We start from the raw sequence: 72,089 nt of genomic DNA, 5'->3' as shown, positions 1-72,089 counted from the left end.
GTATTTCATTTATACTGAAAGGGGATATATTTCACAGTAGGGCTTTTTTTCAGCGTTTCCCCCAGATTTCTATTTTTAAATTGGAAAGATCAGAGTTAATAAGTCATTGGAGAAGCAGTTTCCTCCCATGGGGGTGGGGGTGGGGCTTACATCTCTACTCAATGCACAAACGGACAATCAGCACATGAAATTTGACATCAGGGTCCACCACATGATTCTAATCTGGCTTCTATGTGTTGATTCTGCACAGTTTTTTGAACACTGGAAAAGGGCTTCCAAGCCACTCAGAATGGTACTTCACATGCTCAAGAGATGTGCAAGCTGTTCCCACTTTGTGAATATCATTTCTGACACATCTCTTTGTCAAGAAGCCCTTCATGTGGGTGTTGTTCTGCAGCACTAGAATAATGTGGCTGTTCTTAGGAGGCATCATTGTATTTCTAGCTGTGTTTACAGAATTCTTAGTCAAATCACTTAAAATCTGCAGGCAACAGTTTGAAAATCAGTATGTGAAACTCAGCCCTGTCTCTAGTCTTGAACCAAGTCTCCCTTTGGTTGTCATTCTTGTCAATAGACCTTCTGCCTATGAAGAACCTGTTCAACCCATCAGCTCCATCCAGCTTCTCCCACCTGCAAAGATAGGCTCCAGCAGACTGAGCATATGAGACCAATAGTGGTTCCAATGGTCAATGGTTTCTGCACATGCTGTGAGGGAAGTGAGGGGCAGATAGGGCTGATCAACCTGGGAAAGTAGCCTCTCTAGTAGAAGGAAACTCTGATTCTAAATTTCTCCTGCCTTGCAGGATATCTACAGGAGAAGAAAAGGCTAAGGCATAAACCCAACAGAAATACGGAGTGCAGTCCCTAAGATGGTTGAATGACACCTTGTACGCATCCTTCTGGAAACTCCTGTAGCCAAGCTGGTGCCAAATGTGTTGCTCTGCTGTCCTTTCTACCACATCAAGGAAGCCAAGAGTGGGAGTATTGTTGTTTGGGCAGCCCAGGACCTCCATACACACTGCCCAGGCTGGCACCCTGGGGAGGTCACTTCAGTGCTACTAACACAGTTGTTTGACTTCACCCCCAGAGGTACACTACATTGTTTCTTGAGATGGATGGATGCCAACAATGTGTAGAGAAGGGAACTTACACTGGAAGGTTTGTGAGTTCGTGTTCAGGACTCAGAGCTTCCAAGTCAAACTACTTCTAGGCTTATCCAAAAGATGAGTGTTCAGTCCTAGTGAATAGCATGGTTACTTTTTCCAGTTAATTCCCCACCATTACTCAGAGCAAGGTAGCTTCCTCAGGTTACAGGTGGTGGGATGGTGAGGTGCTGGTGGACAGAGCTATGTGGTCTCTTCTGCATCATCTAATCTAGCCTGCTTCCCTTAGAATATAATAAATTTTAATACAATAAATTTTCTTAAAATATTAAGACCAACCTAGAAAACATATGCAGGGCCTTTGATAATGCCAGAGAAAGACTCTTTCTTGCTCTGTTTTTGTTTGTTTGCTGAGAGAAATAATTATTTTTTAAAAAATTAATTAATGTTGCAAATGCATTAAGAAAAAGAATATTCATTGTCAGAAATGAGAGAAAATAAGTGCAAGAGAAGATAAAACACAGTGATGAATTCTGCAGGTTGGAATAGACCTTCATAAACTTTCATTCCCTCCCTAAGATGAGTTACAGGTTGAAACAGAACATTGCGAACAAAGACAAAGGGATTTATGCAGTTGTTTAATGACAGTAGATGTTAATGAATCAGAGAGCAGCAAATGCTCTTCGAAGTGGTAGCCTCGCTGTAATTGATAGACACATAGTGTGAATGTTTGATTATATTTGCAAAATCATTTACACATCAAACAGTGCTATTACATTTAAGGCACTTTTCACTGTGTTGTTTTTGTTATCATTTCCCTCATTTATCCTTCTTGCAATAAATCAACTTGAAGCAATTCATTTTCTAAGTCATTCCAAGATAGACAACAGATCCTGAACCCAGCGTGTGACACATTAAATTCACAGAAGTGTCAGTCGCATTTAAGGCGTGTGGCTAACACCTATAGCAGCCAGATCACTGCAGCAGCAAAAAAAGAAAAAGAAAAAAAAGGCCTGAAATAATTCTTCCCCCATGCCAATATGCAGGAGATTTTCCCTTTACTTTCGATAAGGGCTACTAATGAGCATTCCAGGCTCTGTCATGTAACACTAATTAACAAAGCACCAAGTAGCAAATCCTCAATGAAGACAGCACAGGCCTCTTAAGAACTGTTGATCCGTATCCTTGAGCGCAAGCAGTATAAATGTCCACTTTGTAAAATATGCTGCACATAAAATTCAATGTTTTCTCATAATCAATAACCCAATGTGCATTTCCTTCTATTAGGCAGCCCCAGAATCCTCATAAAAGTCTGCAATATGAGATAGGTTGAGCAGTGAATGGATAGCCACATATGGAAATTCAGGCATAGTGTTGATTGCGGGGGATAGCAACTGTTTCTATTCTGTCCCAAGTTCAAATTATTCTGTGAAATCTTAATAGTAAAACAATAATAGTAATAATAATCCTGCATTTAGATTTACTCACATATAGATATGTGCTTTTAAACATGTTTTCTCCCCATAGTATACATTTCTAAGATGATTTTCTGAAGAAAAAAAATCTAAATGCATTTTGATACTATTTTTGGCCACAAGTGTCTTATATCTTTTTATTATTCACAAACACAATGTATGAACGAATAAAACAGCAGCTTTGGGGGAAAAAACTGCAAAAAAAAAATGGGGGGGGGACTTTAGGGTTGGACAAAGCCATCTATATCCACTTCATGTTCCAATTTTTATATTACTATTGCTTTCCATTTACAAATCAATATGCAATTTAACAAAATAGTCTCAAAATACATATTTAAATATGTATTTTAGTAAGTTTAAATGGTCTCCCAACCATTTTAATAGGAATTAAGATACACTACATTAAGGATGAAAATGAGAGCAAATGAAACAAAATGTAGCTGGTTTTACTGCCACATAGGCACTGTTTAAACAGGTATTTTCTCTGAAAATACATTTTTACATGTGCTATATATTCTTTCTCAAAACATGATCTAAACCATTTCCAATATATTCAAAACAGTGGAGAACTGCATTGCAAAATTCCAAGCACTGTAAAAGCTGGTGTTAGGGTTATCTGCTGGTGTTAGGGTTATCTGCTGGAGGCAGTCAGTCCCCATCAACAGTGTTTTACATCAGCTGGAGCATCTGGACCAAGCAAAAGCATTACTCCACATAGAATGTATTGCAATAATTGAGTCTAGATGTTACCAACGCATGAATCACCATGGTCAGTCTAGGCCCACCAGCTTAGACTTTCAAAATACATTCTTTTCCACCAAAGCTTTCTGAGCTTTCAGCAACAAAGATGGATCCAGGAGCACCCCTAGACTCCAAGCCTGTTCTTTCAGAGTTAGTGCAACCCCATCCAGAACAAGCAATGGGCCAATCTCCCAGATACAGGAACTGCCAACCCACAATGCCCTCATCTTCCCTGGGTTCAAGCTCAGTTTATTGGCCATCACTCACTCCAGCATTGTACCCAGTCCATATCATACACAGCCTGCCCTGACTCAGATGCTATGGAGAAGTGGATCTGTCTATCACCAGCATGCTGATGACACTTTGTCCCCCATCTCCTACTGATTTATCCCAGCGGCTTCATATAGATATCACACAGCCCTGCGGACAAGATTGTACAACTGTGGTACACCATAGTTCAAGGACCATAGGTCAAGAGACATTTCTTACAAGAATAGACAAAGACTGGATTAATCCTACAACCCTAGGTGGAACCAGCAAAAAAATGATGGTATGATCAAAGAAATATGTGTGTCTATATCATGGGAAGCAAATTCCCTAGCCAACCACTTTCAATACTCTCTCTCCAACTTAAGACTTCCTACTAAGCATAAGTGACATGTCTCGCATTGTGCACCCACTCCAAATTTATTGGAGGATCCTAGTGGGACCAGGCTGGTTTATTTTTCAATCCCGATTAGGTTCTGCTTGCATTTGCAGAAGGAAACATTTAAATAGCGGCTGCTGCAGGCATAGGACTTGGAAACTGAGATTTAGTATATGGATGAAAGCATTTGAGCCACAATTAGCAAGATCAAGCAGTAGCATTTTCTCAGCATCTTAGTCTCCCAAGCTATGCCTATAACATTTTGTTCCATTTCACCTCATATTTCATCCTTAATGTAGGGCATCTTAATTCCTATATAAAATCAATGCATTTTTAACATGCTTCACTCTCAGAGAACCATTTTCCTACATGTAGCAGTGATGTTTAACTTTGTCAGGTATAAAGCATACCACTTAATTTATAGATGTTGAGAGTGCCCATCTGTTTTCAATGGGCAATTTATGTAAACTGCTTCCATTAAATGGAAGCCAGTTCTTTCATATTAATTATTTTTGATTCTTTAAAATGATTTTTGATCATGTATGGAAGTGCATCATTCTTTCCCCCTCTAATGATGCAAACAGGAGGAGGGCATCCAAAATGATCAGGGATACCCTGGAAACTGTAGTTTGTTAAGGGAGCACCCCTGCTTCCCTCACACAGCTACAATTCCCAGAGTGGCTTAACATTCAATCCCTCTTCCCAGGAAACTCTGGGAACTGTAGCTCTCTGAGGGGAATAGTGGCATTGGATTAGACAAATTCTTGGAGGATAAAGCTATCTATAGCTACTAGTCATGATGGCTTTATACTGTATTACCTCCAAGATCAGAGTCAGCATGCTCCTGAATACCAGTGGCTGGGGAATAATAGCAGGAGAAGGTCGTGGTGTTAAGTACTCATGCCCTGCCTGTAGGCTATCATAAGCATCTGGTTAGCCACTTGTGAAAGAGGATGCCTGAAGATAGGTCCTGGTGCCATCAGTTTTGTGTTTCCTTTGGGATATTGTTAGGCAAAGTTCATGCACACTTAATATCATCTTGATATATTTTAAGTGAACCATTAAACTGTTGGCCATTATGCTGCAATACTGCAATAGCAAATACATGCTAAAGATTATAATGTATTTAAGCAGCAATATTTTTGGAAATGCTTTGAGCACAAATGAAAAATGTGCCATGTAAATAAACCGACAATAACTCAATAGATGTTTGTTCCAATCTAGCAGGACACTTCCTATGCTCTTATGGTCTCATTCTTACTATCCTTCAACCGGGGTCTAGTGTTATGGCTGTTTTACAGACACAGGTATGAAAAAAAAAAAGAGTGTATTGCCCAAAGCTGCCCAGTGGTTCAGGTGAAACCTAGCTACACTCAACAGGTTTGCAAAGGCATAGTCAATGCATAAGTATCAAGTGCGACTATATCAACATGGTCTGAACTTTCATATCAGTTCACATCAGCTCATATATAATGCTTAGTGGTTTCGATTCACATATTTCATTGCCAGACATCAAGTATATGGTAAAAATGTACAGAGAAATTAAGGGATGCAGGTCAACTCTTCCATTAAAACTGATGTTGGAATAATTTATGCAAATTGGAGGACAGTAATATTTTCTGGTGTCAGAAGAAGAATGCATACTTTTCCTCTGTCCCCGCCTATAAATTCTCATCCTAAGGCAGCAGTGGACAAGCACTGATGCAAGAACAGCAACGGAGCACATGGTTTCAAGCAACAAGAGGAAAAATATGTGGTTGCATCCACTTGCCATATTTGTCCCATGGAGGATAGGGGAGATGAAGATCTGGACCACCAGCTGGCTCCAGTCCCCCACCCTGACCAAAGAGGCTGCATGGTGTTTGCACAAAATTGCTATCTTCACCCTTTCTGGAAATTTGGAGATGCTGTAGTCCAGTGACAAAGGAAATGTTTGTTTCAAGCTGAGCTGTTTTGGGAAACCTGAGTAAGGCATTAGACTTGAATAATAAAACCATTTCCCAGCTGGAAGGGGGAGAGAGAGAGGGGAGAGAAGATCTACATTTAGAAAAAGAGGGAACTAAAATAGTAACCAGAATTAGGAAAGTGTTTAGAATGATGTATTGCCAAGAAATAATTGGGCAAAAAGTAGTTTGTTTGTGGAATTCATATCCTACACCAAGAATGAGATACCTCATACCTGGGGCCTAATTGTGGCCCTCCAGGTCTCTCTATATGGCCCCCATAATTCTTTTTTGGCCACACCCCACACTGGACCTGCATCCTCCTCAAGTGCTTTTGCCTGGATGGAAAGTGTCCTTGAACGCTAGATGGAGCATAGATAGATTTGGGACTTGTATGTGTAGAAGAAAACCTCTGCATCTGTAAAGCTGGACCAAAACTAAGGGGTCACAGCTGTGGCTCCACACACTTGTTGCCTCCTGCTCTGCCCACCATTGGTGAATGGCCTTCGAAAGATTGAACATGAGGGAATGTGGCCTCAGGGCCGAACAATCTACCCCATATATTTACCACACAAACCCCACAAAGCCAGGTTGCAAGATGAGGAGCATTCCAAACGAAGAGATTTCAGGACCTAAATCTGAGACCTGGGGGTGGCCCCTGGTGATGTCATTGGGTGCCCCCTGGTGATGGAGGTTCATTGGGAGAGCAGAGTGGAGAAGGTCAGATCCCCCAGAGTGTCTAATCCTATGATTTGTAGCCAGTTCCTGCTGGTCTGAAGCTTGCAAGCTGCTGCTCACCTGGAGATTCAAGCCCCCCCACCTGCCACCTGGAGTGGGGCATGCAAACCTGAAGACTTCAGGTCAGACCTGGAAATCTAGCAGCCCTACAACTAAAACACTGTGCTGGAGGCTGTGCTAGATGTCATATGGCATTGAGACTAGTGGAAGCTTCCCCTTGCTCCTATCAACATTTGGGATTCAGTTGTGTCCCTGCCCCTCTCTGTAGCTCCTTAAAAGGGCTCATTCTGCTGTTTCTGCTTTGACCACCATGCCAGAGGAGAGGCTTTGCTGACTTGCATTACTCATCTAGGCCTGAAAGTGTTTTCACTGTGTTCCCGCCAACACCTGGAATTGAGGATTGGCCCTGCATTCCTCTCTAGCTCTTTTAAAGAGATTCCTTCAGTACTGCTTTTGCTTTGACCACCATGTCAGTGGAGATAGAGGCTACTTTCCATGTACCATCTATACCAAAGACTATTTTCACCCTCGTTCTGCCAACACCTAAGCCTAGGAACTGGCTCTGTAGCTCAGTGGTAGACCATCTGCTGTGCATGCAGACAATTTCTAGAATCTCCAAACAGAGCTGGGAATGCACCCTGCCTGAAACTGTGGAGAAACACTGCTGGTCAGTGAAGACAGTACTGAACTAGATGGATCAACAGTCAACATTTGGGATCTGGGGTTTGATGATTAAAACTCTGTGGTTTTGGTATGGAGGAGACTCTTGAGAGTCCCATGGACTGCAAGAAGATCAAACCTATCCATTCTTAAGGAAATCAGCTCTGAGTGCTCACTGGAAGGACAGATCCTGAAGCTGAGGCTCCAATACTTTGGCTACCTCACGAGAAGAGAAGACTCCCTGGAAAAGACCCTGATGCTGGGAAAGATGGAGGGCACAAGGAGAAGGGGATGACAGAGGGTGAGATGGTTGGATAGTGTTCTTGAAGCTACCAGCATGAGTCTGACCAAACTGCGGGAGGCAGTGGAAGACAGGAGTGCCTGACGTGCTCTGGTCCATGGGGTCATGAAGAATCGGACACAACTAAATGACTAAACAACAACAACAACAACAACAGTGATTCACTTTCTGGTTCTTAGGGTGCTTCCCAACTAATCTAGGGTGGGATTCCATCAATTTTATGTCACTATTTTGGGCCAGCATTCAATCACATACTGGCAAATTTGGGCTCCGCATTGTAGTTGATTGGAAGGTCTTCTGCAAAAAGTCTGTTTCCCCCAAAATTGGACTTTTGCGGCAAGGAAAATGACAGAAAAATACACCAGAAAGTGTGGGATAGAGCTTGCTTTGATACATCTTCCCCACAAACATATCAGGATGAGTGTTCATTAAATAGCCAATATTGTTTAATCTCCCTACAAACAAATCAGGATGAATGCTCAATAAAGCAGGGTGTTCGTAAGTGCCTATAATTCTGTGGAATCTACTTAAAATCTGTAGCAATTCCAAATCCAAAAGAGCCCACACACAGTATTTGGCGCCAAGAGTGAGGACGAGAGACCTCTCTTTATATTCTCTCTTTATAACTAGCTGACAGCATCACAGAACCAGTTAATGCATCTCCCTGCCAGCTTAACTGCTTGTTATTTTTGGTGTTTTGTTGCACAAGCCGCATAATGTGAGATAAGAATATTTACAGAAGTCACAGCAGCTACTTTGCAAACAAGGCATGTTAGGGATACAAAAATTCTCTTCCTGTGAGGGTGCTCACTGTGCAACTTCTGCGAGCATGCTTATCTAAATTTACACAATCACATGAGAAGATTGCTAACCTGCAACCTTAAGCCTAGGTAAAGTTGAACACACAGCTTTAACATTCTAGTCAAGTGCTAGTGTGGTGCAATGGTTAGAAAACTGGACAAGAAGAAGAGTTTGGACTTGATATCCCGCCTTTCACTCCCTTTAAGGAGTCCCAAATTGGCTAACAATCTCCTTTCCCCTTCCTCCCGCCACAACAAACACTCTGTGAAGTGAGTGAGGCTGAGAGACTTCAGAGAAGTGTGACTAGCCCAAGGTCACCCAGCAGCTGCATGTGGAGGAGCGGGGAAGCGAACCCGGTTCCCCAGATTACGAGTCTACCGCTCTTAACCACTACACCACACTAGTTCACAAGAGCTAGAATAGTGGTAGGTAATAGTTAAAATCCCCGCTCAGTCATTAAGCTCAGCAGGTGACCTCAAGGTCTCTCAACCTAGCCTAACTCACAAGGTCACCATGAGGATAATCATGTATGCCCCCTTGAGCTTCTCAGAGGAAAGGTGGGGTACAAATGCACTCAATCATTTAATCAATGAGGTTTGTTTCCTTTAACTATAATAAATCTTGTATGAGGTTTCTCAGCATCCCAAGGGAAAAGATGGAGGTTAATATGCAAAGTTATAACTTTTACTTGTTAGCAGAGACATGAGAGCATAACGCAAGCTTACTGGATCAGGACAATGGCTGATCAAGTGCAGAATCCTGTTCTCATGGTGGTCACCCAGATCCCTGTGAGAAATCAGCAAGCAGGACTTGAATGCAATAGCAGTTTCCCCACCAGCAACTGGTAGTCAGAGCCTTGCTGCCTCCAAAAATGGAGGTATTCCACAATTTTCAGTTTAGCTATAACCATTAGCTTTGTTATTGAATTTCATTACCCAGTTCAGAATACAAAGCTGGCACACTGTCTGAGTGTTGTAGTAGCCCATTCCCCCTCTTCAACAGACCCTTAGTCCAGATTGTTATCTGAACCAATAGAGAAGTTCCCCTTCCAAATACATTGGTACCTCGGATTAAGTACTTAATTTATTCTGGAGGTCCGTTCTTAACCTGAAACTGTCCAGCACCACTTTAGCTAATGAGGCCTCCTGCTGCTGCCGCGCCGCCGGAGCACAATTTCTGTTCTCACCCTGAAGCAAAGTTCTTAACCCGAGGTACTATTTCTGGGTTAATGGAGTCTGTAACCTGAAGCATCTGTAACCTGAGCTACCACTGTACCACAACTTTTTGGCAAGCCCTATTTCCAAATCCAGGGATACAGGTGATTGTCCACCAAAGAGGAGTTAAAATAGGACCACAGACAAGTTATTATATACGTGTCTTATCATATAGCTCTCCTTTACTGATTAGCATATAATGACTATATTGGTCATTATGGTGTCAATCATGCCTTTGAAAATTATAGAACATGTTGAGTGTACATTGTTATGTGATATACCATGAACGTTAAATAAAAGCAAATGATCTCCCCTTAATATGACATGACAGTCAGTCTTTCATTTTCTTTTGTATAGATGTGTGTGTGTGTGTGTATGTATGTATGTGTGTGATTCATTGCCATAAGGCAATTTTATTCAACTGCTGTCCCTGTGATTGACATGAAATTGCACCATCTTAATTCATTCATAACTATCACCTGAAAGAGATGGCTGAATAGTCCGAATAGCAATATTAACACATCAAAGGTTATGTCTTGCATTGATCAAAGGGAACAAATTTGCCATTCTTCCAAGTAATTTCTGAAGAAATAAAAAGCTGTTAGCCGTACTTATATACAAATTGCTTTAGACAAATTTATTTAGACAAATTAAATGGGTATTGAAATGTCATGGAATGCTTTCTTTAAAGTGCTAAAACTTTTTAGGAAAGTTATATGCCCTAGTACAACGGTTATTGTGAGCGTGTGAATTTTCCTTAACATGTATTATTGAAGCCAAATTTGACCTGCTAATAATGATTTGGAATCATTTCTCATTTGTTCGTTCTGAATGCTTTACCATTTGTACATTAGTGTTCTATAAGCTGCACATGCTTGAGGTGGAAGGGGAGAAAGGCCTAGGCCTAACTGCTTCTAAGACACTCTTCTGGATTGACTCCTGGATTCTCAGGATCTGTCTTTTACCTTTTACAAGAGGACTCGCAACTAAGAACCTAAAGAGCACCCTGCACTTTAGGTCCACTTGCGATTCCCAGGAACTATCGTTCAGAGCATACTGCCTTCAACACTGGAGGTAGAAACACAGACATCATGGCAAGTAGCTATTAATGGCCTTATTGTTTATGAATTTGTCTGATCCCCTTTCAAATCCATTCAAATTGATCTTCATCTCTCCATTTTCTGGGTGCTAATGAGGAGATTTCACCCCTCCCATACCCAAGAATCTCCTGATGATCTCCTGAGGTCTCTGCTGACTCTACAGAGAGGAGGAGCAATGTACTGCTCTCTACTTAATTAGTCAAGTGAGTGAATCTCTGTGTGTGAGAGAGTCAGTCAGTGTGTCGGAGAGAGAGAGTGCAAGAGATCGTGTTTATAGATAAGATTGCTGCTAAGAGCAGCTGCAGGCACTCAGAATATAGCATTGATTTATGCTCAGAATATTTAGCTCTGTATATAGTTTTGTATTATAGCTGTAGTTATAGAATAAAGGAGGATATTTTACAGAGCTGCTCTCCGAGTGGTTTATACTCTGCAAGACTCTGCAAAACGCTGCTGCGCAACGACTGCATTATTGAGACAGTGAATCCGGTGCTCTCAGCTCCAAGCTGTGAGTCCACAGCACTGTGACCTGTGCCTGTGGGAAAGGAGGTCTCTGGCAGTGCTACCCAGCTCGCCTGGCCCAGTCGGGGCTGTAGTGCATGAGTCCAGTTGGTACACTGGCTCAAGGGCGATGCTGACAGCTAATGCCATACTTTAAATATGTACTGTTTGAAGAGCACTCCCTTTTATCTTTTCTGACAGTCAGCTTCATTGGATGAACCTGAGTTCTAGCATTATGTGAGAGGAAGCAAATCTTTTCTCTATCCACTTTCTCCATGTCATGCATTATTTTATACAATTTTCTCTTCTCCATCTTAATCGCCTCTTCTCTAAACTAAAAAGGCCCAAATGTTGTAACTTTCCAATCCAACCTTGATCATTTTGGCTGCAACAGAAGCTTCTTTTTCGGAGAAAGTCTACAATATCCCTTTTGAGGTGAGGCAACCACACCTGGACACAATATTCCAAAGATTTATATAATGGTATTTTGATATTAACAGTTTCATTTTCAATCCTTTGCCTAATCAACTCTAAAATTGAATTCACTTTTTTCACAACTGCCACACAATGAGTTGACTTTTTTTTTTTTTTAGCTATCCACTACGATGCCAAAATCTTGTTCCTGGTCAGTGTGCACCAGTTCAGGCCCTATTGACATACATGTGAAATTAGGAATTCTTGCTCCAATGTATATTACTTTCTACTTGGTTACATTGTATTTGATATCCAGTTTGGGAAGATCCTTGTGGAGCTCCTCACAATCACTTTTGCTGCTGCCGCTGCCACTTTACTTCTCTTCAGGAACCATTAAGTCTCTATTTTTGTTCTTCTTCAGTCTCACTCAGCCTTTTCCTACAAACTGCCCCTCAACTTTTGTGTGACTGGCTTCCTCTTCCTCTTCTATTTCTTCTTCTCTTTATTTTTCTGGTTTCTTATACACTTCAGTCCAAACCCTTTACCCAATACAAATAGTATTACTGACAACCCAGCATTCCATTGGTCTTTAACTATGGACCAATGGGTTCAAATTGAATGCCTAGTAAAGGACTTATCACAACCTCACCTTTTTAATTCTACTGTTCTCTATAAAAGCTGGTCTCTGATGCCAACTGACACATATCACAGTACCTCACAAGACCCATAGTCAACCACTTAGTAACTGCTCCAGCCTTTTTCATAGCAGATCACCAACTGAAGAACATCTATCTAATGTGTTTCTTAGGCCTCAGGAGTAAATCTCCTATCTCCCCCGCCTCATATTGTTGGCTAATTAGAAACCAAGCAGTTTTCATAACAGAACAACATCCACTTATGTAACTTTGGCATCATGATGTTATAGTTTCACACACTCCTCAAAAAGTAATGTGAGAATCGGCTCCAATTTAGCATTCAACTCCTAAGGCCCTTTCAGTGTTATCCTATCTTTATGGGAACAGCTTCCACATCGCTCAGATTACATTTAGATGACCCAACCATATGGATGTGGGTTGATTGTATTGACACTTTTCCCTCTATGAAGTGCCAGTTTCATGGTTGAAGCCAATTCAGTCAGCCCCCACACATGGTTAGGGTTGTTGTTGTTTAATTACCTCAGAGGCATCCAGAACAGCTTCTGTGCTGCTAGCATACTATTTAATGGGAGTCTCTGAAAAATTCTGTTAAGATGGTCTAATCTGATGTTTGAAATTTTAACATTCTTGCTCAAGAGTACGTCATGGAATCAAAACAGCAATCATTCCTGTACTCTGCTCCCCACAAAGTACTAAGATAAACAATAAATAAACAGGTTTCGTTATAGAACTGTTAATAGTTCTTTATTTTATGTTTGTGCCTATTCTGAAATTTGTATGGACACTCCAAGAACCAGAGAGTTTTCGTTTCTCCCTCCCTGCATTCTTGTTGGTTAAATTAACAAGTTTAGGAGACATACTATGTGCTGACCTGAAGAGAAAATCAGGTGGCCCACGATGCCTTAATTCTTTTTGATGTATGAGATGATAAAGAATGCACTGCTGACAATAGAAATCATTGTCTCCTGACAGAAAAGTCTCCCTGTAATTGAAACTTGACCTGAATCAGAGTGATTGGAAAAGAGGGAGGTAGTTCACTGTTACCAAATTGTCACATAAATTTCTTGAATGGGTTGACCTTTATCTGTTTTGAAACTGTGTTACATTTCCCATTGCGCCACTGATTAAGCATAAATTTATGCTCCAATTTCTGCGTAGCTAGGTTGGGAAACCAATTGCATGCAGCTGAAATTTGCCCAAGCTGGATCTCTACAGGAATGCAGAAGCTGCACAGAAAATGCCTGAACTGTTTAGTGAAATATATACAAATCACTAAAGTTAAAGACAAAAGTCTCTCCTTGGGCCTGCCAAAATATTTTTTATTCACATAAAGCAAAATTTCAGAATGCATTTGATGGTTCTTGTTCCGGTTGCTGGAATAACAAGGGGAGAACATGATTTTAAAAATAAACAGAAAGATACAGAAATTTAAGATGAGGGCAGAAATGGAATGGAAGCGAATGATGCGAAAATATATGTGAAAGTGATGAAGACCGGAAGTTCAGAGATTCATCCATTTCTATCTGTTGGTGTTTCTACTCAGCAGTTTAGTCCATCTTTGGCTGGAGTTGCTTCTTTAATCAAAAGTTCAAAAGGAATCATTCAGTTATTTATCAGAACTGGTCTACATGCCATTCATAACCACTTCGTATTTATTAAGAGTTGTCCATAAAGTTCGTGTCATCATTTTGAACATACTAAACATCTTAATTTTCTTTTGTTGCCTTTGGGGCATATTTTTCCCAAGTCTTCTCTTGTGTCATCTTTTATGTGATTTCTTATCTAGAACCAAATGTGTTCAACATTTTTCTACCTATTAAATTGAGTTCGTTGATAGTCATTTCTCCATTACAGATGCTGAAGAAATTTGGTTCTGTTCACATTTCAGTGTGAACCTAATTTGCACTTCTCCAAACAATATGAGGATCAAAACTCAGACATCCTTCAAAATGTGCATTTTTCTGAATTTTACAAGGCACTTCTTCCCCCTCCCAAAGAATGGGTACAAAATGCAAATGTAAAGGGAACATATTTATAAAAATACATATATTAGTGAAATAGCATACAAAAGTGCATTATATCAGGGAAGATGAAATCCACACTCAAACAGTAATAATTTGTAGGCCTTTTTTTTTAAAGAGCAAACTGATGCAGAAATGTGGCAAATTGAAACTTAACAACTGAAAAAAAAAGAAACTGAAATGGAAAGATTCATCCATCTCTAGTTATTATCAATTCTTCCTCTCTGAAAGGCCCAGATGGAAAAAAAATGAAGAAACTGATAAACCAGAAGGTTATCATACCCAGAAATTTGTTCATTTATTTTTCTTCATACAAAAATTTATATCCCACTTTCCCCTTCAAAAACCACTCACTTCAGAGCTGTTAGCAAAGCATCAAAACACACAGAAAAATAAAAAGCATAATTCATCACTAAAACAGATTATGACTAACAAGGGTGAAAAGCAGCCTCAATTGACAAAAAGCACAAGAGACAGGGGTAATGATAAATAAATTAAGCAGCAGCATAACCAGAGGCATGCAACTCAATGGCACATGCAAAATGGCTGCAGCAGGAGTTCTTAAAGGAGGAGCAGATTCACAGGGGAAGAGGCAGTCCTTCAAGTATCTGATCAAATCTCATCAAGTATCATAGGGTGTTGCTGAAATTTGAAAGACCAAAGTCTGCTGCTGGGCAAAGAATTTATGCATTGCTGGGGGTTGGACTAGATGACTCTCACGGTCCCTTCTAGCTCTACCGTTCTGTGATCAATCCTCCTTTGCACTGAAGTCGACTACCTAATCTAGTCACCCCATGCCTTGGAGGCGCACGGTGATCAGAGACGAAACCACTTTCCTTACGATGCCTTTTAGAAGCTAAACATTGTGAACTGTGTGCATTAATGAGGAGGAATCTTTGCGTTTATGTTCTTCTGAATAATTGGCTGTAAATTAAGAGCAGATAGCTTAACCGATCCCTTACATAATTTAAAGAACAGAAAATAGTCCCCCTTTTATAGCTTTGTTCAGAGTGATTAATGGTTTGTTTCAAAGTTTATAGAGTTTTCAGAGCTCTCTAAAAATATGAATAATTGATGCATAAAATTATGACTATTTTTTTCCCAGATAAAATTGTTTTTACTAGAAATTTCCATATGGGGGTGGGTAAAGCAATACATTTTTCGGGTTACATGCATTTTCTAAAACACATTTCTGCATAACACAATCTGTTTCAAGAGATTTACCTGGAATATGTCATTTTTGCCCAGCCTTCCATAACCCTGTGACAGATGATACATCCAAACCTATTACAGTGATCTGTTGAGCTCTCCCCTTTCTATAAGAGCAAAATATTATTACCTGGTGCATTTAAAATAATGTTTGGTTTGGTTCCGGTCTAGCCTCTTTTCAAAATCAAGAGAAATGGCTTCTTTAGAGGAGGTGATTTTTCCAGCAGGAAAATGGTGCTGGAGGAAAAAGTTAACCCACTGCTGTGGTCACATTCTGGATTGGGGCTCTCATAGGTGACTTGTACAGTGGTGCCTCGAGTTACATACGCTTCAGGTTGCATACGCTTCCGGTTACACACTCTGCTAACCCAAAAACAGTGCTTCAAGTTAAGAACTTTGCTTCAGGATAAGAACAAAAATTGTGCGGTGGCAGCACGGCAGCAGGAGGAGGCCCCATTAGCTAAAGTGGTGCTTCAGGTTAAGAACAGTTTCAGGTTAAGAACGGACCTCTGGAACGAATTAAGTACTTAACCCGAGGTACCACAGTATAAGCAAAGAGAAATGGCCAGCCTAAATAGGTGTTTGACTCATGCTTAAAATCACTTGCAGTTTTAACTTCCAGTTTAGGAATTTAGTGTCCTGCATATTTGAAAAAGAAAATAAATGAAGGCTGGGAGTGATAGGGAGTGAAAAGAAAAGGAAGACAATGATATAATATTTTGAAAAAGGTCCCAGGTTCAGTAAAGTCCTCTGTCTGAGAACTATGGATGACATGGTTATCAGATGCTACTAACCATGATGACAATGTTCTACCTCAATCGTCAGAGGCAATATCCTTCTGGATACCAGCTGCTGGAAACTACAGGAAAGGAGAGTGTTGCTGTGCTCAAGCCCTGCTTGCAAACTTCCCTTGGGCATCTAGTTGACCACTGTGAGAACAGGATGCAGGACTAGATGGGCCATTAAGCAAACCCAGCAGAGCTATTCTTAACCAGGACAAGGTGCTGCCAGTGAGAGTAGAGAATATGGGGTGAGATGGACAAATAATCTGATTTGGTATAAACTGGTTTCCTATGCTTCCTAGGGATGCGGGTGGCGCTGTGGGTTAAACCACAGAGCCTAGGACTTGCTGATCAGAAGGTCAGCGGTTCAAATCCCAACAACAGGGTGAGCTCCCGTTGCTCGGTCCCTGCTCCTGCCAACCTAGCATTTTGAAAGCACGTCAAAGTGCAAGTAGATAAATAGGTACCGCTCCGGTGGGAAGGTAAACGGCATTTCCGTGCACTGCTCTGGTTCACCAGAAGCCGCTTAGTCATGCTGGCCACATGACCCGGAAGCTGCACACCAGCTCCCTTCGCCAGTAAAGCTAGATGAGAGCCGCAACCCCAGAGTTGGCCACAACTGGACCTAATGGTCAGGGGTCCCTTTACCTTTACCTATGCTCCTAGAAGTCATACACTGGCTAGTTGAGGAAGTTGTTCCAGGCATTAGAGCAGGGATAAAGACACTCATGCCAAGGGACTGAATGAGTCCCCCATTCTATCCAGCCCTCAAGACCTTCACCAGACCAAGCCCCCACTGTGAAGGGAAGAAGATGGTTGGATCCAACCCATGTTCTATGCTATTGTCCTTGGAAAACCCCATTATCCACAACCCCCAGAATGAAGATATGAGACACACTTGGAGATAAGGTCACCACTTTCCTGAAAATCAAGGACCTGCAACATTAACTAAATTGAGACCTGCATGCATCCCTAACTAAAAGGGGCTGGGAGTTCCTCCTCCCCTTTTGTTGTAGGTGGCACCACTCCTGCTCCATGCTGATCAACTGATCTGGGCCTTTCCTCATCCATTCTCATTAAAGGTGAAGTGAGAGAAAACTCCTGAGAGATGCATGTCTAGAATCCAGAGGGATGAATCTCATAGGGCCCCAGGTGCTCAGCAGAGACACCTTATGAGACTGTCTTGTGGTCACCACATTGTCACAGCAACATACATATGTGTGAACTCCTTGGTTTCATTTTGTCCATGTAGTCTGGACAAAGGCACCCCACCTCAATGTGGAGGAGTGGCGTTGTCTATAGTGGAGCTGCTCAGGATAAATGGTTTGCAAAATGCAGCAATAGTTCCATCTTTGAGGATTTCTCTTGACTTCTTAAAGCATGTACTTATTTAGCCTCCTAATGGAAGAGAGAGCACAACAGTAAACTACACAAATGGTTTCACTTAGTTTTAATGGAAAACGCTGAAATTTTCAGAGACAGGCTACTGGTTGAGGATGAATGTTCTAATTCGGCCAACCCTAATTAGCTCAATTTGTGATTCTGCTGCAGAAGGTTGAATTGCTCTCTTATAGACACACATTGCATGCAGTGTAAGCAGCTCAAGTCTTCTCTTTCTAAAATCCGCCAGCAGTGCACAAATGGGAAAGAAAGTAAGAAAAGTACAAAGTTATTATTAATAAGCAGCCATTAGGCCACAGAACACTCAAGTGTACATCCTGTATTTATTGCTACACTATCATTTTAAAATCTTACCAATTAGATCTAGGAGGTCATAGGAAGACTCAAAGTGCATTTGCAGAGGTAATTGTAGCGAGCACAATCCAATTATGTTTAAATGCTTCCGTGATGTTATTATTCTTTGTGGAGCTTCTGTGGCGTAAGTGTCATTGAGTAGACGGTGTAGATCCTACTTCCCTTGTTCTTCATTCTGTTAAAGCAAGAAATGTGACCCAGCTGTCTTTTTGTCCAGAGAATTAACTTGCCCTGATGGAAAAACATTTTTGGATGAAGGTCAAATGTCGTAAGTGAGAAGTGTTAGCCCAAGAAAATCTGATTATGACCGACCGCTTATTCTGACATAGAGCTCAAACGTGAGCAATGCAAGATACACGAACTATGAATGGATATAGTCCTTGGGACACAGATTAGAGCTCCCATATAAGGCTAGGGCTGCATTGAGAATGACATTGGTGTTTTGCCACACAGCCACCTACTGCAGGAAGCTGCACCCATTCAGAAGTTCCTTGTGCCACAGTCTTCCCCAAGCTAGTGCCCTCCACATTCATTAAACTACAACACCAATGGGTGAAATTTATGCTATCATTAATTTTGGAAGAATCCCACCCATTTATACCTGTGGCTCTCCATCTTCACATCCCCAATCCCCATGGTAATGGCTCCTATATAATAATGGATAAGACAAAGGAAGCAAAATTGGCTGGAATCTTGAACACAACTTGATTCAATCCTATTAGAACCCATAGGGTTCTAGCAGCCTAATAGTTTGCAGGGCTGTGGCTTTCTTCCTCCAACTCAAAGACTTGTTCTGTAGATTTCCCACTTCTGATTTTCCATTGGCACCTTCACATGACGGTTGGAATTTACAAACCAATCTTTAAAATATTATTGGAGAAGCTGTTTCGCAGGAGAAAGGTTATTTGGTGCTTCTGGGCAAATTCCAGTAATCAGTTGTAATAAGGCTTTGTACACGATGGGGGGAAAGTTAACGAGGTCTGCAGTTCATTTGGTATTAAGTTACTTGGCATCCTGCAGATTAATATTGACAAACTAAAACGTGGCATCTAAAACTACAACAAAAGGCAGTTCAACTACAAATATTCCATCACAACATTACTTTTCACATATTGTCAAAGATTTAAAGACATACAGAAACTTATTTCCAGTTGTTCTACTTAGGGTAGGAGTGGGCAGGAGGTATATGAGAATTACTAGTAGATCTTTGTGTGATTTGCAGTTTCGGACCCTCAGGTTTGTTTGTTTTTAAAAATAGCAACAAAATGGCATTTTCCCACCTAGATTAGACTGCTAATTTAGTGTGAAGGAGTTGTGAGCTCAATGCAGTTCTGGTGCTGTCCCAAAAAGAAATTCCTGTCACCATCTGCAGTAATCATGGAGCCCAAGAAAGTAAAATCTCTCACGGCCTCCATTTCTTCCCCTTCTATTTCCGGCTAGGGATTCATCCAGCCCAGCCTTTCACATAATGAATTCTGCATATAAGCCAAAAGGAGCAACATACTAGGGAAAAAGATGGATCCCTCTATCATGATGTCCATAAGCAGCCTCTCTCTTCCTTTCCCTCCTTGACTTGCCACTGGGGTGGTTAGCCCTAACATTTCAGCCTTTTCCTTCCTCTCACGCTGTGCCATAAGTCACTGTGGCAATGCTTGCCCATAGACTAGCTCAGGCATAGGCAAACTCGGCTCTCCAGATGTTCTGGGCCTGCAACCCCCATCATCCCTAGCTAACAGGATCAGTGGTCAGGGGTGGTGGTAACTGTAGTCTCAAAACATCTGGAGGGCCAAGTTTGCCTCTGCCCGGACTAGCTCTTTTGTATTTCCATTTTCTATTACTCCTTCCCCATTCTTTCTCTCTGCCTGCTTGGAACCCCCTCTAAATGTGCCACCACCACACCTTTATCTGTTGGCTTGGGTGAACTTATCTCCTTTTCTCATGGGGATGCCCTGTCCACCATCTTTTCGTCTTCTTGACTCACTTCTGCAGCTGACCGTGAAGCTGACAGCATGAGCTGGGAGCTTCTGCACCAGTCACTTTGACAGGGAGGTTTATACAGATTGAGCTCTGATGGAAAGGGGAAGGAAATGAGGAGTGGTGTGCTAAGTGAGGGAATCCATCAAGAGACCCCTAAACATGGAGAACTCCCTGAGACTTGCACATTTAAATACACTCAGCAGCTCACTTAAATCAGGTCTTTGAGTTGTATGAAGCCTCCCTGAGGAATTTCTTGCTATTCACACCAAAATTCTACAGCTGTTTCACCTCAGAAGGACCCTCCAAATCCATTTTCAGTTTCACTTCAGGCAAAATCCAGTGGCAGCTCTAATACATGAACCTAATTTAAGCAGAAGACATTTTATGCTTAATAGAAATCTCTTTCCTCGTGCCTTCTTTGAACACTGAGAGATGTTTTCACTGCGTAGCTTCAAAAGAACAACTTGCGGCTTTTTCTGCACCAAATTGTGCGACACTGCTCTGTACCAAAGAAACGAGGCTTTCGTGAATCATTTTGCTGGACATTTAAGAGAACTGGAGATTTACAATCCCATCTCTTCAACCACATCACTGGCAGTTAAACACTTCAGCTACAAAAGGGCAGCAGCACAGCACAGCCTGTCGAATATATTACCACTGTGGAACACATGCTGGTAAAGAAAAGGGAAAAAAACCACACAAAAATAAACTAAATTATCTGCAAACTCAAGGCCATGAGAGTTAGCTAGAATAAAACAAAAGCATAACATTGCCACACTTGAATTCTTAACACTGAAACCAGCAAATTACTGTAAAAGATGAACCCCAATGTTATGGAACTGAGTGCAAAACCATCCTGCAATTGCCCATTCATTTCAAAGGAAGGCCAACATCATGCATGGCAGCAGTCTTTCCATGTACCTCCTGCAGATTATATGTACCAGTCAAACTCTTTCTGCAGGAGGTATATGGGCAGTTGCAAGGGTTCCTTGATGAGAAGATCAGTGACTGCAACCAAGCCTTCCAGAAAACCAACATGTCCACCATCATTGATCTTCCCTCACAATCCATAGCTTCAGAGAAGTATCGGGCATTTCCTATGGCATGTTCTCAGTTTGTGCATAGCAATGCTAAGGTCCAAAAACAAGCCTGGCTGTTACCCTACACAAATTAAGAGTGCATCACAGAAGGTCCTCCAAAATCCTCTGCAGCACCAGAGTGAACCAAAACAGAACCATCCTTTGAAATTCACACTGTTCCAAATTTTGCAAAATTTAAAAGCATTTCATAGGAATTGGAGATCAAAAGTCTCTTAATTAAAAGCACCTTATCTAGGAAGCACCACTTCTTCAGCACTGCTTATGTAACATATGCATTACATATGTCTAGTACAGAAAGTGTTGGTTTTTTCTCTGTTAGGAGGGGGTAAAATGAACACGCCGGGCAAGGAAAAGTTTAGAAGAAAAGGAAAATAGCTGTCCTTTGCAGTGAGCCAAAACGAAGTGGAAATATAAACCGTGGGTTAGCCTGGACTTTTCAGTAAGGTTCTATAAGCCGCAACCTTTTTTTGTTTTGTTTTGTTGTTGTTGTTTAAAAGTGGTTTTCTTTAGGGACCCTGTACTGGCAAGTGAAGCCAATGGCAAGAACCAGGCAAAGGTACACCTTCAAAGGTTCTAAACGTATAAATGTACAATGCTGAGGAATGGTTCTCTGGTCAGAAACCCTGAATTGTCTGCCCCAAGCCCTACGTTATTTCTTCCCCCAAACGCCAAGCGAAGAGGGGTGTGTGGCTTAGATAAAGTAAGAGGGGTGAGGTTTAAGTGCACAGTCTATTCTAAGCCCCAGTATCATTTAAAATTTCAGAGGGGGCTCCCGATTTAAGTGGTACCAATGAAAGGGATGGCAGGGTAAATCAAACCCACACTAAAATAGTAATAAATCAACAAACGGCAGGCACAAACACACGCTGCCAGCACACACACACACGACTTAAAATTAGAGAGGAACAGGCAAGGGCAAGGGAGGGGGAAAACGTACAAGCACCCTGGCCAACAAATTAAAATGTAAGGCAAACCCACTCAGTCACCCAGACCAGCCAGGCAATCGGACGGGCAAGGGCAATAGAGGAAAAAAACATACAGGCACCCTGGCCAAAATTAAAATAAAACGCACAGCCACCAAGGCAGAGGCCGGGGAAGGAAAGTGAGGAGACAAGGGAGATAGAAAGACGGCACTCACACTCAGACCTCGCTGGTGGTGGAGAGACCATGTGCTGGGCAAAGGAACAAGCTGCAGCTTAAGAAAGGTAATTCGCACTTAAACCACCCAAACAAATCCAGCACCAGGAGTGGGGGGAAATAAAAGGTTAAATGTAGGTTTTTACACAGAAAAGAAGACACAGCAAGACAGCAAGGCAAACTTGGGTGCCTAGGTTTTTTTTAAAAGCAGTAAAGCAATGAGCGCACGCAAACCTCCTAAATTTAAAAAGGCAAGCCAGGAACCAGAAAGCCTCCACACACACAAACACCCCCGACTCCAAACCTCATGGCTGAGCGCTTCCCTGCGATGACTCCTGACTCGAAGAAAATGTGTGTGCAATGGTGGGGATCGCTGGCGCGGCTGCGTTTGAGCAGCAAGCCACACCCCCCGTCGGGCTTCCCTATTGGGTGCCCAACTGGGGAGGGGCGTGGTGCCAGCCCTGGAGTTGAAGCAGGGGGTGGAGCGCCCCCTGCATGACATGGGAATCATCTCCCGATCACAACCCCTCCCCTCCTGGGAGGAGGAAAGGCTTTGCCTATTATGAGCTCGTGTAAACCAGCTAAGAGATCTGTCAGGTTTCCTTCCCAGTATTAATCAGCAGCAGCACTAGCTCTGCCTGCCATTCACAGTCTCCTCTGATGCTTTCTGACACCTTCTAGCATATTTTCATTTTGTAGAAGGACACAAAGAGTAAAGGGTTCTCAAAAAGAGCTCTCCACCCGCCTCTCCCAAATAATGTTTGTATGGATATTAATTACTTAGTTGTTGGGTAGGGCAGCCAGTCACACGTCTTCGAAAGAGTGATATTTCCAAACACTTACTCATAAACTTGTTGTAGGTTTGGGAGTTTGGACAAGACACAGTTAACATGGCAAGAAGGACTGCTTAAATTGGCTGAATCTATTGGCCAGGCTTTGTCCAGGCATATCCTTTTATTAGGTAAACAAGTGGTCTATTTCCATAAGAACTAAAGGTTAGGCAATTGCTTCTTGATAAGGGACCATTTTGAGAATTATTTATTTATTGTGGTTTTTGAATTATTGAGATACATGAACAAACAAAAGAAAACAATGCGACCAACTACTAACATACATACAGCAATAGATACAAGTAATCTTTTCTCTGTGTCTTATGTGTGGAACAGTTCATGGAAGGAGAAGAAGTTGGTGTGGTCCGAGGTGTGATTAGCAAAGTGGTTAGAGGTAGCAGCAGATCCTCCCTGCTCAAAGCTAAGGGTGATGTAATCTAGATGGCCTTGTGCGAAGAAAGGTTGCAGTTTCAGTGAGACTGACTGCACAATCTTATGCATGGTTACTGAAAAGTAAGTCCAATTACAGTGGTTACAGATGCTTCAGGTTACAGATGCTTCAGATTACAGACTCTGCTAATCCAGAAATAGTAAGGGTTAAGAACTTTGCTTCAGGATGAGAACAGAAATCATGTGGTGGCGTCGCGGCAGCAGCGGAAAGCCGCATTAGCTAAAGTGGTACCTCAGGTTAAGAACAGTTTCAGGTTAAGAACGGACCTCCAGAACGAATTAAGTTCTTAACCCGAGGTACCACTGTACATTAAACAGGCTTACACTCAGATATATAAGGATTAGGATCCAAGAGAAACACAGAGGGTACTTCCACACTAAGTGTTGTGATATGAAATCCCTACTCTTTTCTCCAGAAATAGTGAAAATTGACATAGCAGAGAGCAGATGAACCTGCTGAAGCATGGAATGTTATGTAGCCTACAATGGGAGAACAATAACTGGGAAGTGCTGAAATCCCTGGAAGAACCTAGAGACAGAGGTATTTGGATATGATTATACAATTGCACAAGAAAGCTTTTGTTTTGTTTTGTTTTGTTTTTGCATTGTGATTGAATCAATGGACATGTAAGCTGAAATGCAGTGGCAACCTGTAAGAAAAACAATATATGAATGGAAAAAGGAAGGCTAATGTGACCATGTTCAACTAGAAGGCAGGCAGCATGGAACATGAGTGCTCCCACAAAACAATAAGAGGGGGCATTGTTCTACAGGAGAGAGCCACTCATCCTTTAAATGATACGTTTGTCATAAAATGTCAGAGTCCACTATTAAAAGGAGTCTTTAATGGGCTACTGTCAACCATTGTTACAATACAGCAGCCGAAAAATAGCAGTTTTAAGAGAGAGGCATGAAATACATCATCAAAATATCATTTCATATACGTACTATAGTGTAGCAGAGTCCAAGAGACTGTTCCCTGAAAAGCTTCCCGAAAAAGAGTCCTTAAAATGAAAAACTACCTACTTCTTCTTGGCAATCCTGCAAAGCAGTTCATGTTAACCGTAAAAATATGTTCACTATCGCCATATATATTTAGTTCTGCTTGTTAGACAGGGCCCTTAGCTAATGTTTATATCAAATCCACATTTCCAAATTGCAGAATGTGTGTCCCCATTGTTTCATTTTTGTGATAATAAGTACTAGCTAGAGGATTTAATGCATCAAATCATTACAATTCATTAAGATGTCATTAAGCAGTTTCTTGTTTGAGTGCTAATTATACTAAATATTAATTTAAGTCAATTGGGTCTATTTGCAAAAGGGAAACGATGGAAGATGTTCAGATGTGTGTGTGTGTGTGTGTGTGTGTGTGTGTGTAGTCTCATTATTGGTTCTATCCTATATACCATAATTCTAGACTCATGTTTTCAAAATCTGCAGAGAAAATCCATAGCCATTTAGTGAGAACAGGTGGTAGTGGTGGGTATTTATGGGTATTTATGTACCCATGTAAAGGCTATGTGGGATTTTACCATAGGAAATCATCTCCCACGTCTCTGTGTATGGATGTGAAGAGATGGAATATCATGCCCCTCGTGGCTGCTAATTAGGAATACCAAAAAAAAAAAAAAAAAAAAATCAGATGTAAAGAATAATCACATGCTTCATGTCACATCTCGTTTGTCCTTCTCTCATCTCATTATGTAAAGCTGGTGTTAAATAAAATCACCAGTGGCAGCATTCTCAGACTCCTTTGCAAAATTATAAACCATGTTTTAAGGAAGGGATTCTTCTGGAGGTCTCTTGATTAAAGCCAGGTATTGTCCTAAATATCTGTCCGAGACATTTACTGAATGCCCTAATATTGGAGTCACTGGGTGAAATTCTATAGTTCTTGTTTATGTATAGAGGATCAGCTGACTTGGCGTCAATGACCTCAAAATCTATGCACTCCCCAGCTCTGAGAGGTAAGGAAAGACAATATATGGCAAAATTTATTTCTGGAGCCTTACACTAGCAACAGACTAAAACACATGCAATAAATTGCAAGTTAGTGTAGCCTTGAAATAATAACAAAATCAATTACAGTTAGGATCTGCACAGGCGGCTGCCTGCTGGAGTAGCTTCCCTGATTTTAAATACATTGGATTTCAGCTCACATTCATTTTATAAATTTCTTCTTTGACCTCAGAAGGAAGTATCTCCTGCTTCCTTATGTTTTATTACTTTTTTCATCCATAAACAAACACACTGTATTAGTTAACTATTGTAGGGATGCCCAAGAGGGATGCCTTGTCGGGATATTTTTATGAAAGCGAAGAAGAGTATTGAAGACTTTACACTGAGGGAAATGTCTAGCGAAGGTGTAAGAAAAAAACATTTTAAAAACAGATAAAAGGAATAATAAAGTAGGTCAAAAGTTGAAACTTCCAAGTATTCTTTTAATATTTCTCAGATATTTTCCTAGTTTTATGCTAAGCAGGAAAGCTGTGGGTTAGCATGTTCTGTTCTTTATACACTTTTGGCACACATTTCCTATGTACATTAAAGGCTTACAACCATATGTCCTGACCCCACTTCCCCAAGGCTTCCAGGTCTACTTTACCTGTGCCTCTCCTGTTCCTCTTTCCCTAAATTCTTGTCTTCTCCAGCTTTCCTCCCTCAGGCATCTTCTGTTAAGCACCATACCCTTCCTTAATCCACTTACATATTGTGTTGCCAAGCTTAGACTCCTTACTTCCCAGACTCATTTTCCAGCCCTATGGCATGCCACCTTTCCAAAATTTGTGCTTCATTAAATAGAAACATAGATCTGGAAGGAACCTCAAAGGTCATCTAACAGGGGTCAGCAACCTTTTTCAGCTGTGGGCCAGTCCACCTTCCCTCAGACCATGTGGTGGGCCGGACTATATTTAGGAAAAAAAATATATGAATGAATTCCTATACCCACAAATAACCCAGAGATGCATTTTAAATAAAAGGACACATTCTACTCATGTAAAAACACGCTGATTCCCGGACTGTCCACGGGCCGGATTGAGAAGGCGATTGGGTCGCATCCGGCCCCCGGGCCTTAGGTTGCCTACCCCTGGTCATCTAGTGTAACTCCCTTTTGATGCAAGAGATCAACTATGACAGCATTTCAGATAGGTGGCCATCCAGCCACTGCTTTCAAATCTCAATAAGTCCACCATCTTCCAATGTAGTATCTTCCATTGTTGAAGAGCTTGGGCCATAAATAAATTCTTCCGAATATTTAGTTTAGGGCCACATCTGCAAAATACATTTAAAATGGGCACAGGTTGACATGCCCCCTCCCCCAATTCTTTGGCCAAATTCCTGGAAAATGTATCTCTGATTCTACAGGTCCTCAACAATCAGTCAGCTATGTGCCCATGAAAGAAGATGTGCTAATTTCTGCTCAGCTGCCTGCATTCATTTTTGGCCATTCATTGCCACATCTGTTATATGTATCACAAACATTGTCTCTTGCCCAAACCCATTTGATAAAGTGGGAGGAGATGTTCTTCCCTATAGAAAGCTGTATCGTACCAATCCAGACCATTGATCCATCTAGTTCAGTATTGTCTCGAGCTGGTGTGAGGAACCTTTGGACCTCCAGATGTTGCTGAACTGCAACTTCCATTAACCCGAGAAAGTATGGTCAATAACCAATGAAGGTGGGCATTGTAGTTCAGCAATGTCTGAAGGGCCAAAGGTTCTCCACACTCAGTCTAGAGCAGGCATAGGCAAATTCTGGCCCTCCAGATGTTTTGAGACTACAATTCACATCAGCCCTGACCACTTGTCCTGTTAGCTAGGAATGATGGGAATTGTAGTTCCAAAACATCTAGAGGGCCAGAGTTTGCCTATGCCTGGTCTAGAGTAACTGACAGCAAGTGTCCTGGATTTCAGACAAGAGCCTTTTTCCAACTCTAACTAGAGATGCCAAAGATTGAACTTAGGACATTTTGCATGCAGAGCATGTACTCTGAACTACAGCCTTTCCCCCACTTGGCTTGGCTACCCGACACATCCTGATCTCATGGGGCAAGCAGAGTGGCACCTTGAAGCTTCATACTGGCTCTGTGCATTAACCATACACGGTACAAATGTCGACCACAATTAATGCTCAAAAGGGAGGCAGAAATTGGAAACATTGGTTGTGGCCAGCCCAGAGGAAGATGTGGCCCTACTTCAACCCACTAATTGCATCTAGTCTCTTTATCCCTTGATCTGGTTGCAATATCTTCTGATCTAGTGTACTGTGGTACAAAAGAAGCAATACCGAGCAGTGAAGAATTTTAATTTCAGAAGAAGTATCATTAACCATTCTTAATTTCCCTTCAGTTTTACCTACCACTCCCAGCTGAGTCTGTCCAAGAGTAGCTTCTGTTTTACATATTGAACTTCTTTATGTATTATTTATAAACTCCAAGGCGGCTTTTCTTTCATTTGTCTGCATGTCTGTATAATTGGGAGATTTCTATGGGACAGAAAAATTGCTACTTATGGTACTGAATCTACTGATAGGTTTTGGAATAGGCTTTTTTCTTCTGTTGGTTCATATTCAGTGATGCTATCCCAACAGCAATGCAATCTTAATCATTTTATTTATTTACTGCATTTTTTTAAATCAACTTCTCTACCACCTTGAGCTCCTTGGAATAATTTTTTCTCCCCCTCCTCAAATCGTTTAGGGCTTTAAACACTAACGTGAGTACCTTGAATTTTGCCTGGAAATGAACTAGCAGGCAATGAAAACCAGGTTATATGAATTCTAAAGTCAACCGCAGTCCATAATCTGCCACTGCATTTCAGACCAGCTGAAGTTTCTCAGTCCCATGTAGAGTGCCTTGCAGTGATCCAATCTGGAAGTTACTGGCATTACTAGTGGCACCATTGTAATTAACAACTACTGTCACTGTTTTATATGGCCAGTGAGGAGATTTCACCCCTCCAATATCCAAGAATCTCCTGATGATCTCTGCTGACTCTCCAGAGAGAAGGAGGCGTGTTCTGCTCTCTACTTATTCTACTCCAGCACCAAGTCAGTCAGTTAGTGTGTCGGAGAGAGAGAGACTGAGTGTTAGAGATTGTGTGTATAGATAAGGTTGCTGCTAAGAGCAGCTGCAGAAACTCAGTGAAGTGCAGCATTCTTTATGCTTAGACCTCATTAAGCTCTGTATATAGTTGTATAATAGTTGTAGATAGAATAAAGAAGATATTCTACAGAGCTGCTCTCCGAGTCGTTTATACACTCTGCTAGACTCTGCTAGACTCTGCTGTGCGACGACTGTCTTCTTGTGGAAGTGAATCCAGTGCTCACAACTCTAAGCTGTGAGTCCACAGCACTTTGACCTGTTCCTGTCCAGAAGGTGGCCTCTGGAAGTGCTACCCCAGCTCGCCTAGCCCAGTCGGGGCTGAAGTGCATGAGTCCAGTTGGTGGTACTGGCTCAAGGGCGATGCTGACAGCCAGTCCCATACCTTCCAACATTTCTCTGATGAAAATAGGCACTTTCTATTCTATTATTATTATTATTCTCTGCCCATCTGACTAGGTTGCCCTAGCCACTCTGGGTGGCTTCCAACCTATATAAAAGCTTAATAAAACATAAAACTTTTTTTAAAAAAACAACACACCCTATACAGGGCTGCCTTCAGATGTCTTCTAAAGGTTATATAGTTACTTGGCTTGGGGGTCACATAACTCCATACCCTCTAACATTTCTCCAATGAACATAGGGACATCCTACCATACCCTCCAACATTTCTTCCATATAAATAGGGACATCCTAAGGAAAAGCAGGACATCCCGGTCTAATCAGAAACCAGGATGGCTTCTGTAAATCCAGGACTGTCCCTGGAAAATAGAGACACTTGGAAGGCCAGTACTAGGCATCAGCTATGCCATAAAATATAGACACCAAAGTTCAAAGACTCAGGTGACCTCCAGTTTGTTCTGTACAATACCAGTGCCTTCCTGTTATAAAGTGAAGGTTCAGTGTAATACCTGAAAGCAAAGGATGGAGTAGGCTGGTGTGTGAGTACTTGGAAATGCTGCAGTTGTTTTATTCACCACTGCTAATTCGAAATCAATACTAATCATTGTGGGATTCAAATCAGTGACTCCTTTGTTGAATAGAACATTCTCCCTGCTATGTCATTTGTGGTAGCTGTAAGGATAACTCTGCCGTGTTCAATAAGAAGACAACATGAATGCCGGAGGTCTGTGAAAATTATAGGGCAGTTGCAAGAAAAGCTCCAGCTCTTTGCTTCTAAGAGCAAGTGAGGGAGAGACATCAAATTGATATCTTGTCCTGTGCTAGCCCTATAAACAGTCCCTTGCTGTAGATTTTACATCTAAGTTAAATAATATTCTGACACTTGGCAGAGCCAAAATGTAGTTTGCTGCTCTTGATCTATTCTTTTAAACTGTGCTTAGTCAAGTGGTTTGGAAAATGGGTGTCAATGGGGCATTTGTTAAAAATGATATCTTGATGTTGCTGCGATGGAAATCTTTAATGCATTCCTCTAGTAGGTTTGTTCCTACCCCTTCTCCAGAATGCTATATGGATACACTGTGGATGTTGTAACCCACTCAGTGCATTTTATATGAGGTTGATATTCATTGTTTTTAATCTTTATCATTAAAAATTAACTTGGTTTCCACTGAGATCAGTTGGAAGTTGAATATTTTTAAAAGTATTTTTTCTGGGTTATCTTCCTTATCTTTTCTTCTTTTTTAATTCATTCCCAAACAGTTTGGTGTTTTAATGTACAAAATGAAACTGGAGACACATGGATCTAAATTCATAATTGGCAGGGATAACAAAACATGTCCTCCAGGTGATGCTAGACTACAGCTCCCATCATCTTTGAACATTGGCCATGATGACAGGTGCTGATGAGACTTGGAGTCCAGCAACACCTGGAGGGCACCACATTGGCTATCCCTTATTTATGACCATTCAATGGCCTCCCCAGGCTCATTATTAGTAATAGCCTTATTGCATAGGAGCTACCTGAGAGCAAAAATTCTATCGAATGACAAAAAGGAGAAGTCAAATGAGGTGCAGCGAAGTTTTTGACATGAATAGCTGTTTGGACAATTCCAGCACAGATGCAGACTGAGAAAAATCTCTTCTTAATAGGCATGTTGGAAAAGGAAGGTCTTTGGCAAGCACCAACAAGACAATACAGTGGTACAGCTGTACCTCTGGTTACGTACTTAATTTGTTCCAGAGGTCCATTCTTAACCTGAAACTGTTCTTAACCTGAAGCACCACTTTAGCTAATGGCACCTCCCACTGCTGCTGCGCCGCTGCCACACGATTTCTGTTCTCATCCTGAAGCAAAGTTCTTAACCTAAGGTACCACTGTACCTCTAGTTGTGGACTTAATCCATTTTGGGGTGCCGTTCACACCCTGAAAAGTCCTCAACTAGAGCGCCTCTTCCGTGCATGTGCACGGAGCGATCAAGCGCTTCTGAGTGTGTGCAAAGCATACAGATTGCTTCTGCACATTTGCGAGCGGAGAACCCAGAAGTCAACACTTCCGGGTTTGCTGCGTTCGTAAGCTGAAAGTCCATAAGAAGAGCAGAACACAGGATGAGGTATGACTGTAGAGATGGCACTTGTCTAATATTTAATGGGAGGGAATTTGAAAATATGAATGCCATAACACCAAAGGCCTATTTTTTTTATTTTGTGCAGAATGAATCTCCTGATAAGATGGTACTTGAAGGAGGCCCTCACCTCGTGCACATGATTGATTGGGTTTATAAGGGGCGAGACTATCTTTGCCAAGCTTCATAGGTAGGCTTCAATTTAGCCTGGTGGCTAATTGGCAGCAAGTGTAATTCATTCAACGGTGGGAAGATGTGCTGGTGATATAATACCCCAGTGCAGAGGTGATTTTAGGGTAGTCCAATGGGTGCAGTTGCACTGGGTGCAGTTGCGCTGGGTGACACAGGGCATTATTGAAATGTGAAAGCCCAGAGTCTGCCACTGCCCAATAAGCAGTCAAACTGCTGCATTTTGCACCAGCTACAGCTCCCGGGAATATTTTAAATTTAGTTAACACTAACATTCTGCCTAAAGCAAAATTTAGAATTAATTGGGGTTGGGTTTCTCCTCAGGCAAAACATCTGAGGAATTTTGAAGGAAGCCCAAAGCACATCAATAAGACGGGCAAAATTTCTCAAGGGGAGGCCCTCACAAACAAATTACCCAAGATTGTTTCAAGATTTTGCCTGAAGAGCTGTTCCAAGATAATTTGTTATTTCATTTCTGTATATTTTACCCTACTTTTCTGTATAGAGCACTCAAAGTGTGTGAAGAAAATTCTCTTAACAAGTGAAACATACTGTATGAAGAAGTTGGTAGGGAGCAAAAAAGAATATTTAAGCAACTTTTCTCATAGGCCAGCCGAGATAGAATTGCATAGCTTTATTTGAGATGGACATTTCTGACACCACTGGACATATCCCTAATATGGATGTTAGACTTGTTCAGAGTTGCTTTGCTGCAGTATGTGTGATAGTTTCACATGTGGCATATTACTACCATGATAACTGTGCAAACATTTCCCATAACTTCCAGAGTTCAATCTTTCATATGAATGAAAGTGGGCCTCAGGTCTATCAAAACGCCAGAGAAGAAGAACCCTGCAAGAAAGCAAGTTTTTGGGTGCATGTTATTTGGATCGGAATTAGTATCTCCAGGTGCAGGAGAATACAGGGCTCCTGCCCCTTTAATAATTGTCTAGAAGAAGGGATTTCAGCAAGGCTAACTTCCATGACAGATTATACCTGCTGAGATTCCATCTCCTACATGACTATTAAAGGGGCAGATTCCTTGCATTGTTTTCCAACCGGCCACACTAATCAGAATTTGAAACTTGGTGCAAACTGGATGTGAATCAGACTACACATCTGATGACACATCTGAGCACAGACGTCTATCCCATTTCACTGCTTTCAAAGGATACTTGAATGCACATTTAAATGGATTTCCCCATCCCCGTTCTGGCAGAACTGGTCACATGTAAATACCATTTTCACACTCGGATGGTGCTAGATCATGGCAAATGTGTACGATGACTTGATAGTGCTAACCCACCCACCTATATAAATATCCAAGGGAGCAGATTAAAATTTGTTTTCTTTCCTTCCCTCTGTCATTGTTTCATAAGCATGAATGTGTCTAAGTGCAATCCTGTACATATCTGCTCAGAAGGAAGTGGCAATCTTTTTGCTGCAGCTTCCTCCCAGGCAAGCATGTATAAGATCACAATCTAAGTTCACTTTTTACTTCTTCATTCCTTGATCTGTCGTGCACTTTCAGGTTTTCCTTCTGTTGGCATTGCGCTAGTGAGCGTAAGGAAGAGAAGAGCATTGATTTTGCCAGTCAGCGAACATTGCTGATTTTACTGTTTTAACATGATTAACAGCATCAAGAAGTTTCCATTTTACTATGGCTCAGAGGTCACACATTAATTTCTGGTCCTAATTAGGCAATAAATGGACTAAATAAGAAGAGAATAAGCTGCCTCTTCTCTTAGTTGAAATATCCTTCTCATTAATGAAGTCCATTTGTTTGCCAAGATGTGAAAGGCCATGATTATCAAGCAGTCACATGACAAGGCTGCAGCGGCGTCTGTGGTTATGATGGATCCATTCCCTGAGCCTAGCCAATACACTGAACTATGAGAGGTAATCCCATCCCAGGTCATATGGTGTAGGGGAATATCATGCCCAGGGGCAAAAGGAGGGCCTACGGGCCTCTCCCCTGGCCCTTCCCTCCCCAGGGTCAACCTCTATTCACACCTCATCACTGGTACCCATTTTGACTGGTAGGGTAGAAGGCAGACAGCCAATCACAGACAGAGCCAACTAATTCTCATTTTGTCCCCATCCTCCTCCCTGCTTAGTTCTACAAGGGTCCTCCAAGGGTCCCTGTTTTCCATGGATAGTCCCAGATTTACAGAAGCCAGTTTCTGATTTGATCCCAGAACACCCCACTTTTCCTTAGGACATTCCTATTTTAATCAGAGAAATATTGGAGGGTATGGAGTTATCTGACCCCCGAACCATCTGACAACAGCCCTGTATAGGGAAGTTTTTAAAAATGTTTAATGTTTAATTATGTTTTTATATAGGTTAGAAGCTACCCAGAGTTGCTGGGGCAAACCAGTCAGATGGGAGGGGTATAAATAATAAAAACTGTTGTTGTTGTTATTGAATAAGTAAAGGTAAAGGGACCCCTGACCATTAGGTCTAGTCGTGACCGACTCTGTGGCTGCAGCACTCATCTTGCTTTATTGGCCGAGGGAGCCAGCGTACAGCTTTTGGGTCATGTGGCCAGCATGACTAAGTCGCTTCTGGCGAACCAGAGCAGTGCATGGAAACACCGTTTACCTTCCCACCAGAGCGATACCTATTTATCTACTTGCAGTTTGATGTGCTTTCGAACTGCTAGGTTGGCAGGAGCTGAGACCGAGCAATGGGAGCTCACCCCATCGTGGGGATTCGAACCGCCGACCTTCTGATCGGCAAGTCCTAGGCTCTGTGGTTTAACCCACAAGACATCCTAATTTTCATCGGAGAAATTTTGGAGGGTGTGCAAGGGCAATAGTGAGTGTTCACAAAGTTCCCTGGGAAGAGAGATTGTTTGTTAACCCACACTGGGAATTGTAGCTCTGTGAGGGGCAAAGGGGGTCTCTTAATTTCGCTCAGCACCCTTAACCAACTACAGTCCCCAGGATTCTTTGGGGGAAGCCATGATTATTTAAAATGGTATGAATCTACTATAAGTGTATAGTACAGATAGAGCCCTAGGGAATGAGCTGGGCTGAAGAAAAACAAAACTTTTCAGTGTGAGGGTGCTGCCCCTATATTTCATCTGCCCTTGTGATGTTGTCATGTTTGAAAACAGACTAAAAAGGGTTTGAGGAAAGGAGTTCTGAAGAAGATAATGCAGCCAGTGGCTGGGGAGAAGATTCCTTCTGCCCCCTTTTTGTGTGTGTGCCTGACCAAGAAACTAGGGAAATGTGGAAGGGAGATTCTTCAAGGGGATAATATGCTTGCAAAATGTTCCAGTTTACTCTTAGTGCAACTAAGCCCATCCACATCAAGGTCTGACAACAGAAATGCTGATGCATCTTTAACTATAGCATCACTACCGGCCACAGTTCTGAAACTGTGCATATTTCTTTGTGAAAGACTGGAAATACAGTAATAAAGTCTGGCTCTATGGTATCGAAATTTCTGTTTTTTGCTTCCCTCCCACACTCTCTGTCTCCAGGGGGAAAAACAATTAGAGAAAGACAATCTACCTAAATAGGCTGGGAAACGGCCATGCTGAAGCCATGCTTCATTACCTTGCTTCTTTCTCGTCTCCCATTTCCCACAAATAGCCTGCTTATGGTTACCTCACGTCCTCAAGCTTTCCTGCTGAGCTGGCTGAGGGACACTTTGAAAGCCAGGATAGGCATTGCTTTTTTGAGAGGAGCCACTTTCACAGTATCACTTAAAAGCCTCCAGTTCTCAAGCTTTTTCCATGAGCTGTTTCATTCATTGCCAAGTACAGGTGTCTGGCAAAACATCAGGCAATGGGCACTTGTGAAGAAGAAAAAACACAATTTTTTTTTGTTTTGTTTGCAAGAATGCAAACCTTTCCCCTAATTGGCCAGTTCTGCTGCTATTGCTTACCCAGATGAAATCCATTAGCCGTAAATAGCCGGGGATGATTGCTTCCTGTGTGAGGCCATTCCAAGTTTCTAAAAAAATAAATTTTATATGTGCATGTGTACTGCTAAAAGTGCCTTACCCCCACCTCAGTTATACAGGCTGAAGTCCTATGATAGATGGGGGCAGAGTCTTTGGTTGTGGATATGCCACAATCAAAGTCTTGCCAGTTTGATGCAGGAAGTAGAGACAGGGTTGAGTCCCCCCCCCACTGCCCCTCCATCTTTTTAAATTCTCTCACATTGACATCATTGGCATTTTACCGGTGTACAGAAATGCATACACTAGAGCGAAGTGCGCTTAGAAATGCATATATTAGTGAAAAATACCACAAACATGCATTATATCGGGGAAAATAGGTTTACTAAAACTGCATAGTCTGTGTCAAGTTTATTCCCTCCTTCCTCTTGCCCTCCTTTTGAAGACCATTCTGTCTTCATGCTGCCTCTGCTCTCCCTGGGGCTGGGGTAAGGAACCCCAGATGCCCTCCAGATGCTTGGGGACTCCAGCAGCAATCAACCACAGCCACTGTGGTTGACTGCAGCTGATGTGAAACTTGTAGTCCATCAACATCTGGAGAGCCGTAGGTTCCCTAACTGTGCCCTACGTCCTATATGGAATATTCCCCAATGAGCACCCTGCCTTCTTAACTCAAGTACCCTTTCATTTCCCCAGTCCTTGTCACCATGCCAGGCATAGGCAAACTTGGCCCTCCGGATGTTTTGGGACTACAACTCCCATCATCCCTGACCACTCGTCCTGTTAGTTAGGGATGATGGGAGTTGTAGTACCAAAACATCTGGAGGGCTGAGTTTGCCTATGTAAATTTCTTCCCCTGGGCAAATCTGTTTCTACTTCTTACAGTGATTCTTGGCCATTCTTCAGAAGCAGTATGAATACGTTTGATCATCTTTCGTGGAGCTTAAAGGGGAAGTGGTACACATACAAAGTGATGACAATTAGGAAAGTATTTAAGCCAGCATTAGTGCACATTGATCTTTGTAGTTCACTTCACTCTTTCCTCAATAATATCACACCAACTTAGTGTGAACATGGGTTTTTAAACTGGTTTAAGGATTGCCCTTTCTGTTGATCATTTCCCCTACTAGCTAGGCTGTGAATCAGTCACTGAATAGCTAATATGATAATCAAATTAGAAACCAATATTATCTGGGAAAGTGAATGGCATTTCAATATGCATTGCTACTGACATTAATCAACAGCAAGAAAATTAGCCTAGGAATTGTCTGCAAATTTCCAGTAATTCCAGAGATCTTGCTCTAATTTAAATCTGATACTGTATGAGCTGCAAAGTTGCTAACTATAAATGCATTGAAAAGGTGCTTGAGAAAATAATACCTGTAGCACATTAAACTTGTCCAAAATACCATCTTGCACTACAGCTTTTCTATGCCTGTTCTGGGAAATTTTAGTTTCCAAAAATGCAGCAGGAAAGCTGTGAGTTACCTGGCAACTGGACACCTTCATCTGCCCCAGATCCAATAAACACATTTCTCCCACATTGGTCTCTTTGACTTCACCTCTAAAGGTGTACTCCTCCATGAAGTGCCCTCCATGAAGAAAAACAAGAAAGTTATTATTTTAAATGGTTTTTAAGAAACCATTTCAGGGAAGAAATAGGACATCTAACTGGCCAGTGTTGGGAGTCAGAATACTGAACTAAACAGACCAGCCTTCCTCAACCATAATGGCCAATGGTCAAAGGATGATGGGAGTTTTGGTTCAAAACATCTGAAGGAAACCTGGTTAGCTGAAATTGTCTCTTCATAGCCATAGATGGTTATTGCTCCATAGCAGCTCACTATCACATTTTCCTTCATGATAGAAATCCACATCCCTCAGAGTAGGGACTTGTCAGTTTGTGGATCCATAACTCTAATTTTCACACTGCCCCTGTGCCTGACCCTGCTTTTCAAGTGATAGGCATTACCATTTACTTATAAATAATGAGCATTCAATCTTTGTTCTGCAAAAGATAAAGCAACATCAAACAGAGAATATGGATTTAATAGGCATCTCTGCAATGCCTCTGTCATTTGCACCTTCAAGGCTCAGTTGTTTGTTACAGTTGAATGCACTTCACTGATGTGGTCTTAGAAGAAGAAAAAACAACACCCCACATATATTTGCCCCCTAACTACACTGGATGTTAAATATGAGCCTATTCTTTATTTGAAGAGAAAAGTTCTGGTCTGATCTTTTTTACATCAATGGAATGAAAATACAATTCAAGTTCCTTTTCTTGGCTGTAGCCACAGCGCAATGTCCCATCATCAAAAAACATGAGACCTTAACAGCTAGGAATGTGGGGTGGCTGTCTGATGGTTGCCTTGCCCTGTTCTATTCCAGATGACATCATGATTCTATTCTATTTTCAGATGACATCATGATTGGATGCAGTGGAACTTACAGCTAGAGCCAGCCTCTCTCCTGAGGAAAGCATCTCCTTAACGTTACTCTACATGACCTGATCACAAGTTGCCCTCCATCCATAAGCTAAACCCATAAAGAGGAGCAGGACACTGCTTCCTGACCATGCCTAATGTCACATGCCCTGCCTTCAGCAGCCCCAGTGTTCATTAATTGACCATTATGTCTGCAAAGGCAAGTTATGCTATTTGAAACCCTGACTTCACATTCAGCATGGGGGTAGAGCAAAGCTCATGGTATTGGGGTGGGGCCAGGAGGTATCTAGCCTTACACATGGAGAGCAAGTTGTGAAGACAGCAATGGCTTCTCTGGTTGTTTCCTGAAGTAAATTTGACAAGCTATGACTGTTCATGGAGAGGAATAACCTGGCCAGGATGATCCATGCGTTGGTAACCTTGAGCTTGGGCTACAGCAAGGTACTCTATGATGGGCTGCCTTTAAGGTTGGTCTAGAAGCAACAGCTGGTTCAGAATGCCATAGCTAATGTGCTGTTAGGAGTGACCTAATGCCAGCATGTAACACTGCTCCTATTAAGGTATCTGCAATGACTGCCAATTAGCTACCAGGCCACAATAAAAGTTTTACTGTTGGTGTATGAAGCCCTAAACAGCCTAGGGGCTGCTTACCTGAGAGGCCACCTTTCCCCATAGCCTGCTTGAACCCTTAAATCAGATGAAGGGAGCCTTTAGTCCTCCAGATGCTGCTGAACTACAACACCCATCAGTCCCAGCAAGCGTGGCCAATAGGCAGAAATGATGGGAGCTGTAGTTCAGCAAATCTCTGGAGAGTCAAAGGTTCCCCACACCTGTTTTAAATCATCAGGTGAAGCCCTCTTATGGGTGTCCTTTTAATAAGGATCTAGTGCAGAGCTTTCAGTATGATGGCACCCAAATTTTGGAATACACTTCCCCCAGAAATTAGGAGGGTGCCAACAGCTTGTTTTATCAGGGAACTCCTTCAGACTTTTTTATTCAACCAGGCTTTTACAGGGTAGCATCATTGAATATTGTTCATGCTGGTTTTACAGATGTATCTAATATATTCTTATTTTTGTTCACTAACATGTGTTTTTTGTAGCAGCAGCTTATAAATTATTTAAATAAATAAAATATAGGTACCTTCCTACAATGTATTTTCTTATTCTATACGAATCAGCAAAATCTTTAAACATCAGATCAAATGGAATGTCTTGTCCACAAATATATTTCTGCATTTCTATGGAAAACATTTATGTGCGCTTTGATGAGAGACTCCATGTCCCTGCAATTTTCTTATTGTGAGATCTAAAAATAGAGATATTATTATTCATTACCTGAAGCAACTGGGAATAAATACCATGCTTATCTTTTAAAATGCCTGCTTGGAAGTCACTGTGCTTTTCTTTTAAAAAAAATATTATTCAAGAAGTTATAAAGGTGAGCAACATTTCAAACTCCTGCTTGTTTATGAACTGCAGCTGGCACAGACCCACACATCCAAGCCTTTACATCTACCAGAAGCAACCAAAATCTATGTGGCAACTTAGCAGATAAAACTGTCCATTAAGTCAAGGGACATTTCTGTTCTCTTAACCATTCATTCCATCTCTACAATAATGCTGTTAAGCAACTTGACTCTATTTAGCATGTCAACAAAACAAGAGTAAAGTTTACAGGTTGGATTGTGGAATATGGATCTCACATCAGAATATCAACAGCGTTGAATAAAGGCTTTGTAAAAAAACACTTCCGCCTGAAGCGAAGTGGTGAGTGTTGCATCAGAAGTCTCTTTTCCGCATGCAGAGGCTGCATTAACATGAAATATGTGAGATTCCGTTGTGAAGGTCCCAAGAGTCCCAGATGCAACTGACTCTCCAGGAGGCTGATGAAACTCCCTTCTTTCCTCTTTCTACAACATACGGTATTTTTGTTTGTGGGAAGGAGGAAGGGTAACAGCTGTGGGCAGGGTGAAGAGATCTGTGAGCCCTAATTCGAGTCAGAGGGGGCTTTTTGCAACTTGTATTGTGGCACAGAGAGCCAGTGTGGTGTAGTGGTTAAGAGCGGTAGTCTCGTAATCTGGTGAACCGGGTTCGCATCTCTGCTCCTCCACATGCTCCACATGCAGCTGCTGGGTGACCTTGGGCTAGTCACACTTCTTTGAAGTCTCTCAGCCCCACTCACCTCACAGAGTGTTTGTTGTGGGGGAGGAAGGGAAAGGAGAATGTTAGCCGCTTTGAGACTCCTTAAAGGGAGTGAAAGGCGGGATATCAAATCCAAACTCTTCTTCTCTTCTTCACTGTGTTCAACAGAGGGGTGACCTTAATATGCTATCAGTCCTCTGTCTTTTATTTTTGTTAGAAGAATATGGCAGTTCTGACCTGCCTGCATTTGAGGGAGTAGAGTTATTGGTTGGTTGGTTGGTTGGTTTGTGTTTGTTTTATTATGTATTTTGTGTTCAGCATTTTGTATTTTATGTTCTCATTTTGTATTTTTATGTTGTGAACCACCCTGTGATCTTTGGATGAAGGGCAGTATATAAATTTAATTAGTAATAGTAGTTGTAGTTATCGTCGTCGTAACCAACCCCACCCCCCACCCCTTTGTAGAGGCTTTAGATCACAACTTCTGTGGACCACTTTCAAAAAAGACATGGGGGCAGCCATATCCACACACACACACACACACACACACACACACACCCTGCCATACAGCCCCTGGAAGCAACATTACACCACAATTTTAGCATTAATTCTAGGGACATTTCTGGCTCCACTTTGAAAGTGTGTGGCACGAATCATGCTTTAATGCTTCTACAAGAGGCTTCTTTAACTTCTTTAAAGAAAATAAAGAAGCAAATGGCTTTAAAAGCCCTCAGACCAACCCATATTACTATAAGATCAAATACTTCAAAATCTCGTAATAACAGAGAACTTCTGATCGAATATATAATGTTGGAGTCATAGTTTGGTAAGAAAAATTGCAAATTATGAGGGGGCTCGATTCGCACATCACCATGTAATAGTTACAGAAAATGGGCTTCATGGAGCTTAATAGATTACGTAGTCACTCAGATGGCAATATTGTATTTTAAGGTAGTGTGGGAGGGTGGGGAGAAATCAAATGACTAGTGACATTTACCTGAGAAATATGCATGGTTTAAAGAAAAGCCTCATCTTGCACTTGGGGGTTAGCATAGTTCAGCCTGAGATGATAAACACAGTGCCTATTTCAATAGGATCTTGTCCTTAGAGAGGCAATTTCAGTCTCAATTTCTGGCTCCCTGGCTTTTATCTAGCTCTTTGCACACTCTATAGTATCCTGATCAATAGAAGCATGTCTAACTTATTTTAACCTTTTCTCTGCTCTTTCACAATGTTCCCTAATGATGTACTGTAGTTTGTGCCTTTGTGATCACAAGATGTAAGATTCATAAAAGACCAACAGTGCTTCTATGTTTAATATATATGATTGCATCAGTCCCTCTGAGCAACTGGAAGAGAAGGGCTTAATAATTCCAGGTAAAACTAAAATGGAGAGCAATTTCAAACCAGAGTGAGACCAAAATAATTCATGCATCAGTTTGCTTGTATTGTTTATTATTATTAACTGCATTTGTATCCCACTTTCTCCCTATGTAGCTAAAGGAAAGATACTTGGAGATTATGCTCCTTTGCCTCAGTACAGCCATCTGAGGAATGTTAGGTTGAGAGACAGTAACTGGGCAAGAGGTCTCTTACTGAGCTTCATGGTTAAGCAGGGAACTGAGATTTCCCACAACCAACGTACTAAACTCTATCTAGAATACTATGTTGTTATACAGAAATAAGGTATATCTGTGATTTCATGTTAAGAACAGTAATTGGCTGTATTCCTGAACAGTGTGGACTTCTCATGTACCATATACCGGTAACACCTTGTAATCCAGGAATGGGGAAATTTGGGCTCTTTCAATGTTGATGGACTACAAATCTGATCATCTATGATGCTGACCATTGGTCAAATGACCATCCATGAGCTATGCTGGCTGTAACTGATGACAGTTGGTCAAACAACATCTGAAGAGTCATAGGTTTTATTTTCCAGCTGTAAAAATAAGCAATTTTCAGTTATTTGTTTTAAAATGAATATACAGTAAGAGATTCCCCCCCCCCCCCAGGCTTGAGAAATTTAGATGGATCTTTCAAAAGTCTTCAGTCCATGCAATGACATAGTTGAGACCTGGATACTTCCAAGAGCATCGTCAACATTCTAAATATGGATGTCATGCAAAGAAATGGACCTTACAGATTCTAGACAAGATGGACTGCTTCAAGAGGTGGCAGAAAGATATATCTAAATTTGTCTGGCAGGGCAAAAAGCCCAGAATAAAATTTAAGATTTTAACTGACGCAAAAGATAGAGGGGGTTTTGCCCTGCCGGACTTAAGACTCTATTATGAATCAGCGGCTTTTTGCTGGTTGAAACACTGGCTACGCCTTGAAGACACAGACATTTTGGACTTAGAAGGGTATGATAATAACCTTGGTTGGCATGCATATCTATGGTATGACAAGGTAAAGGTGCATAAAGGCTTTAAAAACCATATTATTAGGAAAGCTTTGTATAATGTTTGGATTCGATACAAAGATTTGTTGGAAAGTAAAACCCCTAGGTGGTTGTCACCAATGGAAGCCAAGGCGGTGAAAAAATTAAACATGGAACCCAACTGGCCAAAATATTGTGAAATCCTAGAACAAGATGGTGAAAAGTTTAAACTCCAGAGTTATGAGAAGCTAAAGTTTAAAGTTCGAGATTGGTTACATTACTATCAGATAAATGAGACATTTAAGCAGGACAGGAAATTAGGATTTCAGAAGGAGAGGTCAAAGTTAGAAACAGAACTGCTAGAACCCAATACTAAGAATTTATCTAGAATGTATAACTTGCTGTTGAAATGGAATACACAGGAGGAAACGGTTAAATCAGCTATGATTAAATGGGCACAGGATATCGGTCATGACATTATGTTTGCTGACTGGGAACAGTTATGGACCACCGGTATTAAGTTTACGGCATGTAGTGCCTTAAAAGAGAACATAATGAAAATGATCTATAGGTGGTACATGACCCCAGTCAAGCTTGCAAAAATCTACCATTTGCCCAATAATAAATGTTGGAAATGTAATGAGTCTGAAGGTACTTTCTATCACCTTTGGTGGACCTGCCCAAAGAATAAGGCCTTTTGGGAAATGATCTATAATGAAATTAAAAAAGTCCTTAAGTGGACATTTATAAAGAAACCGGAGGCTTTTCTCTTGGGCATGGTCGGCCAGTTGGTGCCAAGGAAGGATAGGACTTTTTTTATGTATGCGACCACAGCAGCAAGGATCCTGTTGGCAAAGTATTGGAAGATGCAAGAACTACCTACTCTGGAAGCATGGCAGATAAAGGTGATTGACTTTATGGGACTGGCAGAGATGACCGGCAAAATCCGCGACCAGGGGAAAGAGACAGTGGAAGAGGACTGGAAGAAATTTAAAATATATCTTAAAAATTGTTGTAAAATTGAGGACTGACAAGATGTCTAGGGGTAAGAAATAGAGAATTACAGCTGTAAACATTAACATTAAGGAAATTTAAAGAAAACTACTAGAGAAATTGACTGAAGGGTTGCTAAAGAGTTGTAAAACAAGGATGCAGTGAAAGGGAAGTATGGGGAAGTCATGTTTTAAATGTTTTTATATGTTTTTGTTTTGTGTTTTGTTTGTCTTTTTGTTAAAAAACCAATAAAAATTATTATTTTAAAAAAAAGAAATGGAGGTCTGGATTCTACTTTATGGGTGTATAGAAGTGAATAGTAGCAAGTACTATTATAAAAAGGATATTGACGGGGTCCAACATCCCTAAAGTAGACAGACAAATCCTGTTTACACAACCATCAGCCCTCACAACCACCAACTCTCTTGTTTCTGGGACAACAGCTGAGGGGCAGCAGATATTCCTTAGGGGTACAGATTATGTCAAGAAGGAACCTCAATTGCTTATCACCTTCAGCAAAAGAAACAATTGGGTCTACAGCCTTTAGATCAACCTAACTTGACAAGGAAAAATATGCTGAACAACAACTGCCTATCATGATTTCTAAGGATCATTTGAAAGCCACCCTAACCATGATAAATTCCTATTGCCCACAACCTGATCACTAGATTTTTCATGCTTTTCAAGAACCAATTTAAAAACAGCCTAGAAACACCTAGTAGCATGGGGTTGTCATAAATAGCAACAGTTACTGATGGAAGGAGTGAAGCAGGCATATTTCTGACATTTTGACATTTCAGATAATAGAGGTCTTTCTGTTAAGTCACACATATACATGCCCCAACTTCCTTCTCCCTAGAGAAGAATACAATTCCAAAGTTAATCCTAAAATGGAATTGACTTCCCATAAATCAAATAGCTCTGTATTGGAAGAGGACAACAATGTTGTAGCCAAATTAGCACAAATTCATTTCTCACACTTGTAACCTACTATTACGTATATGTCTTTCTTTATTTGTGCTTGGCTAAATAGGTCGAATTTGAAATTTTCAGGACAAATTTATTTCTGCACATGAATTTTGTAAAAGATTGGGTGGGCTTCCAAGTTTCTGCCTATCTTTTGCATGCAAGATTGAGGTGAAAAGGGCAAAGTAGTATCAATATTGTAGGAACAGGGATGATGGAAATGTTGCTTGCCTCTGTGTGTGTGTGTGTGTGTGTGTGTGTGTGTGTGTCCCCTGGTTTTGCTTCCTTGACATCTGAATGTTTTCCCTGAGCAGGAAACATGATGTTTACATCATGCTTTCAAATTTATGCAAAAACTGTGCAGCAATTTAATGTACAAAACTTCTGACCCTGAAGTCAAGAGCTGCTCCCACAGGAGGCATTGATGGCCAACAACTAGGATGGCTTTAAAAGATGATTAGACAATTCATGAAGGACAAGGCTGAGTTCTATTGCCTGCTTGCAGGAATGTGGGTTGGTCACTGTGAAAACAGAATGCTGGACTAGATGACCTTGGCCTGATTCAGCCAGCTCTTCTTACGTCTGTATGGCTACCAAATTAAAAAGCCATGCCCACAGTATAGAAATAGGAAAGCAAGAGTCAGGGGAGCCATATTTATGTGGAGGCTGCCTTACAGCAAGTCAAATCATTGGTCCATTTGGCTTGGGATTGTCAACACAGATCAGCTTCAGATTTCCGGGGTTTCAGATTGGAACATGTGCTGCACTGTTGAGCTATGGCCGATAGGAGAGTAATTTCTTGACTTCATATAGAGCAGCAGATCTTTCTTTGAGCTTCATGGGTGAGTGGAGAGTTGAACCCAGGTCTATCTGGCCCAAGTCTTATATTATTCACTACACCACACTGGAGTCTCTGGGTTGTTGTTTTTTTTAAAAGTAAGTGTAATTTGCAGGACCATCTGACCCATTAGGCAGAATGAGGCAATTCCTTCTGGTGTGTAGGTGCTGGTGGGAGGGGGAATTACATCACACACATTGTCACTGTTCACTTGCCTCACCTGTCCACTGGCCACTGCTTCCCTACTTCTCTCTTGTAGGGCCATATCATCCTGACTTCTCATTCTGAGGAAGCAGGAAGAAAGAGGATCCTTCCTCAGAGTGAGGCATTCTGGACGATGTGGCCTAGGTCCCTGTACCACGACTGTGACTAGGGCTTATTTTCAAAAACATTTAATTTTAATGGCTGTTCTGGGAAAGCAGTGGTGGTGCAGTCTCTCTCTCTCTCTGGCTCCATCGCCCAGAATACTTTGCTTTGAGGATTGACTCCTTGCCATTCCCCTGCTAGCTCTGGTAATTAATCTAAGTCCTCTTAGAATTACTGCCAGCAGTATAATGTTACTTTAAAAAGCTGGTAGATATTACCAGTTCTGTTTCCAAAGTCTTTCACAACTCCATTTTCTGTCATTGTGAGTTGGGTAGAAACAGAGGGTGGCATCCAGCAAACTCATTGCATCAGCACATGGATTTCCACATACATGATGTAACTTTCCCACTCCCTTCTTCCTGTGCATGCCTCACATTCTCCCTAAATCTGTTCCAGAAGGTCGTGGGGAAACACAAAACAAATTTACGGGGTGCATGTGGGGAGGAGTGGGGGAGGTTCTGTTGCACAAGTGGAATATTTGCTGTGATGGAACAGGTTGGTTTAATATTACCCTCAATGTTCAGAGTTAACGAAATATTGTTCATGGGTTTCTTTATTATTGTACTACTAGAATAATAAAGAGTTTAAATAAATGCATGGTGGTATTATTTTTACTGCACCAAAACTAATAGTTCATTCAGTTAGGCTGCTGGATACCTTTCAGCAATCCTACACCTACCTGGAATTAATTCCACCCACCTGGAATTAAGCCCCACTGAATTCAATGAGGCATATTTCCCGAACTCAGGACGCAAGGGAGAAATGTGCTAAGAGGAAGGCACGCTTGGAAAATCCACACCGTGATCAACTCCCACCCAGAAACCAATGTCCCACTGTGGAAGGACATGTGGATCCAGAATTGGCCTCCACAGTCACTTGCAGACTCACTGTTAAGACCATGTTTATGGAAGACAATCTTACTCAGCTACGAGTGATCGCCAAAGAAGAAGAAGAAGACTTCTGAATATATAGTTATAGGATTGCACTGGCAGGATGCACCCCAGTACATGTTTACTTGAGAGTAAACTCCACTAAACTCAGTGGAAATTACTTCTGAACAAAGTTTATATGTGTAGGCTCAGGGCTGTACTTTTTAAAGAAGCAGAGGCACAAAGAGATACAGTCTAACCTGATAACTGTGAGATGTGGTACTCAGCTGCTCCCAAGTAACCCTAGGGGAATATGGTATAAAGAAGCTGAAAAACAGAAAGTAGGTTTTTTAAAAAAAACACCTCTAAAGTTACAAGAAGTGCTTGTCACTGCTATTAAACTGCATTGGAAAGAATCAAAACTGTGCCTATTAGGAGACAGCCTGAGCACATCTAGTTCACTAGCTGATTCGGAGAAATACCTTTCAGCATTTTTAAAAGATGATTTGGAACAGACCATTATAGTACCCTTGGCCATGGGGTGTTTGAAATTCATATCTTGGAATGAAATAAAAATGAAATGCTTTCATAATGATTCCTGGAGGGAATGTTCAACCCTTTCATATATTCAAAGACAAAACATCTCAGCCATTTTATGAAACTGTCTTAAACATTTTAAGTAGTGAAAGCACAGCAAATAGAACCACGTGTAATTTCTTTCTCTGCAGTCGATGTACCTTCTCGAGACAATAGAATGGTTCTCATAGTGGATCCAACAAGATTTCAAAACCAGGCTATGATTCATCTGCTCCTTGAATCCAAAGCATGGCCTCAGATGATGATCTGAGAATTTGAGGATGAACATACTGTATGGAAGAAGGTGACCCTTAAGGTAGACAGATGCCAAGCCTTTGGGGGCTTTAAAGGTTAACACCTTAAATGAACTGGTAGCCAAAGCAGGTTATTATGAGACTCCAGACTCCAAAACCCATCCTTTCATATTGGTGGGGAAGATATCTAAGGTTTAGCGGAGTCTGTGTCAGCTCCAAAAAAAATCTGTCCCACACCCATATTGAGCCTAAATAAACATGAGGATTAACATGCTACTGTAGTTCCAGTTACAGATAGGTAGCTGTGTTGGTCTGCCATAGTCAAAACAAAACAAAATAATTCCTTCCAGTAGCACCTTAAAGACCAACTAAGTTAGTTCTTGGTATGAGCTTTCGTGTGCTTTCTGTGTATCTGAAGAAGTGTGCATGCACACGAAAGCTCATACCAAGAACTAACTTAGTTGGTCTTTAAGGTGCTACTGGAAGGAATTTTTTTTTTGTTTATGCTACTGTAGGTCAGTGATATTCTTCACCTACCATAGACCCCAAATGTGGTAGGGAAGCTAATGTTCCTGAGCCCCAGGACTGGAAAAGGTTGAGGAGGCTATCTGAGAAATATAATCCTTCCTAAGTTTCTAGAAATTGCTCAGTTGGGAAGGACATTTGAGAGGGAAATGATGACTGCATTTCTCCAACATCTTATGAAGATAAATAAAGTTGCTCCCCCCTGAATCTATGTACTTTGAAACACTGGATGAGGATGATTCAGACTTAAAGAGATTTTGTTGGTACTTCTTTTTTGTTTTTAATCAGTTGTTTAGTGAGGTTACTAGTAAAATGTATAATTTAAAGTCTTTCTGTTTGTTAGGATGTCAGTTACTATTTTAAGAAATATTACTACTGCTTTCTTTTGTAAGCCATAAAAGCTTGTGGAATATTAGCAAGGCAAACACCTGCAATTTACGGGCTATAATCAAATCTATCTTGCATTGCCTTTAAACATCCTGTTCTGCTGACCACACCAGGGTTTTCCAAGCACAATTTAGCCAAGAGGGCTGTGTGGACATTTCTCGGAGCCTGGTAGCTTTGCCTGTGGCTGAACTAAACAACCTCACTAATTTCAAAACCATGATATGATTCATCATTGACATGGAGTGGCTCCCAGTTCTAAGCAGAAATTCTAAGCATTTTCAGAATTATACTTCCCCATAATATGCACCTGATCTGTGGTTCTGTGCAGTGAATAAAGTTGAACTGTTTGGTTTTTTCCAAAATTTGCTTCCTACGATCTTTAGATATATCCCACAATAAGATCGTATGATGTTGCGATAAGATAAATACTAAAATGAATGACACAATACCTTTATTTGATTTTGTTCAGATGGTAATAACTGGTTCGTTTTAAGTTTGTTTTTAGATAGTCACTGAATATTTTTATGTCCAAGTGTCCATTCATTTTATTGCTATGATTGTGTGGAGATGGTTTTTGGTTTCTTCCCTTTTTTCAAGTGTTTTATCAGTGTGCGCATGTACATTTAATACATACGCTCATATGCCCAGAATCATGGTGGATTCCTTATGGATCAGTTCCACTTTGGAAATGGCACCATGTAATTCACAACTCGTATAATCTGCAACTCCAAAATCTAGGAATACATTCTGGTGGGAAGAGTACCCCAAGGTTCTCCAATAATGTTGCAGCAGCAGATTTAGGGGAGTGTGACCGGTTCAGTTGAACTGAGCCCAGAGTCTTGGGGGCACTGCACCTATCATATAGAATGGAAGACGAGAGGTGGGGGCACCAGATTTTGGTGTCATACATGGCGCCACTGAAATTTGAGATCCGAAGGGTGCTGAAGATTCAGGGCAGACAAGAGGAGGTACACCTTCACACAACACAGAGGTTACATTCAGACCATACAATACCACTTAAAACAGACATGGCTTCTTATGTTCTTATCACTCATTATCATCTCTTATACATTTATAGCAAACTCTGCAGAAGAGGAAAAGAGTGGTCTTGCAGTACCTGGTGGCTCTTGTGAGTGGCATGGCTGTTGGAAAATCTGATTTTTAGAAGATAATTGAAACTCTCCACTGAATCCTCTTAAAAATGTGTGTGCCAGAGAGGAGGTTCTAACATTGGAAGCTGCTATTCAGTATGCAGATGGAAAATGCACCATATATAGTGTAATAAGATTTTGAGAACCCTGTTAAGAGCAGGTGTTTAAGTCAGATCCCTGAAATCTTATGAGTAACCCATTTCCTGTCCTCTGGCCAGGCTACTAAATGAGGCATGCTCTGTAATTACTGAATTATCCCTTTCCAGCAAGGAAAGTGAAGCCTCAGTGCGAGGCTTTTGTTATTTTACATTCGCCCCCATTAGCGTTACTAGGTGTACCTAATAGGCTGATAAATGGCGTATTGCTGCTGTCAGTGACTAAATGGCACTTAATGTTCCATTTTGAAGTTCAGGAAATCAGAAGTAGGTGGAGAGGCATTTGATGGCCATTTGTTCAGTGACACAGACTTATAATCAAGGAAATTGATGTTGAAGGTTCAGTTACATGAGAGATCTTATCGCAAAAAGTGTGGCTATAAAATTGGGCAGTGTATGCAATAGCTTCGGGAGTAATAACCCTTAACCTTCTTATCACTAGTACTAAAAATAAAGCATTTTACTGGGGTTTTTTTAAAAAAAACTTTAATAAGTAAAGGCTTGTTGGCAGAGTGGATCTTCTTCCCCGAAATGCAATACCGTTTAAGGGCTTTTAGACATAAATTGGTAGATTGTAATAGACTGTAGAAGTTTACATTTTTATCTATATGGATAATTTGCCCTTCCATTTTTAAAATGCCTCTAAATACATGGAGTGGGCTGATTATGCTGATAGCGCCGTGGCTGGAAAACAAAACAATCATATGCATTCTACAGTCAAATTCTTTCCCTTTACTTACTCAGGTGTACTTCCCAATAGAGCAAAATCCCAACTCTGCGCATTAGGTTGCATTGCTAGGCTTTCCATAGAGTGTGGCCCAAATCCAAGCCTAGCCATCCATCTTCCACGGATCGTGTTACAAACTTTTCATTTTTGAAAAGTTTTGGGCCTCGAGAGATCAGTCAGGCTTAGTTCCCCTAAAATGTATGGGGTTCTCAGACTGCAATCCAATGCTCACTTACCTAAGAGTAAGCTTTATTCAACTCAATGGAATTTACTTCTGAGTAGAGATATAGAGAGAGAGAGTTGTGTTGTTGATCTATTAAATCTGCGAAGCTTTTCCTTCAGAAAATGCAACATTGTCTGAAGGCATCTCTCAGAGGCAGGGCTGGATTTAGGTTTGATGAGGCCCTAAGCTACTGAAGGTAATGGGGCCCTTTATATGTCCTGCTGTCCTTTGTCAACAACAAATTGTCACTGTTTCTTGTCTTGAATATATGCTTTATGGTAATTTACGGAACTAATAGGTATCTAAAGCCATTTGCACATAACAAAATACGTATTTTATCAAAGTAATTGTGTGGACAGGCGGAGTCCCCAGATCCCGAGTGGTCCCCCCCGTCATGTGGAATAACGACTCTAGACAACGTGCTATGGGATTAAATTGGCCACAACTTTATTAAATTTCAAATGTGGGTAGACCTTGGCTCAGGCATTGGGTGTTCTCCCTCCCTAGTCCCCAGCCGGGGACCTAGGGAGCATCAGGGTTATCCAGTGTGTGTGGGGGGGGATGGGCCGGCTCTGGAGAACATATGTTCAAGCAGAGATAGCCGCCCCCGTAACAACGCCGCAGGGGAGAGCAATGACGACCTTTCGGCGTACGGCCAAAGCCTCCCTTCAAAAACCCCTTTAACGGGGAACCCTGGTATCGCCGCCGCAAAGAGGAAGATGGACTAAAGGATTCCGCCCAAGGCCTGATACCGCCAAAGTTGTGACATTTTGCTACGGGAAAGGCGAAACCTGCCAATGCAGGGAAATTCCTTTCCGGCCCTTTAACAGCGACCTTATCGCAGCAGTGCCCGCATACCTGTGGAGACAGGTTAACCTGCAAAACCTATGAAGAAAAGTTAACCTGCAAAAGAAGACATTAACTGAGGGTGGGTAGGGTGGGAGAAGCTCTGGAGCCAAGTGAGGATTACCAATTAAGATCCACCCTCTATTGTGTGGGCAGGTAATCCCTCCCCTTACCTGGCCTGGTTTCCCTGGCAACGCTTCCCCCAGGTGGGATTGGACAACTCACTGGGGTAGGCGGGGACCTCCAGGTATCCCACGTGAGGGAAGGCAAAGCCTAAGCTGATGGGGCCACTCCAGATCCAGGGCTGCACGCGTCCACGCAAAAGGCGCCCCCCGTTTTAAGTGGGGAGCGGTCATTGCTGAACTGAATACAATTAAGAAGAAGTATCCAGGTTTTTTTCTTTACATTGGGGGGGGGGCAAGAGAGTGTGGCCCCAAGCTGTAGCTTGTTTAGCTTATATGTAAATCTGGCACTGCTCAATGTTGACAGAGGCAATTTCCAGCTTTCTTTCTCCCCTCTAAACTAAAGCAAGTTTATCCCCAATCCCAAATGGTAGAGCATGTGCTCTGCATACAAAAGGTCCCAGATTTAGTCCCCGGTGTCTTCAGGTAGGACTGGGTAGTGGTATCTTGTAGTAGGCATTGAAGCCCTGCAGAACCACTGCCAGTCACAGTAGATAGTGCTATGCCTGATGGAAACCAGCTTCTTCCATTTCTATCTAATCCTGAGGGATAGCTCAGTGGGAGGTCATGAGACTCTTAATCTCAGGGCTTTGGGTTCGAGCCCCAGGTTGGGCAAAAGATTCCTGCATTGCAGGAGGTTGGACTAGATGATCCTCATGGACCCTTCCAATTCTACAGTTCTATTATTCTAATCCTGGAGTTGGTGGTGATCGGTGTTGGCTTGCCTGGTCCTTCCCTACATCTTCTGTATGGTACTTAAAAATAGATTAGGTTTAAGCACATCACGTTACACAAGATATTCTCATCCATCTCAATGCACATTCCCGTGGTGAGTGAACTTGCATTTAATTACCACATCAGGGTTACTTTTCAGGATGTTCCCTTCATGCAATTTCACTGTTTCTCTAGCAGTAATGGAGTACAGCACTCCCAAATTCCTACAATCTGCTGAAAACTTCAATCATGTTTAACTGTCAGATTAGAAACTGTCTCCAGGTGTTCTGCTAATGAGTATCCTGGCTCTAGCACAGGACCAATCACCAGTATCTTGACTTTAAGCCTTGTACACTTCGGGATTTTAGACTCAGACCTGTCGCTCCTATAATTATCCGGAAAGGCCACATCAGTTAAAAGGAGACCCAGCTGAGCTCATTTGGAACAAAAACCGAAATACACGCTTAGGCCTTTTTCAATTGTTCATATAAAGGAAGAAAGTGATACCATTTCTTACTACTCGTCAGCCATATGCCACTTTCCCCCCTGTGTAAATGCATAGCTATCTTTTCTGTACTCATATTTCCATTAGTACTACTACTACTGTAGGTGGCATTTTATAAAGTAGCATCAGCGAAAGGCAGGTGATTACCTTTACAATCTGAATTTAGATGGATGGAAAGATGAAGATAGTGATTTATTAATGTATAACCCACTTAATGGGACGTGGGTGGTGCTGTGGGTTAAACCACAGAGCCTAGGGCTTGCCGATTGAAGGTTGGCGGTTCAAATTCCCACAACGGGGTGAGCTCCCGTTGCTCGGTCCCTGCTCCTGCCAACCTAGCAGTTCGAAAGCATGTCAAAGTGCAAGTAGATAAATAGGTAAACGGTGTTTCCGTGCACTGCTCTGGTTTGCCAGAAGCGGCTTAGTCATGCTGGCCACATGACCCGGAAGCTGTACGCCGGCTCTCTCAGCCAATAAAGCGAGATGAGCGCCGCAACCCCAGAGTCGGTCACGACTGGACCTAATGGTCAGGGGTCCCTTTACCCTTTACCTATGCCACTTAATTGCTGTAAGTGGTTTACAAGTATAAAATCAATTCCAAAAAAAAATATACACGCTTAATTAAACGGCAAAATAAAACAATTTTGTCAAAGCATTAAAATAAAAATATGGGATCAGAGAGAATTGCAAGAAACATGAAAGATAGCAAATGTAATCACATATACTTGGCTTAGATTGCCTAATTTAATTGAGAGAGAGAGAGAGAGAGTTACTCTAAAGAGTGGTATAGAGACAATTAGTGCTTTCGCGGTTTATCTATCACTTAATGTACAAGCTATTTATGCAGATTACAAATATTGAAATCATAAAAACATGAAGCTAATATACCAAGTACAATAAAATACTAAATCATAACACTGAGCAGCATAATCTAAAAGAATAAGAAAAAAGTCTGAATAAACGATTTTTTAGAAGTAACTTGAAACATGCCACAGCAGATACCTCCTGAATGGTATGAAGGAGAATATTCCACTGGGCGAGTCACTGTCTCCTCAGTCTAACTCAACTCACCTAATTGTTTTGGGGATAACATGGAGAGGGGGAAGAACCATTTATACTGAGCCCGGCTTCGGCTGGGGAGGGCAGGATATAAATAAAATATTATTATTATTATTATTATTATTATTATTATACCACCTTGAGCTCCTCGGAGAAAAGGTAGGCTATAAATGTATACAGACACATCATGTATACACCTACATAAGGTTCAGATTTTTCTTTGATGTATATTTTGGTTCACTTCATGGCCTGGGTGCTTAGTACCTACAAGGAGTCACAACTTGACCATGGCCTTGTAGTGGAAGGGAGGGATTTACCTTCTTCTTGAGTTAGAATCTCATCCTTTGGGTTTCGTTTCATTGGTGATGAAGAATAGAATATGTAAGCCAAAAGGTTAATAGCAAAGATGGGGCTTGGAACCAAAGAGTACCTGCATAGAATTGGTCAATCTCTGTTTTTCTCATTTTTCTAGTCTTAGAAAAAGACTGCACGGCAGTTTGAGATTTATTTATATGTTTTTTTAAATAAGTCCTTACTGAAAAGTATTCAGCAGCTTACTGCAAATTTCTCCTAATGTACTCTGTGTGCAGTTTTGCCCAATATACACATTTTTTTGCAACTCAACTTTTCTTAACATAAGGCATTCTCCCATGTTACTTCTACTAATATATGCATTCTGATACACACACTGCCTGACCACATACATTTTTGTACACATTACTTGGCTGGAGAACTGCAGTGCAAAATTCAGACAAGTGCAGATTTTGAAGGATGGCTGTGATTTGAATTTGGAAAGTGATAATTAAATAGGTTTGCTTTAAATGTGAACTGAAAGACAATTTCTCCACCATCCTTAGATAAAGTACAAAAATCCAAGTGGGTTGTGTAAAATGAGACTTACTATACATCATACGTCTGCACTTAAAAAAATCAGGAAGCCACTTGACCCTACAAGGAAAAAACCCAGTCCCACCATTTGGCAACCAAACTCTAGATTTAGAATTGCACTGCTAGCCTCCTTGCCCTGTCTGCAAGGCTCCCCTTCCCTCTCCTAACTCCTGCTCTCCTCCCATATTTCTCTCCTTCGCCTCATGCTCGCCAGTCTCGTCTCATCGCTGTTCCGGCTTGAGCCTTCTCCTGTGCAGGTCTGGCCATCTGGAACATCTTTCCCATAGCTCTGCCTCATTGACTCTCCATCTCATTTCAAATCTCAACTGAACATTCATCTTTTCTACTTTGCCAATTCCTCTTAATTTCTCCCTCCATCTGTTTGCATTATTCAGCAACGTAAATGCTTTCTCAATTACAAATTGTGTGATACAAGTCGAGAAGAAAATAGAGACATATCGGCTTTTAGTTGCTGGGGTTGTATTTGTTATTGTTTCCGTTTGTTTCTTTAAAAAATAAAATGAAGCCCAGAGACTTTTCTAGGATCGGGCATGTAGGTTGTTGGCATTGGCTGAAAAAGTGCCACTCTCTTTTAAACAGTCCTCAGGAGGCAGCCTATCAAAAAGCTTAGAGACTTGGCCACCAAAAGAACAGTGTGCATACCTTGCAAGAGTTGCAGCTCCTAGAACAGATGGTATGTCTCCCCAGCCTCTCATCATTCTCTGTCCTTTTCTCCCTTTCCCCCAATCACTCTTCCCCTTTCTCTTTCACTTTGCATCCTCTCCGTACTCCCTTCCATTAAGATAAGGCAAAACAACAGCCCCAGGTCAACCGATTTACAGCTGGTCTTTATATCAGATATCCTTTTATCTTTGGCACTTGGCACAGTAAAAAATAATAAGAATCAGCGTTCCGTTCACTTCCTTATCCATTTCTCAGAACATTCCAGGCCATCCTCATTGTACAGAAAACCCTGTCACTGAAAGTATTCCAGACGCTTTTCATTTATTTTTTGTCTAAAAGCCCACTGATTCTGCCAGAAAATACTACATATACATGACACTCCAGATACCCATCAGGTGTTATCAAACATTGCCATACTTCTATCAGTACTCTCTAAATCAAAGGTTGGGGGGGCATGAGTTTCGCCCTCCGTAGGACAAAGAAAAGCACTGCTAGGTACTTAAAGGACTCATGGTGCGAATTTGCTTACCATGTGCACATGCCAATTTGTGTGCATATAAAAGTGTGTGGAAATCTTATTGTCCATTGCAGGATGACCACCTGCCCTGTAAGGAATGTTTTGTTTTGCTTTAAAAAGGGGAAGTGGGGGACAGGGGCAGGAGATCTGGGGCTTGGTGCCCTCCCCAAGCAGAGACAGTGGGAAGGACACTGGGCAAAATTAAATGGGGAAGTAGGTGTATTACACTGAGTGATGAGCCAGTTTCAAAACAGGAGAAAAGTGGTGGTGGCAATGGGGAAATTATGTTGTTGTTGTTGTTTAGTCATTTAGTCGTGTCGAACTCTTCATGACCCCATGGACCAGAGCACGCCAGGCACTCCTGTCTTCCACTGCCTCCTGCAGATTTGTCAGACTCATGCTGATAGCTTTGAGAACACTGTCCAACCATCTCGTCCTCTGTCATCCCCTTCTCCTTGTGCCCTCCATCTTTGCCAACCTCAGGGTCTTTTCCAGGGAGTCTTCTCTTCTCATGAGGTGGCCAAAGTATTGGAGCCTCAGCTTCACAATCTGTCCTTCCAGTGAGCACTCAGGGCTGATTTCCTTCGGAATGGATAGGATTGATCTTCTTGCAGTCCATGGGACTCTCAAGAGTCTCCTCCAGCACCATAATTCAAAAGCATCAATTCTTTGGTGATCAGCCTTCTTTATGGTCCAGCTCTCACTTCCATACATCACTACTGGGAAAACCATAGCTTTAACTATACGGACCTTTTCTGGCAAGGTGATGTCTCTGAAATCATATGGAAATCTTAATGACCAGGGAAATAGGCTGAAGGGATGGATACGGCCATATGAATGAGAAGAGTTTCAGAACCCAGAAATATCCTGGTGACCTAAGAACTTTCCAAAAACTATGTGGGATCTGCTCCTCCTTAAAAAAACACACACAGTAAATATATCAACTGAGATATCCAATATGCCTGGCATGTACCCTACATGAATTGAAACTGCATTCAAGAATCCTTTGCAAGGATCAAAGGAGTTTCATCACAGACATTCAGGGATGTGTTAGCAAGCATTTTGATAAAGACAATTCTCTGAAAGTGGAAGGTATGGAGGTCACTCATGGTGAGCCCTGGTGTGTGTCAATGATGCATCATCCCACCAGTGCCTGGAGGCTTGAAATGATTCAAACCTGATCTAAGCCCTAGACAGCCTGGGGCTCAGTCCAAAATAAATTAGCCAATGGTGAGCTATGGGTTAAAAATAAGGTTATGGCAAAACTGGTCCACATCGCTAGTACTGAAGAAGAGTTAGCTTCTTTGCAAAGAGTGAAGGATAGTAAGTCAACTACATTAATCCAAAGACCAGGATACCAGTGAGCTCAGTAGCAGCTCTCTTAATTTTAACATAAGCTACCTAATCAGTTCAACAGAAGCTCTGGTAGCATTTAATATTTTTAATAATCACACTAACTTAATATAACAACTAACTGAACCAAATGCCAAAGTCAAGGACCCAGATAGTAAATGTCTAATGGAATTACCATATTGTTTCAGAGTCACTTACTAGAATAAATGCCTGCTTTTAAACATCTTTCTTGATCTGTTTCCCCCACTCTGCAGCTTGCAGCGCGCTTGGATTTCATATAGGGTTATTTGATATATATAATTGATGCCTCAGACTGAAGTTTGATTACTCTAATAGCTTTTTAACAAAACTGGCATATTGCATAGCAAGGCCGGGACATCAACACATGCTTCTGTTTATGCTACATGCACCTGTCCCCTAATACAAAATAGCAGATGTTGCTTTTCGTTTCTATGCAGTATGAGCATCTTGCTAAAATGCATGTACCTGCAACTCCGCTCTACAGAAATTTAGTGCCAAGTTTTCCCATTGAGTTCAATGGAAGAAAGATAATGTCTTATGTTCTTTTATAGTGGGCTTTTAAAGCACTCTACACTCATTAAGTCCACAATGTTTTCAAAATGAAGTTGGCTGGTTTTGTTGCAAATTAACTGCAGGTTTCAACAAACGATGCTAAGCAGACCCTTGATGAAGCTTAACTTTTAGAAACCTATTTCTATTTGTAAGGCCACACCTGCCTGGCCCTCAAACCTGTTAGTTGTCGCCAAGGAGACTACTTTTTAAAGAATTAGTTTAGGGATGAAATACGCCATTTCCAGATTTGGATGATTTGGCAGTTCCCAGTCGTTGTTCTTTTTAAGCTAGAAGTGGAATAGCAAATCTTCCTCCAAACATCTAGCACTCTGCAGAAAGTACCCCAAACCCAACTGTTGTGAAGGGCACCTTTTTGTGACCATGGTGTGAAGGAAAGGGTTATATCAGGCATCCCCAACCTGCCACTCTCCAGATGTTTTGGCCTACAACTCCCATGATCCCTAGCTAACAGGACCAGTGGTCAGGGATGATGGGAATTGTAGTCCAAAACATCAGGAGGGCCGAAGCTTGGGGATGCCTGGGTTAAATACTCCCTGCACCTTCCTTGTGCTCATGGTTATGACACACACACACAGAGAGAGAGAGAGAGAGAGAGAGAGAGAGAGAGAGAGAGAGAGAGAGAGACTGAGACTGCTTGTGGGGAAAAGGGAGAAGAAAAACTGATATAAAGGATTTGCTATTTGGAAAGGTAGATGTTAAACAGCAGGAAATAGCTGCAGCAATCTAACACAAGACTAGGAAAGTCCATATATGTCACAATTGTCCAGAATAATATTGTGCAGCTCTTCCATCCAGTTTTAGAAAGTTGGATTTTTTGAGCTTGAGTGGGGCAGGGAGGAAGCTTAAAAGGGGAAAAAAATGCACCACAGAGAGATGTTTTCTTTATGACAGCATGCAGTGGCAAAGCGTGGCTATTCCACACTAAATGCCCAGTGTGGAAGCTGACAAAATATCATGGAATTCTTTGTTTAATTATATTTTGTAGACCTTGCTCTTCAAGTAGCTTCCTGTAAAGTCACTGAATTTTTTTTCAGTCATCATGGTTGGTGCTCACTCAAAGCAATCCAAGGCTTGATATTCTCTCACAATTACGGAGGAGTCAGACTCTTAGGGAGACCTATCGTGAGCCAATGGGACTTACTTCAGTTCTAAGTATACATGCATAAGGCTGTACTGTTAGAAACAAACTTGGGGCTGCTCTCCAGATATCATTTAAATGTTTCAGGCAGATGGAAGCAAATGGGGTGTTTTACTCACAAGCAGCTTATGCATCTGTGCTATTTGTTTCAAAACAGAACAGATTGTGTAGCAAAGGAAGGAAATCATTATACTGATCTGAATGATATAAACTGGATATGAAGGGGAAGATTAAGAAGAACACCTCCACTGTGAAATCTTCAAATGGTAGAGGGGCAAAAAGAAGCCACCAAATGTTGATTTAAATAGTTGCCTGAATTGCCTGTGGGAGATCAGAGTTGCAAACATAACGTTTTATGAACCCAGAAGGAAAATAATGCACAGCAGGTGTGTCTGTGCAAAGTGAAAAAGCAAATGAAGATAAAATACCATTTAAAAAAACACACACCTGCCAGTGGACAAGAGGAATACATAGTTAAAAGCTGAAAAAATAGGTTCTCTGGAACTTACTCCCACAAGAAGCGGTGGTTAACAACAATTTGGACAACTTTGAAAGAAGAACTGACTAATTCATGTAGGATAAGTCTATTAATGGCTTTGCTCTGTCACCAGAGTCAGAGACAATATGCTTCTGAATACCAGTTGCTAGAAACCAATGAGGAGAGAGTGCTCTTGATCTTGAGTCCTTCTTGTGGGGTTCCTACAGGCATCTGGTTGGCCACTGTGAAAATAGGATGCTGCTCTAGATGGCCCATTGGCTCAGTAGGCTCTGCTTATGTTCTTATGTAGTTCCTGACCATTGGTCATGCAAGCTATGGATGCTGGTCATTGTATTCCAACATCTGGATGGTACCACCTTGGCTGTCTAAGAGCTTTTCATCTGTACATTGCCTTGCCTGCAGCGCTTGTCGCTTTCTGAGGCTGCTGTGTCAGCAAGAGGTCTCATGGAACACCAATTACCTCATTGTCATCTGTCCCTCAGATAAATTTTAAGCCCATCTATCTGGATTGTAATATCATACTACCCAAGGGAGTTTTCTCAGAAGAAGTGTTGCTGCTGACTGTACCAAAGCCTATCTATAAAATACTTCTGTAGATCAGCTGATTGGGACAGCTGAGGCCCGTCCAGCTCAGCTGTCCACATGACTACTACAACACACCATTTGCTTGTGCTTTCCTTCTCAGAAGTCTCATATGAATTACTCGGGCAATGAAGATAGCATCTAAATGTACACACAGAGACACACCCGTCTCCTCGTTAACCTTTTCCTGTTATGCTTCTCCCAAATGCAGCATAAGTTTAACTGTTCTTCATAGGATAATTGCCAGGATATCTTTCACTGCTAAAAAGAAGGAAACAATCCACTCCTTGACATTTAGAATTCTGCTGTGGATATCTATAATGAAATATCCTAAGATGCCTTGACCCTTTCTCTGGGCCATGGATTTGCTTGTATAGATTTTATTCAACTTTCAGCATCAATAACAAAGGACAAAAAAAATACAAGAGAATCCCTTACTGAGAGAAGTGATGTCCTACTTTTGTTAACATTGTAAGTGCCTTGTTTTAACTCTGTGCGTTGCCTGACAACATCATGCATAACCCACCCAAGGACATCCCTCCTACAGGATCTGGTGCTGGGCTCCAAGGGAACAGTCCTTTCAAGCTTTTCTGTGACTTCCAAGCATCTGCTTTCTCAGCAAATAATCGTACGGCTGAATAAAATCATGCTGTTCTCCTTTCTTGTGTTGAGAAAAAACAAAACTTCCATGACCAGTGGAAGCTAAGTGCCATTAAGTTCAGTTTGCTTCCCTCGGTGCTTATTAAAATAATAATAATTTCATAAATGAAATGAATTTTAGTAATTTATGGATCACGCTTTACTTATATCTCAAGGAAATTCATTAAAACAGCTAAAACAGTACCAAAAAAAACCCCTGCAGATAGAATTAAAGAAGGATATTATATAGCTCCTATCTAGAAGAAGAGGAGTTTGGATTTGATATCCCGCTTGATCACTACCCGAAGGAGTCTCAAAGAGGCTAACATTCTTCTTTCCCTTCCTCCCCCACAACAAACACTCTGTGAGGTGAGTGGGGCTGAGAGACTTCAAAGAAATGTGACTAGCCCAAGGTCACCCAGCAGCTACATGTGGAGAAGCGGAGACACGAACCCGGTTCCCCAGATTACGAGACTACCGCTCTTAACCACAACACCACACTGGCTTTCTCTAGGCTACCAAGGCAATGGGCAAAATCTGTAGCCAAATGCCAGGCTGGCAATTCATCTTGCATGCAATCTGTATGCCCACCACACACCCAGCTATGTATGTTCTTAATCATCAAATCACTCATGACCAGGATCCCTCCACCCATTGAAGAAGTATCCTCAGCATGACAGGATACCTGTTCATTCCCCAAAGAATCAGTCCCACCTAGGAGAAAGTTTCTCTCTTCCTCAGATTGATTTTCTCCTGCCCCAAGACCCTCCTTTTCCCTTGCAGCAGGGAAGCTTTAGAAGAATGTCTACAATTTCTCACTTTTTTCATCCTACCCTATTCTTTCCCTGCTTCTTCCCCTCACTGGCTTCTGCAAAGCACCCTTGAAAACATGGTATCTCAAGGCACAGGCAGAAAATGGATTCTGTAGTTATTTGGGTCACACGTGTCCCTTATATAAGAATCTCAGCTATGCATATTCTTAGAATCAGGGTGCTAGTGAGCTACTAAGAAACTGACAATATTTCTGAGGAGGTGTTATTTTTGCTGAGAAGTCATAACGAACACTAATAATAGAGGTAAATATAGGCCATGATTACAAAAGTACAGTAATAAAGTGAAAACTACCTGTTCTTAAGGAGGCATGAAGGAACATGTGTCTGACTCCACCCCAACCTATGTCCTGTATGTAGAAAATCCCCTGTTATTGCTTGAGAATTAAGACAACAAAGCAGGTCTGAGAAACCTTCTTGCTCTTGCTGGACTACAACTTCCATCATCCATAACCATTGGCCATCTTACCTGGGGCTGATGGGATTTCTACCTCTGCTCCAATTGGGAAGTAGCATAGTTTGTTCTCATTTAGTTTATTTTTATTAATTTTAAAAAACTTGTACCCTGCCCTCTTTTCAGGGCATCTAACAGGACACATCAACCATGGTCAAGGAATTTGATGCATGGCCTCAGATGATGATCTGAGAATGTGAGGATGAACATATGGAAGAAGGTGGCCTTTAAGGTAGCCAGGTACCAAGCCTTTGGGGGCTTTAAAGGTGAACACTAATACCTTCAATGAACCAGCAGCCAGAACAGGCTATTATGAGAGCCTGGGGACTAAGCAATACAGCTGCAAATAAAACATTTTAAGTGTGTTGTAAAGTGTAATATACAAATGCAACACTAGATGGTGATGGTGAGCTATGGCAAATTCAACATATTTATCAAAACATTATTTTAAAAATAACCTTTTCACAGTGTTTTTTAATATGTGTGTAGATTCTACCCTGGAGTTCTGGTTTCTGCAAAATTCCAGAAATAATATGGTTTCTGGCAAAGACTCTCCTCCCTGCAAGAGAGGGGAGTGGTTGTGGGCGGAAGCCCGAGTACCGCCCCTCACCTGGCTGGCGCCCATGCCCCTCAGCAGGCATCCAACCAGGTGCCTAAGAGGGGGCGTGTTCAGCAGCCTTTTGCTGCGGCGCCAGCCTCTCCCCGGCCTCATTCTTCGTCGTCACAATTTTTGTGGTATTGGTGGGTAGGTTAGGCATTGGAATAATGTGTTGTGGTGTGTCGAAGAGCTAGGTGTGGGCATCGCCTATGCCTTCAATTTTTGGGTATTCCGTTAAAGGAATCTGGCAGTCATGTATTCTGTCCGATGCCTGCTTGGCGGCAGGCCATGGCACGACCCTCGGTGACATCAGGGGAGAGCCTATAGTTGGATTAGTATCAACAGGCTCCACCTACTGGTGAATAAACCCACTTGTTTGAGAGATCCAATGCCTAAGCCAATACCTTTTCACTGCTGTAATCAATAAAGTTGTGGCCTTTCCTTGTCCATTAACCTTATATAACGTGTCCTTGTGTATTCATTTCACATTGCGGGGGTCGGGTCCTCAAACCACAACAGACTCCAAGCTCATTCTTTCACATTTCTGGGGGAGATATCTATTGCTTAGTATAGCCTGTGACAACTCTTGAGGTTGGGAAGGAAATTTGAGAGGGCAATGTTGGCAGTGGAGAAAGCTTTCATCTCTACCACCATTGCTTGCTTGAGCAGCCTTAAACAAGAGGTCTTCAGAGTTGTGCAAGGCCACAAAGCAAGTACATCTGAAGACCCTTGGAGACCTGCTAAGGCAAATTTGCCAGCCACATTGAGGAGATGAAAGATGATGATGGCCTGGCCCAAATAATTTATCTATCCAACTGTTCATCATTAATAAAAGACTGTTTAGCATAATTTGCAGCCTATAGGAATTTGGGACTCTGGGGAGCTGCACTTCATGCAAAACGTAGCAGTCACCTAGATTTGTAAAATACATGCAAATTAAAACAAAGTAACTGTTTCCTTGGAAGTGAGAGCTGGACCATAAAGAAGGCTGATCGCCGAAGAATTGATGCTTTTGAATTATGGTGCTGGAGGAGACTCTTGAGAGTCCCATGGACTGCAAGAAGATCAAACCTCTCCATACTGAAGGAAATCAACCCTGAGTGCTCACTGGAAGGACAGATTGTGAAGCTGAGGCTCCAGTACTTTGGCCACCTCATGAGAAGAGAAGACTCCCTGGAGAAGACCCTGATGTTGGGAAAGATGGAGGGCACAAGGAGAAGGGGACGGCAGAGGACGAGATGGTTGGATAGCGTTTTCGAGGTTACCAGCATGAGTTTGAGCAAACTGCGGGAGGCAGTGGAGGACAGAGGTGCCTGGCGTTCTCTGGTCCATGGGGTCACGAAGAGTCGGACACGACTAAACGACTAAACAACAACAACAACAACTGTTTCCTTTATGAACAGGTTAAATAAAAGCTTCTGCTTGTAGCAGTAAGAAAGACAGTGTCTAGCTTTTGCATTAAGAATGCGATGCTGGAAAATGGTTAAACAGTGGTCATATTTCACTTCACACAGGTCTTGAAAATCCGATAATGGTGTTTTCTCAAAGAGCTGCTGGATGCTGTTGCCCTGTTCTTTTTCCCAGCTGCATTGCTATTTCTGCTTTCTACCAGTGGCCTGTGAATCTCTGAACTGAATGGTTCAATAAAACAGTAGATCAGCAGGTATCCTTTGTCCGCAGCTTAACAAACTGTTACAGGCAAACTGGGATGCTGGCAGAAAGAATATAGCTGAAAAACACAATGGAAACTTGGTGGCTTTAAACATTGCTGATGAGGTTTCATTCAATATTAGATAGAAAGGTAAATAGAAATCAACAGACAATTCATTCTACAAACCACCGCCTGTCATTCCTTCTAGAAAAGCTCACTATGCTGTTGTTGACAACTTCTCTCTTTCTCTCCCCACTGCAAGCATTATTTTCGTCTCAAGAGAAATCATCACAACTTATATCTTCTGGGAGCAGGTCAGTAAACTTTACAGTGGTAATTTGCTGGTCCAGTCCAATGTTACTCTCCAGTATCCTTTTAAAAACAACAACAACAACACACACACACACACACACTAAAAACCTCATATGTTATTCACTCCAGGGTCAATTGCAGGTAAACATCAATGCACTCTGATCTCAGAGTATAGTGCTTTTCTTTGCATTAAGCTGCTCCGCTTTGGCAAAGTATTCTTGGCAAGAAAATGCACGAAGAATTCCAGTGGTTTTTAAGAGGGGGAAAAGTAGTGATAAGGAACCACAGCTGTGCTACGCAGAATTATTAAATTCACACTGAAATGGAGGGTGCCCATGAAAAAGTTTAACTTGGAGAAATTCCATTGAAATATACTAAGAGCTCTCTGAGCTCCTGGATGGGTTGAAAATTAACTGTTGCTATTCTCTTCCAGCTAATACATGAGTGATTAACCTTAGATCACATGGGAGTCTATTGAATTGCAAATTTGCCATCTTGGAAAGGTGGTAGCTGAAATCTTTGTTCCTGGGCTCTCTGGGAGTAAGATGCCTCTTCAGAAACTGCAAAGCCTTGGGGCTGGAGTAGAGGCTAATGGAGCCTGTGTATGAGAGAAAGAGCTACGTTTGTCAGCTCTGATTATAAACTATTTTATTTCTTATGCTGAGCCTATGCTTGGATAAGCATATGTCTTATGGAATTCTTTGGGTGTATCTCAGATTGTTTTGTACCTGTTTTTGAAGAACATTCTGCAAGTAAAGTTCTGAATCAAACAAATGGGTCTAGACAATTTTTGTTCCCAAATGAGTTGGTTGTTATGCATCCTATTGCTTCAGGCTGCACAATATTAATATTTGCAATAAGCTAGCCTCACACTGTTATCAGTACACTGTCTTGAAAACAAAGGCATGTGTGATTGCAGAACTTAGAATGAGACCGGAAAACTACAGACGCACCAGTGAAAATACTTGGGCTACCATAAAAGACAGCTATCAGGAAATAAGGACAGTTTCTCACTGAGACCATAGCCCAGGGGTGGGGACCTCCAGTTCACAAGCCTGATTATGCCTGTCAGTCTTCAAATGTTGGCTTGTCAAGTATGGGAAACTTCAAGCTGCAGTTAAAATGAAGAAGTATTAGGAGTGCATTCCCAGATAGTTCCCAGAGTTCCTTGTGGACAGGGATTGACCATTAACCCACTCTGTGAAATGTAGCTCTGTGAGAGGGATAGCAGAGGCTACTTAAAACTCTCATGAACCTTAACTAACTATGGCTTGGAGAATTTTGGGGGCAAAGCCATGACAATTTAAAGTGGTATCATACTGATTTAAATGTATTGTGTGAATGTAGCCAGGGACAAACATGAGCCGTGTATGCAGTATTGCAGGTTTGCAAAGCTTTCTCTCTCTCTCTCTCTCTCTCTTTGAGGTACTTCATGCCTTCTCTACTTCTGTGATTCCCAGAAGGGTGTTCTGGAAGGTGAGAGTAGAGTTGTCACATAAAGAAACCAGGATCTCAATGAATATTAAGCACAATTAGGTCAAGAGCCACCTGTCCACCTGAGGCCCCCTGACTGCAAATTACTTAATTCAAGTGTTGTTGTTCTTTAAATATATAGTTCTGACTTCTAAGCACAAACCAACCTCAACAGCCTGATCTCATTAACGCTGGGATATTAGCTCAAAATATGTCTGATTAATTATAAAACGAATAAGAGATTCAGGCTAAGAAGGCCCAAGTCGTATTAAAAATTAGTGCTGCACATAGTGAAAATTCGTATTTACAGTTCCTTATTTGTGATTTTCATTAGCAACACTACTTGAAGTTCATTGCTTTAATGGAATTTAATATTAACTATATCCAAGAATTGGCCTTTAAACCTTGCTGTCTTGCCCCCCACTGAAATATGTTTGCCCCCCTACTGAAATCAGACACAGCATCCCACATCTTTCCTCCAATAACAACTCAAAAACAAGCAACAAATTATAAATCAGATCTTCGTTTAACCTTTCTTCTTGTTAGCATGAGCCAAATCTATGCTCTTTATAGCTTCTTTGAGATTTCAGTGAGCTAGCTTCCCCTGATAACTGTACTGGCCCTTTTAACCACAAAGGAAATCATAGGAAACTATTTATATAACTATCTTGCTTTTCCATCTGATCTATGAAGCTTTTTTTAAAAAAAAAATCTCATTAGAAATATCTTGGTCTTGCAATGTTCAAAGTTATCAAGATAATAGCAGATTTTGTGATATCGTTTCATCTGCTACAAAAACATGTCGTCAAAGCCATTGCAAAGCATGACATCGTCCCTGATCAACAAAGATCGATCTTTCATGACATCTTGTCTAATAAAAGAAGCTAAAAACAAGGACAGTGCTGTTTTTAAAGAATCCAAACTGTAAAAAAAAAAAAACATAAAGAGAGAGAGAGAGAGAACCAGTATATAATAAAGTTTATCTGAGGAGGTGAGAAGGGTGAGATTTCCATCATCTAAAGGTAACAACTTACAAAAATACAATAGGTAGCTCTGAAATAAGGGGGGGCTGTTTTTCTTCACCATCCTAATTTGCGTGGACAGGTGGAGTCCCCCAAACCCTGGGCGGCCCCCGTGTGGAATAATGACTCAAGACAACGTGCCATGGGATTAAAATTGGCCACAACTTTATTATGTTTCAGATGTGGGTAGACCTTGGCTCAGGCATTGGGCGTTTATCCCTCCCAGTCCCCCACCGGGGATCTGGGGAACATCAGGGTTATCCAGAGTGTGGGGGGTGGGTGGGCTGGCTCTGGAGAACAAATGTTCAAGCAGAGAGAGCCTGCCCCCATTATGCTGCCATCACAGGGGAGAGCAATGACAACCTCTAGGCGTACGGCCAAAGCCTCCCCTCAAAACCCCTTTGACGGGGAACCCTGGTATCGCCACTGCAAAGAGAAAGGGGGTGGGTCACTGCTTCACGCCCACCCCATTTAGGGAAGATAGACTAAAGGATTCCGCCCAAGGGCTGATACTGCCAAAGTTGTGACATTTTGCTACGGGAAAGGCAAACCTGCCAATACAGGATAGTTCCTTTCTGGCCCTTCAACAGCGACCTTGATGTAGCAGTGCCTTTGTACCTGTGGAGAAAAGGTTAACCTGCAAAAGAAGTCTTAACTGAGGGTGGGTAGGTGGGAGAAGCTCTGGAGCCAAGTGACGATTCCCATGTAAGATCCTCCCCCTATTGTGTGGGCAGGGTGGTCCCACCCTCTACCTGGCCAGATCACCTTGGCAACGCCTCCCCAGGTGGGATCAGGCAACTGGCTGAGGTAGGCGGAGACCTCCAGGTATCCCACCTGGAAGGCAAAGCCAAGGGGCTGTGCGCGACCACGCAAAGGGCACTCCCCATTTAATGTAGGGAGCGGTCATTACTGGCCTCTGAGTCTGCATTTAATCAACTCTTCTGCCTTCCTTCATTACTTAAGCATTTCAAAAGTAAGCACACATATTTCAGAATCCCATTTCTACCATGGTGGTCTAGAGATGTCACCAATATTTTACCTAATTTTATCTACAATTCCATCACCAGGCAATATTTTTTGACATCAATATTTTTGACATGACTAGCAAAGTTTTGGTAGGGAGGTTGTATATGCTGCTAGCCACATTGCATGTCCTGTTGTGCTGTGGACTGTTAGAAAGCGGATAAGAAATGATCGGAAGGTTCTTGTTGCCCCAACATTGCTGAAGCTAAACTGGTCTCTCATCAGTGCCAGGATGAGAAATCATGTGGAAACCCTGCTTGTGATACCTCGAGTTCAATTGTGGCTATAAATGCAATAAAATAATTAAACGGCTGCAAAATAGACAGGTAATTCTGTCAGAAATGGAAACTGGAGCAGGAATTCCCACCTTGTGCATGTTTGTCTAAGGTCAGGGATGGAAATAAAGAAGACAATATAAGTGGCATATACTATCATCGTTCTCTTCCCCCAGTTCACAAATGTTACATAAATTAATTTCTTCACTGTTTTAGACATTCCAGTGAAATTAATAGCTAACAGTGAGATAAATAAGATAAGCTATGGTGGAAGCTGAGCTGCAGCAGAACAGAAACATCACTGACTATGGCAAAACCAAGATGGGATGGAAATTGCTGCCTTCTTACACCCTCGTTGACAAGCCAACCATGATTTGGGCAGCAGATATCTAGCTTTGGAACTGTTAACTGTTCTTTTTGCCTCTGGGAGTATTGGTACACAGCAGTGTTTAAAAACATGTAGGGTCACAGTTAGGGCTGCCATACGTCCGGATTTTCCCAGACATTTCAAAGGCAGAAATGACATCCTGGGTGCTTTGTCCTGGATCTTAGGCAAGTTAGTCAAAAAAATTGCATTATTTTGGTGATTTTGGGGGGTGTCCTGGTTTTTTACTTTCTGAAATATAGTAGCCTTAGTCATAGTGGTTTTGATACTGGAGGCCACGAGTGAGAACTTGTGACCCTCCAGGTATTGCTGGACTCCAACACGCTTCAATCCCAGCCACCAAGCCAATGGTCAGGGATGATGGAACTTGGACAACAGCTAGAGAGCCAGAGTTTCTCCCGCACCACCATAGGCACTTAATCAAATCTAGTAGGTTTCAGAACCCTCCTACAGAAAGAGAGAAAAATAACATGGCATCTTTTGGTACTGAGCTTACTATTTACGGATCAAGATGACTTTATCTTTTTCACTGAACAGATGTAATCAAACGCTCTACAAAGGCAATTTCCTCAAAGAGACACTCTCCATAGTCACAGGTTTTTTTTTTCCTACCAGAAGCAGAGGCACAAGTAGGCAATGGACTTATTTGAGGGGGGTGACTCTTTAGGTAATAATAGATATTACCTTGCTTATGTCAAAATGTAGTAAGCCAGCTCTGCTGTGTTGCCATATCCTGCTCTTTCTACTGACTTGGGGTCCTAAAGTTCTACCCTGACAAGACCATTACACAGAAGTTGCAACCTGTTGCGGCTGTTGGCCCCTTTGGGGATGATCCCACTACTGAAGCACACTCTCTTATTCTTTCCCCATTAATGTCATGCCTGGGAATATGGGGGCTACAACTTTCTATTACTTTCTGCACAGCCCCAGGAAGTGGCCACATGTCTCTGGTACCCTGGTTAAACTGAAAGGGTGACCCTGGAAGCCCTTATGAGCTGTTAGCTGAATGGTCATAGCAGAAGGTCCTAGATTTAATCCTCAGCATCTCCAAATAGGGCTAGGATCTTTTCCCTGCCCGAAATCCTGGAGAGCTGCTGCCAATCAATGCAAACAATACCCAACTAGATGGACCTTTGATCTGAGTCAGTATAAGGCAGCTTCACATGTTCCAAAGTCCATTAAACTGTTTTATGTGGCTTATATTTGAGAATTTTGTTCAGTAGCCTCCACTTGTGATCTGGCCAACTTTATTGTGTAGCTGCTGTGCAGTACAAAGGATCCTTGTAAAGAGTTTAACTATTCAATTATGGTATTGAGCATTTCTCAAATATACTCCAGAGCCGGTAGTTGCCTCTTACTGCATAAATTTTTATTGACCCCTGTGTATAGTAGTTTATACTGTTGTAGGGTGCTTTTTAATATGGCAGATCAATAAGGAAACCAGAGTGAATGGTTCATGTGGGCCACTTTCCAGACACAATTACTGGGCTCAAGGAATCAATAGAGGTAACATTTATTGTATAAAGTTAATATAACTTTTGCTTAATCAATGATAAACTCAATAGAGTGGCTATAAAAATTCCCAATTCTGCTTTCCCTTACACAAGGAAGGGTTCAGAATAGGGTATGGAATGGAATACGTGCGACCTTGGACTTATTTATGATCATCCAAGATGGGCAAAAATCCTTCCAGAGGTTAATTCAATCCTCCCCAGGGTTGTGGGTGGAACTATTTTGAGGAAATTGTAGGGTGTCCTCTTAAGCACTGCCAAAAAAAGTGGAAATTTGTTCTCAAAAAGAGGACAAAGAAACTTATCATCATATGCAAATTTATTTTGAATGTGCCTACCAAATATCCCGTTTCAATATTAAAAGGAAAGGGAAATTGTCCTGATAATATTACTCACCCTAAACTCCACAATTACAGTAAAATTTCAAGTTTGCACCTTACATGTTTATCTGAATGTATTTCAGAGTGTTTATTAGGAGCCTTAATGTTTTGTGGAAGAAGTCATACATCCGCCAACTTTAGCAAATAATCCAGCCTAATGGAAGTGGCTGCATAAACAAGTAATTAAAAAAAAAAACCCAACGAGGCAATTGCGATCTCACTCTCTTTCTCTCTCTGGCTAATTATTAGTCCATGCCACAGAAAAGAAAGCAATTATTATGCTGCTTAGATCAAAATAACAGAGTGAATAGGGAAGAAAATGGGTTTTCCCAGGTTGTGTTTTCATTATTCATTTGGCCTTTGGTGTTAATAATACATGGAAATATACTACACTGAAGTAAGACATTATATAGGGTGCTTGTTATTAAGTATCCCTAAGGTTATCTCAAAACAAAATCAAAAAGAAAACTACTGGGCAATAACTCACCCATAAAATGGAATTAAAGATTTCCTTTTAATCTACTGTGATGAGGTGAAGTCCCACCACGTGAATAAATTTCAATAATGTTGCTTGCTTCTCCCACTCCCAGAGGTTGGGGCTTGTTTACTGCTAATATGATGCCGAGTAGGAGGAAGAATGCCTATCTTTTTTCTTCTGGAGTATCCTATGATAAAGACTACAAACTGAAAGTCCTGAAAACTTTCAGTGTGCATTTGTTGATCTAGTGGGGGAGCTGTGGCCCTCAAGGTGTCGTTGGACTTCAACTCCCATCATTCCTCACCATTGACCATGCTGGCTGCAGTTGATGGTAGCTGGAGTTCACCAACATCAGAAGGTCACCAGAAGAGGATTGACTTCATATCCTGCATTGTTAAATAGATAAAAATAAACAGCATGGACAATATTTGAAAAATCTACAATTGTTTTTTTATGATAGTTGTAATCAAAGAAAACTCAAGAAAGACTATATTGGGGTGCTGGGAATAGCTCTCTGTGGGAGGGGGGAGAGAAAGAGAGAAGGAAGGAAGGGATAGACAGACAGACAGACAGACAGACAGACAGACAGAGAAGGAGAGTGAGAGAGAAAGAGAAAGAGAAAGAGAAAGAGAAAGAGAAAGAGAAGGAAGGAAGATAAGGAAGGAAGGAAGGGAGGGAGGGAGGGAGAGAGAGAGAGAGAGAGAGCGCTTTATAGGTAGCTAGTATAAAAATATTTTAGCACAATAACAAATTTCATATATTCTAGTGTTTCTTATTAATACTAAATTTATTACTCATGCTTCACCAACAGGTCCCAGGACAGGTTACAACAATTTAAAATTCAGAATTAAAAACAGCTAAAACAGATTCATAGAATTGTACAGTTGGAAGGGGCCACAAGGGACATCTAGTTCACCCCCCTGCACTGCAGAAATATTTTGTCCAATGTGGGGCTCAACCCATGACCCTGAGATTAAGAGTCTCTGAGCTGTCCCAGAGGATTGCACTCACAGGAACAGGGTGCTCCCTGAAAACACACATCTCATGTCAAAGACCAGGGTAAGGAGGTGCATCTTTAGCATTCGCTGAAAGCTGTATAGTAAAAAAACCCAGATGCATCTCAGTTGAAAGTAGCAGAGAGATAATATTCCCTTGGTTGTTAGGAAATGATTTCAACTGTTAAGCAAGCCTTTTCCTGATGAACTGAA

This window comes from Podarcis gaigeae (assembly GCF_964106915.1).
Source record: "Podarcis gaigeae genome assembly, chromosome: 9".
NCBI lineage: Eukaryota > Metazoa > Chordata > Lepidosauria > Squamata > Lacertidae > Podarcis > Podarcis gaigeae.
The sequence above is the reverse complement of the archived record's forward strand: the minus strand, read 5'-3'. Positions refer to the sequence as shown.